The 60,948-nt window shown below is 43.6% G+C and overlaps 10 protein-coding genes across 12 annotated transcripts in view; 2 read left to right on the top strand and 8 right to left on the bottom strand.

Annotated features, from left to right (window-relative positions):
- The first annotated feature begins 6,452 nt into the window (after positions 1–6,452).
- Positions 6,453–8,036, top strand: LOC127764667 (mitogen-activated protein kinase kinase 5-like). Its single transcript, XM_052289575.1, has one exon. The coding sequence runs from the start codon at positions 6,580–6,582 to the stop codon at positions 7,687–7,689; it is 1,110 nt and encodes a 369-aa protein (XP_052145535.1). The 5' UTR covers positions 6,453–6,579; the 3' UTR covers positions 7,690–8,036.
- A 3,158-nt stretch (positions 8,037–11,194) lies between these two features.
- Positions 11,195–16,551, bottom strand: LOC127763415 (U-box domain-containing protein 52-like). Its single transcript, XM_052288108.1, has 8 exons — positions 15,942–16,551; positions 15,759–15,853; positions 15,552–15,673; positions 15,187–15,444; positions 14,250–14,511; positions 14,031–14,132; positions 11,751–12,971; positions 11,195–11,652 (listed from the first exon to the last, which is right to left on the bottom strand). Exons 1-8 carry the CDS (start codon positions 16,114–16,116, stop codon positions 11,560–11,562), a joined length of 2,328 nt encoding a protein of 775 aa, XP_052144068.1. The 5' UTR covers positions 16,117–16,551; the 3' UTR covers positions 11,195–11,559.
- Positions 16,552–16,694: 143 nt separating this feature from the next.
- On the bottom strand, positions 16,695–20,435 carry LOC127763416 (putative lipase C4A8.10). Its single transcript, XM_052288109.1, has 10 exons — positions 19,975–20,435; positions 19,807–19,874; positions 19,139–19,209; positions 18,734–18,985; positions 18,254–18,417; positions 18,104–18,159; positions 17,946–17,998; positions 17,729–17,846; positions 17,409–17,506; positions 16,695–17,030 (listed from the first exon to the last, which is right to left on the bottom strand). The coding sequence occupies exons 1-10, from the start codon at positions 20,412–20,414 to the stop codon at positions 16,959–16,961; spliced, it is 1,392 nt and encodes a 463-aa protein (XP_052144069.1). The 5' UTR covers positions 20,415–20,435; the 3' UTR covers positions 16,695–16,958.
- Positions 20,436–22,414: 1,979 nt separating this feature from the next.
- Positions 22,415–23,341, top strand: LOC127761812 (pathogenesis-related protein PRB1-3-like). The gene has a single exon (XM_052286143.1). It carries the CDS (start codon positions 22,475–22,477, stop codon positions 23,009–23,011), a length of 537 nt encoding a protein of 178 aa, XP_052142103.1. The 5' UTR covers positions 22,415–22,474; the 3' UTR covers positions 23,012–23,341.
- A 345-nt stretch (positions 23,342–23,686) lies between these two features.
- LOC127761811 (pathogenesis-related protein PRB1-3-like) lies at positions 23,687–24,765 on the bottom strand. The gene has a single exon (XM_052286141.1). It carries the CDS (start codon positions 24,500–24,502, stop codon positions 23,903–23,905), a length of 600 nt encoding a protein of 199 aa, XP_052142101.1. The 5' UTR covers positions 24,503–24,765; the 3' UTR covers positions 23,687–23,902.
- Positions 24,766–36,132: 11,367 nt separating this feature from the next.
- On the bottom strand, positions 36,133–38,213 carry LOC127762664 (uncharacterized). Its single transcript, XM_052287134.1, has 3 exons — positions 37,293–38,213; positions 37,045–37,197; positions 36,133–36,483 (listed from the first exon to the last, which is right to left on the bottom strand). Exons 1-3 carry the CDS (start codon positions 38,211–38,213, stop codon positions 36,133–36,135), a joined length of 1,425 nt encoding a protein of 474 aa, XP_052143094.1.
- A 3,782-nt stretch (positions 38,214–41,995) lies between these two features.
- LOC127761364 (pathogenesis-related protein PR-1-like) lies at positions 41,996–42,689 on the bottom strand. Its single transcript, XM_052285646.1, has one exon. It carries the CDS (start codon positions 42,530–42,532, stop codon positions 42,011–42,013), a length of 522 nt encoding a protein of 173 aa, XP_052141606.1. The 5' UTR covers positions 42,533–42,689; the 3' UTR covers positions 41,996–42,010.
- A 1,875-nt stretch (positions 42,690–44,564) lies between these two features.
- LOC127761363 (pathogenesis-related protein PR-1-like) lies at positions 44,565–45,462 on the bottom strand. The gene has a single exon (XM_052285645.1). The coding sequence runs from the start codon at positions 45,369–45,371 to the stop codon at positions 44,835–44,837; it is 537 nt and encodes a 178-aa protein (XP_052141605.1). The 5' UTR covers positions 45,372–45,462; the 3' UTR covers positions 44,565–44,834.
- Positions 45,463–47,524: 2,062 nt separating this feature from the next.
- Positions 47,525–50,321, bottom strand: LOC127761362 (transcription factor MYB36-like). Its single transcript, XM_052285644.1, has 3 exons — positions 49,963–50,321; positions 48,816–48,945; positions 47,525–48,525 (listed from the first exon to the last, which is right to left on the bottom strand). Exons 1-3 carry the CDS (start codon positions 50,096–50,098, stop codon positions 47,703–47,705), a joined length of 1,089 nt encoding a protein of 362 aa, XP_052141604.1. The 5' UTR covers positions 50,099–50,321; the 3' UTR covers positions 47,525–47,702.
- Positions 50,322–57,999: 7,678 nt separating this feature from the next.
- The window catches only part of LOC127762705 (uncharacterized), a 6,243-nt gene continuing 3,294 nt past the window's right edge, over positions 58,000–60,948 (bottom strand). For all 3 annotated transcript variants that reach the window (XM_052287178.1, XM_052287177.1, XM_052287179.1), the window contains exons 2-10: positions 60,775–60,948; positions 60,588–60,698; positions 60,351–60,503; positions 60,020–60,183; positions 59,793–59,940; positions 59,579–59,701; positions 59,378–59,465; positions 58,404–58,768; positions 58,000–58,313 (exon numbers count right to left, since the gene is read on the bottom strand). The exon at positions 60,775–60,948 is cut by the window's right edge and continues 2,241 nt beyond it. In XM_052287178.1, coding sequence (XP_052143138.1) covers positions 58,602–58,768; positions 59,378–59,465; positions 59,579–59,701; positions 59,793–59,940; positions 60,020–60,183; positions 60,351–60,503; positions 60,588–60,698; positions 60,775–60,948 — 1,128 coding nt within the window. In that variant the 3' untranslated portion in view covers positions 58,000–58,313; positions 58,404–58,601. The remainder of the gene's footprint in view (positions 58,314–58,403; positions 58,769–59,377; positions 59,466–59,578; positions 59,702–59,792; positions 59,941–60,019; positions 60,184–60,350; positions 60,504–60,587; positions 60,699–60,774) is intronic.

Genomic DNA, 60,948 nt, shown 5'->3' with positions numbered 1-60,948 from the left:
CCAAAACGGGAGTAGAGTTGGGTGGAGCTCTATCACAAAATAAACTAGAGTTGTGGAGCTGGGTTTAGACAGCTCCACAACTCCACTCCAGACCTAACTCCTAGAGCTAAATTTAGGAGTTGGAGCTGTACCAAACAGACACTGAATATCAATCGGATCCAAGGATCTTTGGCCGTCCAATCCATTGAGCGTTTCGCCCCTTACTCCTAGTACTATATCATGGGTGTGTTTAGTTCACGCTAAAATTAGAAATTTGGTTGAAATTAGAACGATGTGACAGAAAAGTTGAAAGTTTATGTGTGTAGGAAAGATTTGATGTGATAGAAAAATTGAAAGTTTGAAGAAAAATTTTGGAACTAAACTTGGCCCATGTTAGGCAGGCAGTTAGTTAGGTGAGTAACAAACGGTGACACGACCTCGTCAGCTTTGAAACGTTCACGCATATCCGTGCAGAGCCAAAGTGCGTGGACGCGCCACGTAAGCCTAAGCCCCCCTCCCCGACCCGGTCGCCGCTGCTTCCTGCCGGGTTCCGCGCGGCCAACCAAACCCAACCCGACCGGTCGCGCGCCGCGTTTCGGCGAAGCCCCCGACGAAGCAGCCGCGCAACCCCGGCAATACAATCTCATTCTCGCCGAAGCGACCGATCGATGCGAGGCGATGCCCCACGGATCGGACCGGGACGACCCGGTCGGGTCCATCCGGGACGCCTGCCTGCCACGTCGACCCGGCAAAGCCAGCGTTGACTCCCACCAGCGAGAGAGAAAAGAAAACGAGCGTGACGTGGCAGGTCCTGCGCGACACGCTGGCATTGACATGGAGCGTACCGGATCGCCGTGATGTTGTCGTCGGCCAACTTCCAGGAAACAAGCTAAATTGACTTGTAGATGTTGTAGTAGTAATTAATTAACTGAAGTAGGAGTAGGATATTTTTGCACATGTCAAAATCAACATATGAACTCCAATCTCCACCAGGAATGCAGTAGTAGTACTCGTGTAGTAGCGTGGGGGTATTAGCAGACCTATCCTTTCACAGCATATTTACAAACGAAAAATAATTTGTAAATAAAACTTTTTATAGGTGTGTTCTTGATGATCTAAAAGCAACTGAAAAATAAACTTTGATGAGAAAACCTAAAATTAACTCTAAATTTAAGATAAAAAATTAAATTTTAGCTGATAAGTGTAAGTATAAGCGAAAAGACGAGACGACAATATCGTTAGATTAGATAGGGGTAAAGTAAAAGTTGCTGCGAATCCTGACCTGATCAAGTCAGGGGTTCATTGATCTCTTCTCACTTCTCAGCAACAAAGCTTACACACGCATCGCACGTTGGAAGAACAGCCCAAAACATTCGCGATAGACAGACAGTAACCTCGCTTGAATAGTGAGCACTCGCGCTGTCTCCTTCTGTGATCGCCACTAGCTCTAGTTGACGGTTTGCGAGCGTGAAACGCAACGCAGAGAGGAGAAACGAGGCAAAATTGGCGGACGGATGAGCGAGGAAGAGGACGCGATTGGAGGCGTTGTTTGGTTGTGGCGTCGCGCGCGTATGGCGTAGCATGGCAGCAGCCGTCCCATCAATCACCCGTCGTCCATCTCTCGCTGCCTCCTTTTCCGGACCCGAGAGAGAATCCGACGAGTACGAGAGGCAGCAGCCGCGCTGCTCGCGTTGGTTGTACCCCTTCAGTTTGCCCCCACGCATCACTCCACCTGCACTACCTCATGGATGAAAACGGAGCGGATACGGACGGATAATGCTCGTACCATATTCGTTTTCATATTTTTTACCGGATACGAAAACGAATACGGATAGCTCGAATACGGAAACAAATACGGATTATCTCGAATACAAATAAGAATCGAATATGATCGGACACGAATACGGAAACAAAACAAATTTTTCTCGGAACACGAAAACCAACTCAACTTCTAATAGAAACAAATATCAACATATATAATTAGCTCATTTTATATAAAATGAGGTATAATTTATAAATATTTTTTAAAATTTAAATAATATTAATAGTATGGACTAGTGTTAAGAGATAAACTACTATTAAAATCTATAAAGGTATATTGAAGGTTATAGAGTTAGAAAGAAATGGGGTATGTCTCATGGGTCCTGCGGATATCCGAATAGCACCGTTCACCGGATATCCGAATTATTATCAGTATCCGACGGAAACCCTGGTACCATATTCGTATTCGTATCCGAGAGAAAATATCTGTATTCGTATCCGTATCCGAACTATCCGAGAATTATCCGATCCGAAAGGTATCCGTATCCGTTTTTGTCCGGAGCGGACGAAAACTATCCGCTCCGCTTTCATCTCTCCTGCTCCTCGTTTTGTCTTTCCCTTTCATTGTTTCATCTACTCCTATCCTTTTTTTTCCCTCTTGGTTTTACACTCTATGACACGTCATCTTGGAGTACGGAGTACTTCACACTATGCTCAGCGTTCGTTTGAAAAAATTGTTTCGTTTTTCCACGAATGTTTTTCAAACTGTCAAGCCATGTGTATTGCATAAAAAAATATAGAAGCATTGTTTAAAATATCATGACAATCTATTATTTTTAAATTTAAAATAATTAATATTCAATCAATTATACAATGTGCTCGTATTTACGGTTATTTTTTTTTATTGCTAGACAATATATCCATAAAAAATATTGGACTTATATTTGCTAGTTTTCTAGTAGATGTATTTATAAGATAGGTGCGGTGTGCGGGTGTGTTCTTAAGAGTAAGTGTGTGAGCGTCTACGTTTGTATCATGTTTTAAAGAAAGAAAATCATATGCTAAAAACTTATTTCGTTTTAAGTATTTTTCATGATTCTTTTTCTCAAATATACCCCTAAAGGTAGGAATAGTATAAAGAGTTTTCCGGGGGTGCTCGTTATACGGTGTGGCGATGGTATAATTCCCGAACCCAGTAATAAAACCGCTGGATGTGAATCCCGAGGCGGTGCTCCAGAGGCCGAAATCCACGTGCCACATGAGACGATATTTATTGCCCCCCTGTGAATCTCGATGCAATTGGCAGGGGGCCGGCAGAGGGCGTTGGTGAGCGTAATTTTTGAGCCGTTTGTTTACGGCGCGCTCTCACGTTGTTCATCGCGCTGTGAATCGGAGCATCGAAATCCCCAAGTAGCCCCCTCCTCCTCGGCTGCCACGCAAAAACAAACCCACACGCCGTACATTCGCTGCCACGCAAGCTGGCAAGAATTTTAGCGGGGCCCACCTGCTGACACTGGCGTGTGGGCCCGAGGATCAGGGCGACTGCGCGCGGCTGTCAGTGTCCCTGTGCGTCGCAGACTCGCAGGGGAGAAACCGCGACGGCGAAGTGGTGTTGTTGCTGTCCTCCTGCGGCACGCCTGACTAGGAACAATCAGTAGCTTAACCAACAAGATGTTAATTACCAGTGTTGATTCAAACATGTTTTTTTTGAAGATTTTGATTCAAACATGTCTCAAACATGCTTAACTCTCATTTTAGCTGTTTTGCGTTGTTTAATTTGAGGCTAAACATGTTTCTTTTTGTCTATTTTTAGGGGAGGGGAAACATGTTTCGACATGGCATTTTAGTACCAAACTAGGGCTAACTGGAACCAAGGTTCGTAATTCCGATAGATTATTTTAGTTAGTTTTCATACAAAGTTGATGGAAAGTCATCGATTTTTTTCCTTTGGTTTTGGTAAATTGATAGGACCGAATTTCACCTTGAAAACGGTAATGTAAGCCATGATTCGAGCCATAATAAATTCATGTAATGTTTTGTAGTGAAGAAATTTAATTAGATCATAAATTTGTCACTAAAATGTTTATCGAGTAGTATGTGTTTAAAGCTGCATGCTCACCGCCTCGTGGATAACTAAGTGTATTAAGTGTGTGGTGCATATTCGTCTTTCATATGATAAAGGACAAATATGTAACGAAAACGCTGATAATTTAAAATTCAATTGGGATTTACAACAACTGATGCACTAATGTGATACTGCAAATTATTTCCTCTGGCCGGTGATCAACGGCCAAAAAGCTCTCATAAGAGCAAGTCTAGTAGTACAGCCCACTACTAGCTCTAATTCATCTATAGCCAATCTAATAGCCAATTCATACAATAATTGCTTACTATGCTATTAATATATGGTCCCACCTGTCATACAAACAGTGTGTCTTGGAGCCCGCTGCTTTTCTCTCTTATCGTTTATATCATTAAAATATGTTTATAGTTGTCTAATAGTCTGCTATTGTACCTGCTCTAATAGTGGGTTCAGTAGCTAACTACTGTACGTTTAATTATTTCCTGGTGTTTTTATACACCCAAATCTAGCTGGTGGATTCTGTTTACACTCAGCTTTTCTAATTAATTTCCCTGTATAGTACTCTTATCTGGACTGGTTTCCTTATCGTGTGTTTTCAAATATGAAGACATTAGAAATGGATTTGACCAATTGAACTAGGTAGTAGAAACCGTTAAGCCTAACAACCATGATGATCATATAAAAATTCTGGAAGATCACCGGTGGCTTCTCAAATCAAATGCTCTGCCTTCCAGTTCTATAATCTAATACCCACCTGATATGCATAGCATGTGAACAAGAGGGCATAGGTGGTTACACTTACATTTTAATCTGTTTTTTTTTCTCAAGAAATCAAACAATCGAATCATGCATGGACACCACTTGCTTATCTAGAAGGCTGGAAGTTAGACACGGAAATATTTTCTAACTAAAACAGCCCAGTACATCAACTTAGGTGTAACTCTTTTTAAACTGCTGGGGCATGAAAGCAGAGCATTAGAACTTTCATCCTAATTATGGTGGAATTTACTCACATTTTTATCTTCTAATAGTAAGAATTGTTGGATTCTCAAATTAGCTATAAAATTATTAACAGGAAATAAATATGATAGGAAGAATACCTTTTATAAATGCACATAAACATGTATGCATTTTTCTAATTCAAACCAACATTTCAGAGTTTGCATTCTAGGTGATGTTATCTTATGACACCGGACACGAGCTAAATCATGATTTTCAAGGGCTAGTCATAATAAAACCAACACAGAGGCACCATGGCAAATAAGACCAATAAATGTTACACCGTTAATAATGTGTCGTAGCCGTTTTCAGAGTGTTTTTATATGATAGTAGTGTATTTAATAACTACACGTATACTTTCTCATGACGCTATGTTTAAAAGTTGGCGCCAATCGCAACTAAAAGTAACCTCATCCAATTATCTATTAACTTATTAAAGGAATAGAAAAAGGATCATCCACGTTCGCTCTCACGGCCTAGAAATTCTCACATTAATTGGAAAAAAAGAAAAACAGAGTCCATATAGAAATACAATTTAGAAATAGTTGAAATTCGAAATTAAAAAAAAGAAATATTGGAAGAGGAGACTAGAGTCCATATAGAAATACAATTTATAAATAACTGAAATTCAAAATTAAAAAATTAAGAGTATTAGAAGAATAGTATAGAGTCCATATAGAAATACAATTAAGAAATAATAGAAAATCAGAATTAAAAATAAGGAATATTAGAAATAGAGTATAGAGTCCATATAGAAATACAATTAAGAAATTATAGAAATTCGAAATTAAAAATAAGGAATATTAAAGGTAGAGTATAGAGTCCATATAGGAATTTAAAACTAACTATTCAGAATAAACATAATAGAATTAAAAGTAGAGTTTAGAGTTCGTATAAAAATACAATTTACAAATAACTAAAATTTAAAATTAAAAAAACATGGGAAGAAGAATATAAAGTCAATATATGAATATAATTTAGAAGTAACTGAAATTCGAAATTAAAAATTAAAGAATATTGAAAGATGAGTTTAGAGTCCACATATAAATACAATTAGAAATAATAAAAATTCAGAATTAAAAATAAATAATATTGGAAGAAGAGCCCAGAGTCTATATAGAAATACAATTCACAGAGAATAAAAATTCAGAATAAAAGAAAATCAAATATTGAAAGACGAGTCTAGAGTCCGTATAGGAATATAATTTACAAATTACTACAATTTGATATTAAAAATAATTAATAACTAACACGTATATAAAATACAATATGAATATTACACATTAGTAGTTTCGTAAAGTTAGTACAAAATTTAAAACTATGTTGTTATTTTAATATATTAGATTGAGAAAACATACATGCTATTATATGAGAGAAAATATAATGATGCTAGCCGCGTAATCTGCGCAGGAGTGCTGCTAGTTTTTTTAACACCAAAAAGAAAATTTACCGAGGTCCACAAAACGTTGAACTATCACTTGGAACACGGCAATACGAAACACAACAAAAACTGACTCGTCTGATTTGTAAAACCAGAGAGAAAAGAAAAAGGGGGAAAAGGAAGTTATAATTTTCTTGCCACCCCCATCACGGCTTCACTTGGCCTCGTCTATAAAAAAACACTCCTCTGTCTCGAATCCTTCTTCCTCTCCCTGCCCCCGATCGGCCTCGTCCTCTCCACGCCGCGAGCCCACCAGAAAACGCACACGCCGACGCGAGCCAATCAACCCGCCGCGCCGCGCCTCGCCGCCGTCGCGATGCGACCGGGCGGGCCGCCGAGCTTGCGGGCGGGGCTGCTGCAGCAGCAGCAGCAGCAGCCGGGGACGCCGGGGAGGTCGCGGCGCCGGCCGGATCTCACGCTGCCGCTGCCGCAGCGGGACCTCACGTCGCTCGCGGTGCCGCTGCCGCTGCCGCTGCCGCCGTCGTCGGCGCCGTCGTCGACGTCGTCGTCCGGGTCGTCCTCGCTCGGCGGCGTGCCCACCCCGCCGAATTCGGTCGGCTCCGCGCCGCCGGCCCCGCCGCCGCTGTCGGAGCTGGAGCGCGTCCGCCGCATCGGGAGCGGCGCGGGCGGGACGGTGTGGATGGTGCGGCACCGCCCCACGGGGCGGCCGTACGCGCTCAAGGTGCTCTACGGGAACCACGACGACGCCGTGCGGCGGCAGATCACGCGCGAGATCGCGATCCTCCGCACCGCCGAGCACCCGGCCATCGTGCGGTGCCACGACATGTACGAGCAGGCCGGCGAGCTCCAGATCCTGCTCGAGTACATGGACGGGGGATCCCTCGAGGGCCGCCGCATCGCCTCCGAGGCCTTCCTCGCCGACGTCGCGCGCCAGGTGCTCTCCGGGATCGCCTACCTCCACCGCCGCCACATCGTCCACCGCGACATCAAGCCATCCAACCTCCTCATCGACTCCGGCCGCCGCGTCAAGATCGCCGACTTCGGCGTCGGCCGCATCCTCAACCAGACCATGGACCCCTGCAACTCCTCCGTCGGGACCATCGCCTACATGAGCCCCGAGCGCATCAACACCGACCTCAACGACGGCGCCTACGACGGCTACGCCGGCGACATCTGGAGCTTCGGCCTGAGCATTCTCGAGTTCTACATGGGCAGGTTCCCCCTCGGGGAGAATCTCGGCAAGCAGGGAGACTGGGCCGCCCTCATGTGCGCGATTTGCTACTCCGACTCGCCGGCGCCGCCGCCCAACGCCTCGCCGGAGTTCAAGAGCTTCATCAGCTGCTGCCTCCAGAAGAACCCGGCGCGGCGGCCATCGGCGGCGCAGCTTCTCCAACATCGGTTCGTCGCCGGGCCACAGCAGCAGCAGCAGCCGCAGCCGCAGCCCCTCGCACCGCCTCCGTCATGATGAATTCCGATGGGATTCCGGCGTTGATCCGGCTCGGCCATGGATGGACGGTGGTTTGGCATTGAGACGTGGGATCTAGGAGTGCTCTTCCTAGCCATTTTGGGTATTCAAGCCACCACCACAATTTAGTGATTTACCCTCATCATCATCCCCTCTCTTGTTGCTGTTGCTCCTGGAATTAAGCTCCTCTCCTCTCCTCCCCTTCCTCTCCTCAACTTTTCTTTAATCTCTTCTTCTTTTTTTCTTCTTCTTCTTCCAGTTAAGTTCATGTTCTTCCAAATGATCATCATATAATATGGGTTGTTAAGAAAGCAATTTCTTCTTAATTAATTTATTTTCTAAAATCATCATTGGAGCAGTAGAAGTAGTAGTAGTAGTAGGTGGTGGTGTCCATCTGCTCCAGTTGCAGGAGGAGGAGAAGATGGTGACAAAACAACATTGTGATGCTTTGCTGTGCTGGCTTCTTGGATTCTGCAAATTGTGGGGGGTGGATTGGATTGGATTGGATGGATCATGGATGGTTGGAGCAAGCAAATCTTGAAATGGGAACCAAATCAACTTTATTTTTTCCTCCTCCTCCTCCTCCTGAATCCTGATCCTCTCTCTGGTGGTTTTGATGGGAGAATGATCGAATGAAATCATGAATTGCTCTTTATTCTTTGTCTCACTTTGCTACCAGTAGGAGTAGTATCTTGCTTCTGAACCTGTGCTTTTCTTCTCTTCTCCTTTTCCCTTTCCCAGTTCATTATTTTTGGGGCCCCTGTAGGGATGGCACTACTACTACTTTGCATGCATCGATAGATTTGGGTCATTTTTTTTTAGCGTGACATCCTTAATTTTCACGTAGTAAAAGGAAAGCATGAAAAAGAACAAGAAGAACAGGGGACGCAACCGCGAAGGGCCCTCTGCTTCTGTTGTGCAGAGAGTGACAATTGCTTGCAAATAGATTGATTTGTAGGTCGGCGAAAGGGGCTGTACATAGGAAAAAGCGATGATGAGATGGTATGAGATGAGATGAGAGCAAGAGAGAGAAGAACCAACCAAGAGGGTGTCGCCTCCATCAATGTGGTGATGCTGTACGCAGGCCGTCCTGTGCTGACATGTGGGCCCGAATGGGCTGCTTGCTTCGTGGAGGTGTATGAATTGAGTTTGTGAACAGTGTGCATCTACAATAAATAGACACGGCCTTCTCATGTGTGTGTGTATGAGCTGACTTGTGATGATGATGCAGTGCACTTGCAGCAAAGAGTACAATGCGCCCCAGCTGAGAGGAACAATTCAACTGTGATTTCTAATGCAAGATTTTATCTAGTATAACTTTATAAATTACTTCTTTCGTTCTAAAAAGTTTATCTGTTAGTTAAAAATGAACCAGCATGATACAAAAGAAACAGAGGAGTGTGAATTACTCATCCTCCTATGTCCTATCTTAGTAGTAGGTTAAAAAGGGTGTTTAATTATCTCTCCCAGTGTACATGAACATGATGATGAGTACTTCGTCGTACCACGTATGGTTGCATGCGCAGTACTCCTCTGCTTATAATGCGTGATGCGGTATGTCTTGCATGATGCATTATTGGTGTAGTTAAGATGGCACGAGAAGTCAATGTTTCGTCCACAGATTACCTACGGGAAGTACATCCAGAGCACTCATTTATATTCGTTTTGTTACTTTTGTAGAAGCCCTGCTTATGATTCATGAGTACTCCAGTAGTCCAGTAGTACTAGTAAACATGGTTGTGAATATCACATCTCAAGAATATACTCCAGTGACTTGGAGGGGGACGTTGATTACAAGCCATTCCCGATCTAATGACTAGGATGGTGTCTATAGCATTAAATAAGGTGACACCTAGGATAAAAAATGACGTGGCATGTAAATAAATGAGAAAAAAGAAGAAAACCATGTCTTGAGACATGGTTTCTACACAACATCCAAGACATCATGTGAGATAAGGAGTATTAAATTTAAGTATAAAATATTAGTGTTTGCATTGGAAGAGCGGTGTCTAGTACTAGTCTCTTGATGATGTGGAGTTTATGAAAACTATGTCTAGTGTTTTGGGTTGGGAATGGTTTAAAGGAAACGGTTAAAACCTTAATCACCGGATAGGTGGCTCATTTGGTATCCTACAAACAAATTATAGTTAAATAATATTGTACTATGTCCGTCTCAAAAATATAGTACTCCTAGATTTTAACTATGTATCTTGATATGCTCTTATCTAAATTTATATCTACAAACCAGTAGAACGGTAGATATTAGTAGTATTAATAACCATGCCACTTTCAAAAGCAGGAATTTCAGAAAAATATAACGGCGGAATAAAAAGAAATTGATTGGCTTATACTTATGCTTGTAAAACATTGAATTTTAATCTTAATTTTGAATTTAATATACTGTTTTTATCATAGTTTATTTTATACTCCCTCAGTCCTAAAAAAAAGTCCAATTATAAAGTGTGTCCAGATTCATTTCTAGAATTAGACTTTTTTTTGGGATAGAGGGAGTAGCATTTGCTTTTGAGTTGTTAAGGGTATGTATATGTAGTACTAAGTTTTACTTACAAAATTTATTTGCTAATAAACGTTTCGGATAGTTAATGTCTTTTCACGCACGATCACGGTGAAGTGAAGTGGCCTGCGAATGGAAGCACGAAACGGAAGGACAAGAGAGGGGGAAAACACAGACACAGACACACAAGATCCTCGGCGGCTGCTGATTGGAGCGGAAGGACAGATTCTTCTGAAACTGAAATGATAGGTGCCTGACACAAACATGCCATGGCTGAACAGCGCCTACCCCTAGTAGCAGCAGCTGCAGCGGTAGCACTAGCATCCAACGCGTACGGGCACGCCTCGGCTGCCACTGTTTGGAAGTTTCGCCTCGGCGACGGATCATCATCTCATATGGATGCGGCCCTGCTCTGCTCTGACAGCAGTGAAGGCTACTGATGATGAATGCACGCCGCACGCTGCGTCATGAGAATTGCGGGTGTTCGCGTTCGATTCGATCGATTCTCTCGTGAAGTCATGAGATGTCGCAGTGCAGGGCCCCCACATTTGTGTATACTACTACTCCCTATATCCAAAAAAAACTTAACCTAACAACAAATCTCGACAAACATTTGTTCTAATAGAGATCAAATTCTCTTATAGCTTAAGTTTTTTTTTACGAAGGGAGTAATTCTGTTTAAAATATACTATCATTTCAGACTTTCAGTGCTATTTCTGTAGATTATCCTGTGTATTTTACTACAGTGGAGATTATTCACTACGAGCTGACTTGTTCTTTCAGCCCTTCATGATCAATTCAGTACAGACTTTAGTGGTAGTAGTCTTTTTCTTCTTTGTACTTACCGTTTAAAAAATTGACGAGTCTTTGTTGATTGTTGATGGAGTAGGAAATGGTCGTCGGCATGTCCTCTTCTTAACTACTCCCTGAACGTCATTCAGTTGAGTACTATTATGCAGCATGTCGCACATGATAAATTAACAGGAAACAAGTGTAGCTCAAAGATATGAACAGAAGAAATCCGGTCCAGATGATAATGTAGCTATGACGGCTGAACCTGTATAAGACCAGATCTTTGGTGGCCCTTTTTCCGAGCTTCTGGATGAACTGTCAGCATTTTGATTAGTTTTAAAATGTCAGGTCATTTACAAACAACAGGAGGATCAAGAAACGATCGACAACTAGTTTACAACCACACCAACATGTAGGCATGAACATGGCTCTGTCTCTGCATTAACAAACAGTAGCTTCCTACTCAGATTAATCAGGAGAAGCATTGGATAAAAATCATGCTTAAGTGAGCCTTGCAGTAACGCCTATTGCAGTCGTAGTGCAAAACTCAGGTCAGCTTTAATTTAGTTGTAGTTGAGCCTTCGTCCCTGCATGGCTTGCTGGCTCGTGTCCGCGTCGTACGACGACCTCCCTACGCTGTGCTCAATCGCCATATCCTGGTGATTAATCAGATGCAGCAACAAAGATTCAATTGATGTTCTTGCTTGCAAGTTGCAACGAGATTTGCAGGAGATGGTGGATGGATTGATCTTACGGTTTGTCGATGAGGTTGATGCATGGAGGAGTTGCTGTTGTAGGGCGAGCTGTGCATGCTGCTCCGGCCGCCGCCGCTCATGGTGTTGCAGAGCTGCATGTTGTCCTCGCCGAGGGCCCGGAGGCGGTTGAGCTCCGGGAGCACGACGGTGGCGAGGTCGGGGCGGTCCTTCCGGCGGAGCTCGCAGCAGCGGATGGATATCTCGGCGAAGCAGCGCGCCTCGTCGACGGGCCAGTCGTGGACGGCCGGGTCGAGCATGTCGACGATGGTGCCGTGGTCGAGCGCGCGCGCGACGTGGTGGGTGAGCCCCATGGGCGGCTTCGCGGTGACGATCTGGAGCAGCATGACGCCGAGGGAGTAGACGTCCGACTTGACGCCGAGCATGCCCGTCTGCTGGTACTCCGGGTCGATGTAGCAGAAGGTCCCCGCCGCCGACGTCATGTGGCACTGCGTGACGCTGTCGGCGACGGAGGGCGGGACGAGGCGGGCGAGGCCGACGTCGCTGATCTTGCTGACGTAGTTGCGGTCGAGGAGGATGTTGCCCGGCTTGAGGTCGCGGTGGACGAGCGGCTCGGGCTTGGTCTGGTGGAGGAAGAGCAAGCCGGTGGCGATCTCGGCGGCGATGCGGAAGCGGTGCTGCCACGGGATGACCGGGCCGCCGCCGCGCCGGAACAGGCAGTCGTCGAGGCTGCCGTTGGCCATGTACTCGTAGACGAGGCAGCCGTACTCCGGGCACGCGCCGAGGAGGAGCACCATGTTGGGGTGGCGGATGCAGCTGAGCACCTCCACCTCCTGGTTGAACTGCGACCTCCCCTGGGCGGCGTCGGGGCGGAGCACCTTGATGGCCACCGGCGTGTGGTCCAGGTGGCCCTTGTACACCGGGCCATAGCCGCCCTCGCCGATCTTGCGGCCGTCGGCGAAGTGCTCGGTGGCGAGCTCGATCTCCTCGATGGTGTACTTGCGGTACCGGACCGCGCCGCGCGAGCCGCCGCCGCCCATGGACTTGAGCCGCTCCTCGGTCTCCTTGAGCGCCTTCATCTCCGCGCTGATCCGCTTCTGCGCCTCCATCTCCGCCAGCCGCTGCGACGCCTCCGCCGCCTCGATGGCCGCCCTCGCCTTCGCCTTCTCCTGCTCGATCAGCGCCATGGCCGACTCCTCCGTCAGCCGCGTCTCGTGCGACCGCTGCTCCTCTTCCGTCTTCCAGCGCTGCAGCTCCATCGCCTGCACGTATCATCAAACACTCCATCACATCAACTCATCTCAACTTCCAACAAACCAAATGTAACATAACACGGGAAAACTCAAATCACAGGATTGAGAAAACGTAGAAATAGAAAAAACATAAGATTTTGATATGGATGTAAGCAATGTTTTAAATAGCGGGCTAAGACATTTAGCGATTATCTTCTCAAACAGCTATAGCGGCAGCTATAGCAGGCTAAATGGAGCTATAGCGGCTAAATTGTACATGAGTGCAAATAGCTAGAACCCTTCTCAAACAGCTATAGCGGGAGATAGCGGCAGTTTAGCGGGAGATTTAAAACCTTGGATGTAAGTATAAAATAGAGGATTGCAAAACACAGAAAAAAAATATAGGAATGACCGTTTGATTGAACCACATGAAAAACACAGGAATTGGATGAGAGATAGACTCAAAGTAAAGTTACCAAGGGGTTGAAGCTCTTATTAAATTCACTCCAAAATCTTTATAGGATTGTCCATTCCATAGGAATTCTAAAAGATTGGATAGGATTCAATCCTTTGTTTCAAAGGGCTTCATAGGAAATTTTCCTATAGGATTGAAATCCTCCAAAATTCCTATGTTTTTCCTCCAGTTCAAAGGGGCCATAAGGGAATATTTCCTCATTTTTGCCTGTTATTTAAAAAGTCATTATTTTTTTTCAAAAAATAGTATGATAGTTAATATGTGATATGTCACTTCACAAACATGTAAATTCAAATTCAACTTATACAAGTAGAAACAAAAATATTAACAAATTTGACTATGAATAGAGCGCCTAATTCACGGTTAAATTAGTTATTTTTGTTTCGAATTATATTAGTCGAATTTTAACTCGTATGTTTGTAAAAAGATATATCATATATTGATCTATCTCGATAAACTTTTAAAAAATTTTGATAAATTTTTGAACGACATGCATAAAAGAGGGGATGTCCCCTCGAGGTAAAAAATCCACTTCCCCTAACATGGGAAAATGTGATTGCATTGCAAAGCTCAAGTTCTTGGTTAATACATTCATCATTCATCATTTCACTAACCTTCTGTTTTGCCGTGAGAGCCTCCTTGCACGCGGTGCTGTACATGTCCATGGTCTGCTTGAGCTCAAGCCGCAGCCGCTTCATCTCGGCCTCCATGTCCTCCTGGTATATGTACGTTCGTGAGAGATCGATCACAACGATCGATCATGGCGACGAAATCTCATCTGATGCAAACAAAAATCTAGCCTGTAGCTAGCTAGCTTGCATTATTGTGTGTACCATGGGAAGGGAGGAAGCGAAGGAGGAGTTGCTGGACTGGGAGTCGCTGCCGAAGGAGTCGCCACCCCACATGCTGGGCGGCCGCGTCGCCTCGAAGCTGTGGTGGTCGTGGGCGTCCGACCCGGACGACAGCCGCGGCGGGTACCGGTCCAAGCTCCGGCGAGGGCCGGAGCTGATGAAGGAGATGTCCGACGACTCCGGCATCGAGTAGTCCGGGAACGCCTTCCTCACCGACGTGTTCGCCCCCCTCGCGAACGGCGACCTGTCTCCACACAAATGCCACAAGCTTAGCTTCTTGTTTCTCATCCATTCTTCCCCCCTAGCTTAAGCTTACGGAAAGAGTTTTTCTACATCTAGGTGTCAGCACCCGTTATTTGTATACTGCTCAAATAGTTATAGAAACTAGCTTAAGCTTACGGAATGAGTTTTTCTACATCTAGGTGTCGGCACCCGTTATTTGCATACTACTCAAATAGTTATAGAAAAAAGATTTAAAAAATAATATCAATTAAGATGATATAATTTTATAGACAAACATACAAGACATCTAGACTAAATCAGATAGTAATATTATGTTCCTTAAAAAAAGATATATACTACATCAATTTCAGGTTATAAGACTTTCTAACATTGCCCCCCCCCACACATATATATTTATTACCATATATATGAATGTAGGCAATGATAGGAAATCTTATAATATAAAACATTATAAAACAGAGGAAGTAGTTAATATTACATGTACAATGCATATAAAATTTGTTATTTTTATTTCTTTATATGTAAATCAAATTTATATTTGCAAGTTTGTATAATGTTTTATATACACAATCTATCTCGTCAAATTTTATGATTTTTTATATTATTATTTAAACCGCATACATACACCTAGGTGTCGTGACGTCTAGGCATAGAAAATACTTTCCCCTCGACTTACATAATGAAGTTGTCCTGTATCTTCGGTGTCCCGGCGATGTCAGGTCTCGTCGTGGACGGAGGAGGCGGCGGCGTCCATTTCTGCGTGGACACGTTATCGGGCTTGGGGCCCTGGATCATTGTGCGGAGCGGCGAGACGGCCGGCGCCTGGCGGACGGCCTGCCGCACCGACGTCACCTTGCCGCCTTTGGAGACGACGTACACGGTGCTGAAGTCCGGCGCCGTCTTGGAGATGCTGCTCGAGATCTCCGCCTTGAATCTTTTCAAATGCCACAAACCAAATTCACCCCGGTTTCCTCGACAGCTGCTTTTTGAGAGTCGATCGATCGAGATGAGATGAGTAGACTGAATTGGTTGGTTGGTTACCTGACGAAGCCGCCCCTGGCGGTGGCGCCGACGACGAGCTTCTCGATGGCGGCGTGCGCGGCGAACTCGACGATCGCCTTGGACACGTCGTGGTCGTCCAGCACCACGTCCTTGCAGTGGATCTGCGAGCCCAGCCACGAGAAAAACCCCCATTAGTTATTGCACCACGCCATGCTGCACCGTACGAGAATGGACGCGTCGCGTTACGTCTTTCCGCGTGCAGAAGCAGCGGAACGGGAGGAACAGGTCCTTCATCTGCGGGTCCGACGGCTGCTTGTACCCGGCCGCGTCCTCCACGCCACCTGCACACGCGCGCGTGCATCGTCAGAGAAAAACTTGAAATCCGACGAGAGATTTCAGCGGCGGGGGTCCGGGGGATGCAGTGGTTGCCTGAGGAGCCCTTGGTGTGGACGTGGACGAGCACGATGGTCTGGCCCTTGTGGGCGAGCGACTCCGTGGCGTACTTGAGGGCGTTCTGGCTGTTCTTGTCCTTGTCGATGCACACCGCCACCAGCGGGTACCCGCCGCCGCCGCCGCCGCCGGGGTCGCCGCCGTCCTTGCCCATTGCCAGGGCTAACCGATTAACCAATTTAGTTCCCCCTTCCTCGTTGCTCTAGTGCTCGAAGCTTTTTGCTATCCTGTACTAGTTCCATGCCATTTTCCTTCCTGCGCACAGCTCTGCTACCAATGTCTTCAGAAAAACTCTGCTGGTTGATTGTTCATCCACTGAAAGATTGAAATGGGGAGGGAAGGCCATTGTTCATGATAGAGCATGGGGATCTCATTTAGACCTTTGCTCCTGTTCCTCTGACCTGTATTGACTATTAATAAACACGTCCTACTTGGAAACGAGTTTAAAACGCTTATCTTGTTCCTTGTCTTCTTTTACCTGCTGGGTTAACGGATGACCACCAATGCTTCCTCTCTCCTTTTTTGGCCTACACTACAAAACAGACAGCGATGGTATATATATACTGATGACAACAGATGTACAGATCATAGGATTATGTGTGTCGGTCTCAAATCATTGACAAGGGCACTCCTGCTTTATATTACCACTAAGCCAAAATTAACACAGAACCAGCAGGAGAATTGCATAAAGAGCATCTTTATTCAGAGAACTGCATATACAACCAGAGGCAGTCAAGTTTATAAAATTTATATGTACAAAAAATATTACACCGACATTTACACTATTAACAATCTAACACTTATCCTTACACAGTTACACTACAAGACAACAAATCAGAGGCACCCAGGCTCCGATAAATGATAACCTTACATCACGTGTGATCTAATGAACCAGGCATGTTGGTCCACGGGTGTCATCACCTAACTAGAGTGGTACAATGGAGTTAACCCACCGTATAAAAGGCTGTTATTTATCAATAATTCATCGAAATTTAGCTACACTAGAAAATTGTCTATCAAATGGTAGATTACGTCTTCGCCGTCTGAATTAACAGGATGGATCCTAACCTGCACCAAGCATCAGCTTACATCAAATGTTTAGAATTCTCTCTCTCTCTTAAGATATCATCAGATAAATCATGCGGGAAAATCCTCTCTCTTAAGATTGTGGAACCAAGAAGAAGAGAAATATAGTGAACCATGAAGGGCTATCTATCGACAACAGTATTTGTCCATAACTACTGAATGCACATAGAAGCTACTATAACATAGAAGGTCCTTACGCAAAACCCCAGCAGCCACATTGCCTTGCAGTTAATAGTTCAACTACCAATTACTGGTCAGTTATCAGTCTTAGATTATGTTTCACAAAAAGAATCTGCAGGAGTGCCGATTATATTATTCAGTAACTATTGGCAACAGAGGTGCGGGACTAGCAGAAGATACCTGGATATTGTGGTGGGCATTGTATCTTAGCCAGCTCTTATGAAAGCATACATCAACACGTTCCCAGGGAACTTGTGTAAGGCCATGGATCATCACTTCTGTAACAGTAGGAGTAAAGTCTCATTGCACAGCTAGCAGGAAACATAGAAACAAATTTAAGTTCGTGGGTTTGTTATAGATGCCTCTACTATTAACACCATTTTAGTTCGATGCGTCAATAAAGCTTATGTGCACTTTACACAGAGCAAGAGTCTCCTGAATTTAGAGAGCATCAAAACCAAGCTTGCCTATTGATATATATATGTTATAGTTATTCTTACCTTCCATGCTATCTGTAAGTGAAGCTTCTACAGATTCCTCTTGCTGATGATACTCTGAATTTCCTTTGTCAACATGGATAATATGTGGATACTTTTTATCACTTGGTGTTAACTGCAACTGAGATGCATAAACAGGCCAGATTATTAATGTAGTGAGCATAAAAGCACAGCAACATTGTACTGCCTCCTAAATTGAAAAGGTTAAATGGTAATTTACTTTAGGTAATTCGTGCTGACGCCGAATTGATGATGTTCTCCAGCCAACTATATCTTTACCAACATGTTAAGGACACAAGCAACCAAAGTTGCCTTGAGTTCAAGAGAATACCAAAAAAGGAAAAAAAAAGTAAGTAAAGTGGGACATTGGTAGGATACGATCATATGTTACATTTGCATAGGCAACACGGCGCTTAAAAGAGCGCAGCGCAGACCTGCACAAAGCAACAACATGTCAAGCATGGTACATGGAAATAGATATGTTATACATAAAAATATAGTAGATTGCACCAATTGCTGGATATGTACATGAATTTTCCATCATCACAGTCTTCAGCCATTCGTAGGAGAAGTGGGGGCTTCCCATCATCTGAGTCTGTAAGGAATAAATGTTTCCCTGTTCTCCCAACTATAAAATGTGCAGTTACTGCAGCAGTTCGCTCCAAAAGTGGAACACCAAAAAGGAAGGGAAGCTGTCAAGAACACAAATGAAAGAGTAGGATCAGGTTTATTCTATTTATTCATACTATTTTCTTATTGAATTCATACGTACAAAATCCCAAAAAAATTATCAAGGAAGGTTTAACGAAGTACTCCATGAGTTCAGAGCTGAATAAAAATCAACATGGGGTTCAGTTTACGGAATGTTTTCCTAGATCAATAGGCCATATGATATAAGTTTGGTGGTTACAAGGTTCTAAGGATTCAAATTGAGAATGCAAAAGCTAACAATCAGATGAGAGATAAACATGTCAAACACACAACAAACACATAATCTGGACAACTTACTTGTTTATTCCACCTTGATCCCAAGTGTGGAGTAGCAACTGCAATAAAATTTATTGGCTCCAAACCAGCTATTTTACCACCATCAGATGTTCTCAGTTCATTTGAGAAGTTTTCTTTATCAAGAGAAGCCTCTTCATTTATTGATGGATCATACAGTTTTCCAATTGCATATCTTGTAACTAAACCACCAAGTGAATGGGCAACAAAAGAGATCTTCTGCAGGTTACTTCTCCTCTGAACAACTTGTCGAACCTGAGTATTAAATATTAGTGCCATTAGGCACCCTTTGTATTAAACTGCAACTTCATATAAAGTGCGATGATAAAGTGTTCTACTGATTACAGTGACCATGAACTAGTAGATGTATAAACAGTTGGTACAATGAAGTTGGCTGTACGCCTGTACCTCTTCAGCTAACCTTTCTCCCATCAAGTCGACTCCATCATATGTTAACTTTGAATGGTTGCACTGACTGCCTGTTTCAAGAAATTTAGTTAGACACGGAAGGTGTATGTTTATGTAGGCCGATCAACTATTACTGCTTAGGACATAGCAAATCAACTGGGCAGTATGAGGTATAGACATGGGAGAACAGCAACTAAATCTGGAGTGCAGCTTTGCAAGTGAAGTTTGGCTGCATCAATGCACATCATGCTAATATGGTACTTGCTCCGCAAATTTCAGACTGTGATTGAAACAGCTAGTCTTACGAGGAATTTCAAACAAGGTACACCCCAGCTTAACGGAAACTTGAGAGGGATTTCACACTATCCACACCCTGGTTAAACAGAAGCTTTCTGTAATCTAAATTGCACAAAGTTCACATCTTCAGTGCACAACCAAATCACGATTTTTTTTCTAACTAGCTTGATGCCTGTTTGTGGAAATGCAATGCATTGCATTTGCACTTCCAGATTGAAGACATTTTGTAATGTGCAGGCAAAACCAATTCCACAAGACCCTCTAGATTAAACACTTACACGGGAGCAAAATTGAAAAGCAGTAACTTTTTATTTTCAGATAATGGAAATGGTACAAATAAGCCAGTAACTAATCGAGTTGTATAAACTCACGATGCACGAAGACTTTCCCCGGCAGCCTCTTCACAAACTGCTCTGCAGCAAATTTCCAATCCGCCGAACTGCCCAAAGCACCAAATTATGCAATTAGCTAGTAATAGGAAAGCATAAAACAACACAATACTATGCCAAAAAAAAAGAGCAGTGCAATCGCACGCACACCTCCCGTACAGCCCGTTGACCATGACGACGAGGTGATCGGCCTCCTCATTCCCGGCCTCCTCCTCCTCGCGGTTCCCCGCGTCCCTCCCCTCGGCGCTCGCCTCCGCCTCCGAAGGCTGCGGCAGGGGAGGCGCCACGAAGCACCTCAGCCAGTTCGCCAGGTCCAGCTTCCCGCCCCCGGACCTCGTCCTCGCCTTGCGGCCAAGCAGCAACCCTAGGTCGAGGCGGAGCCCCTGCAGCGACGGCGGCGGCGGCGGCCATCTCGAGATTCCGCGGCTGCGGCTGCGCCCCGGCCCCGGCGGCGAGCTCGGGGCCTGGCCCATCGCGGAGGCGGGCCGCCGGCCGCGGCCGCGGCGGCGAGGCGAGGCGGAGGCGGAGGCGGAGGCGGCGGCGAGGGAGCACGTGGCGGAGGAGGGGTTGAGTCTGGAAGACGCGGGCATTTCCGGTTGGCTGCGAGGTGTGTGTGGGGCCCACATCGACGGTTCCGAATCGCGGAGACCTTTTTTTTGGTGGAATGGACGGTGGTGATTGGATGGTGGATTCGCATCGAGCGGCTGGGATGCACTGGGGCGTACTGGGTGGTTGGCTTTCGCGGTCATTGAATTATTGCGTGGGCCGCTACGAGCTATTGGGCTTGAGGTGTATTGGACTCTTGGGTTTGGTAGTAATGGGCTAAAGGCCCATCAGAGATTGATCCAGTCCAATTCACAAACGATTTTGCTAAATATTTGTCGAGTGATTTTTTTCATAGGATTTGACGTTTTTCTAGCCGCACGATGTTTTCCAAGATTTGCGCAAAAGCAGGGTCAGTTGAGTCCATGACCGAGTCAACCTGACTTTGTATTGATGGATTTCTGTACATCACGCATATCAGTAGCCATTTATTTCTTCGCTCTATTTCTTTCTTTCTTTTTCTAGTACCAAAATTTACAATGCACTTTGTACTAAAATTACAATACACTTGTACTGAAAATACAGTGCACTTACATGCCATATCTACTACTTTTACAAATGTAATTTTAGTTATAAAGCACTGTAATTTAGTTATAAATACAACATTTAACACTTCAAATATCTACATGGTTTCTCAAGCAATGTATTTGTACTAAAACGACAAATATTCTAGTTAACAAAATTTACAGTGCACTTGTACTAAAATTACAGTGTACCTACATGTCATATCTACTGTTTTTACAAATGTAATTTTAGTTATAAAACACTGTAATTTTAGTTATAAATGTAACATTTGTATTAATCTTTACTGAATACTACTGTACTAACAAGCACAATCACAGGCTACCTGGACGGTTTATCTGTACTGTTTTTTTTTTTTACCGTTGGATGCAGATCTGAGGGGAGAAAAAATTCGGGTGATTTTTTCTTAAAAATCACACGACAAATGTCTAGACAGTCCCTATAAATGCTAATGAATATATATATATATATATTAGTGTCTAGATTTATTAGCATCTATATGAATGTGTACAATGCTAGAAAATCTTACATTGTAAAACGGATAGAGTAGTACTGTTTTCAACAATAGTACTTTTTTAAGAGAGAGATAGTAGGCACTGTTTGCAGCAAATCTCTACAATTATAGTATTCTCTCCATTCTAAAATACAGTAACTTAAGATCGTGTAGTACTAGGATATGATCCTTTTAGTCATAGGTTGTTATATTTTAGAACGGAGGTAATACTAATTTGTACATGTTTTATTTTCTCAAAACGATGAATATAGTATGAGTATGAAATCCAGCCCAATTTGCCACTGTTTTTGCTCATTGTTTAATGCTGCATCGATCAACAGCAGCAGGAAACGAACGAAACTTCGACGTATTCGCCGACTGATCTTTTCGATCTAAGATGTGGTCTAGCACGCATACCCACATGAAAGCATGTGTAGCCACTTCGTCGGTCGTCACAGTGCTTCTACTTACACAAAAACCCTGCCAAAAATGAATTTTGTAAGTGACACTGACACACTGGAAAACCGAAACAAATTGAAGCCAGAAAACTACCCTTCTCCAGCCGTTTACTTCAGGGTGCAAACTGCAAGTTAAATTCCATCCTAGGCAGGCATGATTTGACATCGTCACTTGCTCCATCGATTTCCCAAAGGTGTCAAACCGACCAATGGAAAAGACTCGAATAATATACAAACTGAGACAGTACTGAAAATTGCAAGTCAAACAAGAACCGGGACGTCCTGTCTCACGCGCGGCCTGCATGACGCCCTCAATGTACGTGCCCCATCACATGCAACGATTCTGCGTCGATCGATTAATTCTTCATGAACTCTGATTCGATCAGTAGATCTATTGTACTTCCAGTTGCAGATTAAATCTTAATTGTCAACGCTGTTTGTGCAATAATCTTCAGCTCGCATGCGTATATATAAACAACTGCAATGGTAAGGTAGCCTTTGAAGCCTGCAATTAACCAGTTAGCTAGCTAAGCTAGGAGCGACACTGGTCTTGAGCTAGCTAGTGTGGTCGGCCATGGAGTACAGCTCAAGGAGGGTCTCCTGCTGCGTCGCGCTGGCCGCCGTGCTGCTCCTGTCGTCGCGCACGCTCGGCGGCGCCGCCGGCGGCGCGCCGCGGCGGCTGCTGCAGATCAGCGAGGCGCAGCAGTTCGTGGTGCCGCAGACGCACCTCCGCGCGATCTACGGCCTGCACCCGCTCAAGTGGAGCAGCGACCTCGCGGACCTGGCGACGCGGTGGGCGGACCAGTACAAGGGCGACTGCGCGGCGGCGTCGGCGGCGTCGGCGGCGGGCGGCGTGAACGTGTTCCGCGGCTACGGCGGCGAGGCGTGGCAGCCGAGCGACGCGGTGGCGGCGTGGGCGGAGGAGGCGCAGCACTACGACTACGGCGCCAACGCGTGCGCGGCGGGCAAGGAGTGCGGCCACTACAAGCAGATGATGTGGCGCGACAGCACGCAGGTCGGCTGCGCCACCGTCACCTGCTCCTCCGGCGAGACGCTCATGGCGTGCCACTACGAGCCGCAGGGCAACATCATGGGGCAGAAGCCCTTCTGATCCACGGGCTAATCGTAATTAGGATCTACCCGGTCTTGATATGCTAGTTAATATGCTTTGCATTAATCTTGATACGTACTATAATTTATCTATGGTTATTAGTTGGGGCTGAATTAGATCGAAGATCGATGCTATGATTTTTGGTCGTGCGTTTTGTTTATGCCATAAGGATCAAATCTATCTCTTCGAATATCATCGATGTCATCAGCTCTTAGCTAGTTTTGTTCGATTTTTTCATTCTGCATGACGCCGCTTATGAGCTTATCCAGGTAATACTGGGCAAAATGAAAACATACATTACTCCTTCACTTCAAAAGCTGATCATCCAGATGTATCCGTTTTGCTCTGTGTCTTCATGCCTCACCGGTGTCCTATATAAGATCAGCCATACCAAAATTTAAATTTTAAAGTTTTTTCATTGAAGTTTATTTTAGCGTTAGTTTTTAAATCGCTAAAGACGTATCCACAAAACTTTTACTATAATTTTTTTTGGCCTAATTAACAGATGGAGGCTTCACTCGAGAAACGCAAATCGTTTCATTGGTCTGAGAGGCTGCGTATTCCTTCTATTGGGCCGGAAGCGCACGACTATGGCCCAAATCCCCTAAACCATTAGCCTTTTCACTGTTTTCACCTTCCGTCCTTCCCTCTAGTAAAAAACAGTTCCGACAAAACAATGGCGCTCTAGTAAAAAGGTCATTAGATGTAACGAAATGTATAAGAACTTAACCACCAGTGAGTGTATTTACAGTGACAGTAACTCAGAAATGCAGATTGCACACACCTGATTCCTGAAACTTTTATTCAGCAGCTGTACATGCACATCTCATTCCATCATTTCCATCCAGGACAATGCTGACAAACTCTGTGGTATCCTAGTGTACTGCTCATTCAGTACGGCCTCTCGCCGACGACGTTACCCGGCGGGTAGTAGTTGCAGGTCATGAAGACGCCGCCGTCGTCGCAGGCGACGCGGGCGCAGCCGACGGAGGTGGTGCCGCGCCACACGATCTGGGTGTAGTGGCCGCACTCGCGCCCGGCCGCGCACGCGTTGGCGGCGTACGAGTAGTCGACGCCCTCGGCGGCCCAGTCCTTGACGGCGTCGCCGGGGCGCCACGCGCCGCCGGCCCCGCCCCAGAAGATGTTCTCCCCGAGCGCGAACTGCCCCTCCGGGAACGAGTGGCGCAGCGCGCAGTCGCCGCGCCGCTGCGCCGCCCACCACCGCGCGTACGACTCCAGCCGCGGCGACCACGCCAGCGGCAGCTCCCACCGCGCCAGCCGCACCAGGTTGTGGTAGTAGAGGAACTCCAGCGACTCCGCCCACGCGCCCAGCGCGCCGCACCCGGCGCACTTCGCCACGGACATGTCGTACACCGTCGCGTTGCTGTACCCGAGCGCCGCCGCTGCCGCCTCCTTCCCTCGGCGGCCGCCGTCGGCGAGCAGCGAGTGGACGAGAAGGGTGGAAACGAGCAGAGCCACGAGCAGCTTCATGGCTTCGATCTCCTATTGGTCGCTGTGTTTGCAACGAAATTGTGGTTTGGGATTGGAGGAAGCAGTTATATGCGGTGGCTGATAGTGTAGTGTTTGTCTCTGGCACCCGTGACCGTGGGTGGGAGCAACTGTAGTAGCCATATTGATGGTATTTTTGTCCACATTTTTGACATCTCGAGACATCGTTTCGATCATGGCTTGTTTGTATGCAAATGCGGGTTTGTTTTGGTTATCACAAAGGCCACCAAGACTTTCACGGATTTGATTCTGTGAAGAAACCTGAAAGAATCGTTGCTGACGAGAGATCGTCGAACATACGGGCCATGATTGATTGATGTATATACTGCACTACAGATTTTTCAATAGTTCATCAAAATCTGTTGATGAAAGCTTGTTCTCCTCCTACCTTGTTACCTGTGAGCTCGCCCGTGACGATGAATGGCCGCTTCTAGATACTTCCGTGGTCACGCGCGAGCTTACAACAAGGTCCAGGGACTCCAGACTTATGATGAATCGGTAGCACGGCCGGTCGGCCGGGCGGTTTGCCATAGATTGCTTCTGCGCGGCAGGCGGCACATGCATGTGGTGGCCGCAAGGCCCCGCAAACGGTGTAACCCACCACCGTTGTCACAGGAGGCCCGGCCGGCTTGTCGTGTACTGTGTACGTACGTGTCCGCGGACATTTCGGCCGCTTCTGAACTTGAGAGAAGTTGAGATCGATGCATGCAACGGCTGCCTCGTCGGCTTCTGAACCTGACCACTCTGGGTTCTCTCTTTTCTGTTTCTCCTTTCGCAAACTTGCGCTGATGCGAACGTACGTGCGGCCCGTGATTGAGCACGAAAGTACGCGTCATGCGTGCGGCGGGTTGGACCGTGACCGCGGCGGACGTTCAGCCCGTTCTAAAATGCTCGGCCCGTTTGACGATTTGACTGGCTGTTCGGTACCCGGTTTCGGCTTTTGAGCCACCGCGCCCAGGCTCGTGCTTCATTTGACAGGCTGCGCTCTTTTTTCTGTCGTAGCTTAGCTACTCTTAGGCTGCGTTGGAGCGCAGGAGAAAGGGAGAAAGATGGTTTCGTTTTCTGCGCGCACGTTTCCCGAACTACTAAACAGTGTGTTTTTTAAAAAATTTCTATAGGAAAGTTGTTTTAAAAAAATCATATTAATCTATTTTTAAAGTTTAAAATAATTAATACTCAATTAATCATGTGCTAATGGCTCACCATGTTTTGCGTATCTTCCCAATCTCCTCAATCCCCTTCTTCTCAAACACATCCTTAATTTCGTTAGCACATCTTTTAAACGGTTAAACTGTGCATTTTACATGAAAAATTTTTATATAAAAGTTGTTTAAAAAACCTAATAAATATATTCACTATTTTTTATATATTAATACTTAATTAATTATATGTTAATTATGTTTCTCGTTTTACGTGTGGTTAATTAGCCGTTTCAAAAATCTAAAAGAAAAGGCAGCCCTTATACGTACTCCTCCTCAAAAATAAAATAAATCCAATTCTGAAATCGAATTGACTCAAGGGCCGTGTTTAGTTGTTTTGGTAAAAAAAAATTAACGTATACGAACACATATTTAAAGTATTAAACATAGACTAATAACAAAACAAATTACAGATTACGCCTGTAAACAGCGAGACGAATCTATTAAGTCTAATTAATCCGCCATTAGCAAATATTTACTGTAGCACCACATTGTCAAATCATGGCGTAATTAAGCTCAAAAGATTCATCTCACAATTTACATGCAAACCGTGCAATTGGTTTTTTCATCCATATTTAATGCTACACGCATGTGTCTAGACATTTGTTGTGACGGAAAAGTTGGAAGTTTGAAGGGAATTAAACACAGCTAAGATAGGATTTGGTTTAGATAGATGGAATAGGCCGCAGCTAGAAATATTGCAATTTTTTTGTGAGGGGCTATATTTCATTGTTGCCACTGAGTTGCCAGCGGCTGGAAGTTGTTATGTTATGACTTAGAAAATATAAATTCTTTATTTTTTGCCGGGATAAATTATAAGTTCTTTAAACAAACAGCATCTTTTATATTGTTAAGTCATTCCTTTTTTACAAGAATACAACATGAGACTACATTCAGAGAAAGTACACAAATTTACTAAACATACCACCACATATCGACAATGCCTATACATGCTAAGAACTAAACACCGCGTCAGGGAAGAGAAAGAGCTTGCTTCCACCGTTGCCGCTTTCAATTGGTTTTTGCCACATCCATCGCTATTCTCTCTTACCGCCTCCCTTGGTCTAAAGGAATTATTCTACCATTTAAAATTGGTGTATATGTTTTGCAATGAGGTTGAAGATGGAGACAGTTGGACGGAACTGCCTGTTACGAGACTTGAGTTCCTTCTCAAATTGTTTGTTTGGTGTCAATGTTGTGTAATGCCATTCGCGGTGCATTAAATGACGTATGTGTGATCTTAGGCAGCCACGTGGTCGTATGTTGTCCTATCCTTACGAGGATGCTCGTCCCTTTGCAAGGTCGCGCGAGTCTCAGTGGGCTGAAGAAACTCGTCAAGTCAAGATGCGAGAGGAACCATGTTGAAAAAGCCATGCCCCAGTGGTCCCCTCCTGAGCTGCCTTCGTCATCATCGATTTATTGTTGTCGTCACGGGAAATATATGGCGAGCCCCGTCAGATTTTGGCAAGCTTGGTGGCGTGGAGTGGCCACTGCCACATTTTCTCCCGCGGCTTTGGGAATGAGAAGGAGGAGATGACATCATAACGAGAAGGAGAGGTGATACCGCCTGATCTACTTCATGGTGAGGGAAGGGTGAAGGAAAGTGGCGCCAAAGGAGAGTGGCCGGCGAAGAGAGGGATGGAGAGACATAAATGGGAGGGGAGGTGATTTCATATTTCTTTATATTTTTTTGGGTGTTCAGTCCAAAATATTGTTGTTCCCTATAAATTGATAAAATATGAGGACTAAAATAGAAAACAATAGAGGGTTGGCTATGTTGCACTTTATAAGAAGGGGTGTGAATCATTAACGTATAATGATTTAAGTGTTAACTATTATAAACTAAGATTTACTTAAAACAAGAAAACTTATGTACTTAAAACAAGAAAACTTAGAAGGAGTATTTCTTTTTAACGAAATGCGTCATTTCACTAAGGGAAAACGAAAAAGTTATCACTGTTTCAAAAGTCCTTTGGATGGGCACAGTTGAGAAACATATTCATAACTAATGTCGTGTACGCGAGCTAGTGCCGTGTCTAGCGCACACACCTTTTCAAGCTCAATTTTGACCGCCCAAAACTTATCGAGCGGTAACTACTACTCCCTCTGTCCCAAGCTCAATTTTGACCGTCCCAAAACTTATCGAACGGTAACTACTACTCCATCCGTCCTAGAATATAGCAACCTATAACCGGATTCGTGGTACTAGGATAAGTCCCATCCGGTCCTAGGTTGCTATATTATGGGTACTAGGATACATCCCATCTGGTCATAGGTCGCTATATTCTGGGACGGAGGGAGTAGTAGTATGAAGAAGCTGCTTTTCGCTTTGGCGACTATCGTGTTTTCAGTGTCGATGCGGTTGTGAAGTCAGCGCTGCTAGGTCGCTTGGGCTGCTAGCTCGGCAACGATAACACCTCTTATGCGATGTCAGAGCTATTGTACCGCTTTTGTGTTTAGCTTGCGGCAATGTCCTGTTTTTGGGCTCCGCCGTTGTTAGTAGTTGTGTAGCTAGGTCTCATGCTTCTTTTGTGCGGTGGGTTTCAGTCGGTTTCTCATCGTGCAGTTTTATGGTTTTCGGATTCGATTTTCCTTATAAACTGAATATTTTTTTTTCTAAATATAAAAGCTGGGTTAAAAAAAAAACTAATACTAGTAGTGTACTAGCAGAAGCCCGTGTTTATTGGCCGGCCATGTATGGATGAATTCCCAATTTTACGGCGGTAAGCCCGTGTTTACTTGGAACGAGCAAAAAAAAGGGCTTGAGTACCCGTAAATAGACGCATTCGCCAAAAGAATCAGTGGCTGATAATTTTCCAAATATCACGCAGTCATAACAGCGCACACTATAAAATATTTAGGAAATACTATGAACGTCATTACTTACCTAAAATAAAATTGATTGGGTAGAAGTAGTATTCTCAAGCAAACTCTCAATCGTATAAAATCCAACCATTAAAATGTTGTTATATGGAAGCTTTTTAAACAAAACAATTATAAAGAGAGAACGTCAGCGATAATTGGCATGCATATATTTTTTACGGCAGAAAGTTTCAGCCCAACCCAACTGGTTGTGGGACACGCCCACAAGGGGATCGACATGTCAGTGAGAGAACGTGGGTCAGTTTATGGGTAAGAAATTATAGCTTCTCCATCACGCGGACTCTTTCGGTCTCTGTACATAAAAGAAGGGGACGAGTAGCGGAGTGGACGCCTCGCCCCGCCTATTCTTCCACCATCCAAAATCCTCCACCAAGCGCAGAGAGAGAGAGAGAGCCTCACACCAAACGGTGTCTCCCATGGACGACCTCACCGTCGCCCATCCCATCACCGGCGTCTACTTCCGGCTCGCCGTCCTCCCTCCCAGCGTCGACCTTCTCCTACCTCTTCCCTGACGGCGATGAGGGGAGGCAGTGGTTGACCACAGACAGACGTGGCTCACTCCCAGCCACCGCTCCCTGATGGGATGAGGGGGTGGCGGCAGCCCCGTGCCCGACCGCCAGCGTCGTAGTTGCAGAAGCGCCGTTGGGAGTTTGCTTGACCGGGCTCGCTCTCCGCCGGTGAGGTGGAGACGGATTTGCACGCGCTCTAGATCTGAGCGAGCGGCTGCAGAGCTTGTCTCTGGCTAGATCTGAGCCAGCGGCTGGCGGAGCCTTCATCCGGCTAGATCTGAGCCGCCAGGCTCCCTCTAGATCCGAGCTGGTGGAGGTCGTTCAGCTCGTTCTTCTCCAGGTAAATTACTTACTTAAGAGCCGATAATTTCTCTGATTTCTCCAAAGATTGCCCAAACGCATAGGCCCATCAGCCCATCACCAATCTTGCCACCGTGAAATGCACGATTCCGGCCTAGTATAATGCTAGCTGTTCTTACGGATTTTATCATGTGACTCGATTGCAAGCAGAACCACATTGGCCCATGCTTTTTGCAGGCCTCATTTCATCATATTTACCGCATTTTCAGCATTTCTACCTCGATGTTGTAGTGGGCTTGTAGAGATCGAGGCTGTAGCAAAGCATTGCGTCGTGATGCCTCATACTACTATCTATAAATAGTAAGCTTGTGATGGATTTTTTATCCTAGCAACCCAAAAAGTGGGCAGCGTGTAGTTGTAGAAAGCGACCTCATGGAGAAAAAGACACCACCACCCAGGTTGAAATCGCTCTGACCAATTTAGTCCACATCGTTCTCTTCCTCCTTTGATTTTGATCTTGGATAGCCACTACTGGGTGCATCTTTTCTCCTGCTCGCACTCTCTGTGCCCTGTTCATCACCGTGTTCTCGTTTTGTGTTAGTGGTGTGTGGAGTCTTTGATTGCTGTGTGTTTTTAAGTTTCTGCAGGATGTCTATGTTCTTGTGGGTTAAGTGGGGTATGTTCAACTTGGCTCTTTAGCCATCTTTGTACATCTTCACCTGCCTGGATTTCTAGTATCAACTGATGTTCTTGTAGTTTCTATATTGATCATTTTCAGAACGACCCTTGATTGCTGGCAAGTGGGTATGGGCACTGTTCTCTTTTCTTTGATCTGTCGTCCGTTCTGTAAATTGTGTTTGGAGTTTGTTATCTGTTGTGGTACAGATTTTTTTCTACTCTTTTGGACACGGTTTTTGTTTAAGATCCCTACTATGGCTGTTGTGGTACAGATTTTTTCTACTCTTTTGGACATGTTTTTTCTACTATGGCTTTTTGATCATGTTGTAAATTTGATCTTAGGGTTTTTGTGCTGTTGTTTTTTTATGTCTTCAAGTGTTTATTAGGTGTAATTTTTTTGGGATATTTTCTAATGGTTTTCTTTTATTCTTAGGTTTCTGATTTTTTTTTCAATGAATTTTGTTTTTGTGTGGTTGTTAAATTTGTCCTTTGTACTATAGGATGTTGCTTTACAGGTTATTGTAGTTTTCTTGGTATCTTTTGTTGATTCTCTGTTACCTTCAATTTCTGTGTGATCTGTATTTGACACTTAAGTTTGTTCTGGTAGTATTTCCGAGTACTACGTTAGTCTCAGATGTGATTCAATTTTTAACTGTTAATACTAATAATTCCAAGTGTCTGGTGTGATGTACTCTGTTACTGTTTCCTTATTCATTGTGTGGGAGGGGTTGGCAGTCTCAAATTATTATGTGTTCCATTGTTGTGTCGCTTCAAATTGCCAAAGGCTCCCGTATACATTACTCTTTACCTGCTGACCTGTAATTAGCTAGTATGTAGAAACAACATTCTTGAACATCCCTCATGCTGCATTGTACTGTTCATTTCCTTTTGTGGGATGTTGTCATGTTCTGTCTATATTAGGCCATTCTGGTTCGTGACACTTCACATCGCCTAAGGCTGGTCCTCTCCTGTGTTAACTAGCTATTATGTTTCTGCTGCTTTAGTATGCTTATGTTGGTTTATAGCTACCCTGTGTGCTGCTATGTAGGACCATGTGCCAGGTTTTCTGTTGTTTTTCTAATGTGTGACTAGCTAGTATGCTTTTGCTGGTTTGTAACTAACTTGTATGTGGCTGTGTAGGACCTTATGTCTTTGAACATGATTATTGTATATATTTTTAATGTTGTTAAGCATTTATGGTTGTATTTTATCAGAACATGGAAGTCTGTTGTCTCCTTTTGGTCGTTTCGTTACAGTTTTAAGAGTTGGCAAAACTGATCAGGAAAAACACTTATGGCTGATACTAACGTGAACCTGACTATAAATATTCATTGGTTCTTCACATGCAATTATTGTCCTATCATATTTTCAAATTTTTTAAAACACATGGTTTTGTATTCCTGACTGTCATATTTATATCTTTGTTTTGTAGTTATCTTGAGGTTCTGCAGTGCAACATGCCAGTTCAGAATCACGAAAAAATAATGGAAGATGCACTAAAGAGGGAGTTCCAACATTGCATGTTTAGTCACGCGCCTCCTCGTGGTATGGCCTACTTTTAGAAGACTGTTTGTACTAAAACATTAGCCTAACTGGGCCTGCCTATTCTTGAGATAATTTCTTGAAGAAAATGGATTTTATCATTTTCCCTACTCTATTATTGCTAAGATCCTGGATTTGCTCATTGGTTGTTGAAAGTTTGGTCTAAGAAGATTACATTCATTAATTGAACCTGTCCATATGAAAATTGACTTGGTTAACTGCAATAATTGCCAAAAATGGATTTAATCATTTTCTCTACTCAATTATTGCTAAGAACCTGGATATTGGTTGTATTGAAAGTTTGGTCTAAGAAGATAGATACGTGCATTGGTTGAAACCTAATTTGGCTTGTTAGTTGGATTGAACCTCTCCTTATGGAAATTGACTTGGTTATTATTGGCAGAAATGTACTTTCCCATTTATTGCACTGGAATTTGCTCGTTGGCATACTGGATCACCTTCATGAATTTGCATTTGCTTATTAGCTGTATTTGCTTTGATGAATTTGTAACTTTTCCTTCTTTTGCAGTACACATCCAGCAGAGCCAAGACCCACCTGAATTAGAGATCAACTTGGGTATGGCTGTTGATGATGGCGCGCCAGTGCTCCCCCATGGAAATCATGATAACCACGCGCACGCACTTCGCCGACTCCTGAAGCTTGGCATTCTTGGGGGACCTGATGGATGTCTTCGTGATGTGGTCTATATCTAGTAGATTTGTCTCTATGATTCCTGACTTCTAGCAGTGTGGTTTGTGAGTATGACTAATATGTAGCCACTATTCTGGGTTTAGTTGAGACTTGGGACATGATTAGGCACTTTCTGGCTAGTAGTAGAATGTAAGTAAGCGAAGCATGCCTGGTGATGATTGTAGCCGATCATCGAAGCTTTGGAAGTTGGATTCAGACTTGATCTGCTGCTGCTCCTTTCATTGGGAGTATGCCTGGACTTCCTTCTCAACAAGAGATTTACTTCATTTCGATTTTCAGCGGAGTACTTTTAAATTTCTCGCATTAGTAATCAGGCGATGCATAAATTTGTTTTGCCCATTGATTTATATGATCAATTAAGTTGACATGCTCTGAGTCTCAGTTGGATGTGCTGCTCTGAGTCTCAGTTGGATGTGCAGGGGTTTGCGTTATGCTGTTGTGGTATTTTACTGTAGTTGCCCAATGGTTTCACTTTTTCGGTAGGATGTGTAGAATTCTCTTTTTAGCCTGTGCAGTTGTGCTCGTGACAAGTGAAGTCTTGTAAAGATGTAACTGAACAGCGTAGTAGTTGCTTCAGTTTGTAGCACTTCTTTTTGTTATGATTTTAGTGAATTTGTTCATTTTGTTATGATTTACTGTTTTTTCCTTTTCTAGGCAACCTCCCAACTCCTGCTCGTTTCTCACCTTGCATGTTCGTAAGATCCAGTGCTCAATCATTCTGCACAGTTCTCTTGCAGTCTAGTGGATTATGTTCCACACTTTGACTTGGGGTGTGTTTAGTTCACGCTAAAATTGAAAGTTCGGTTAAAATTGAAACGATGTAACGGAAAAGCTGAAAGTTTGTATGTGTATGAAAGTTTTGATGCGATATAAAAGTTAAAAGTTTGAAGAAAAACTCGGCCTTGATAATGGCCTTGTTTGGATCCTCCGGGCTATTAAATAGCCCTCCAGAATCTTACTATTTAGGATTATTAAACGTAGATTACCGACAAAACCGATTCCATAACCCCTAGGCTATTTTGCGAGACGAATCTAATGATGCATATTAATCCATAACTAGCATGGTGGCCCGCGCAGATTGCGTGGTTAGCATCATTATATTTTCTCTCATATAATAGCATATATGTTTTCTCATCATATTATTCAAATATATTAAAATGACAACATAATTTTAAATTTTGCAATAACTTTACAAAACTACTAATGTGTAATATTCATATTATATTTTATATACGTGTTAGTTATTAATTATTTTTAATATCAAATTTTAGTTATTTGTAAATTATATATATTCCTATATGGACTCTAGACTCGTCTTTTAATATTTCTTTTTTTAAATTCCGAATTTTCTGTAAATTGTATTTCTATATAGACTCTATGCTCTTCTTTCAATATTATTTATTTTATATCTGAATTTTTATTATTTCTAATTGTATTTCTATGTGGACTCTAAATTCATCTTTCAATATTATTTAATTTTTAATTTCGAATTTCAGTTACTTCGTAAATTGTATTTCTATACGGACTCTATGCTCTTCTTCCAATATTATTTATTTTTCTTTCTAAATTTTTATTATTTCTAATTGTATTTCTGGACTCTAAACTTATCTATCAATATTCTTTAATTTTTAATTTTGAATTTCAGTTACTTCTAAATTGTATTCCTATATTGACTTTAAACTCTTCTTCCCATGTTTTTCTTAATTTCGAATTTAGTTATTTGTAAATTGTATTTTTATACGGACTATAAACTCTACTTTTAATTTTATTATGTTTATTCCAAATTTTAGTTAGTTTTAAATTTCTATATGGACTCTATACTCTAATTCTAATATTCCTTACTTTTTAATTCCGAATTTCTATTTTTTTCTTAATTGTTTTTCTATATGGACTCTATACTCTACTTCTAATATTCCTTATTTTTAATTCCGAATTTCAGTTATTTCTAATTGTATTTCTATATGGACTCTAGTCTCCTATTCTAATATTCCTTATTTTTTAATTCCAAATTTTAACTATTTCTAAATTGTATTTCTATATGGACTCTGCTTTTTCTTTTTCGCCGATTAATGTGAGAATTTATAGGCCATGAGAGCGAACGTGGAATCTCCTTTTTCTATTCCTTTAATAATATAATAGATTAGCGGCTGATTACTGTAGCATCACTATAGCAAATAATGAATTAATATACCTCGTTAGATTCGTCTCGTAAAATAGCCTAGGGGTTATGGAATGGGTTTTGTCAGTAATTTACGTTTAATACTCTTAAATAGTAAGATTCCGGAGGGCTATTTAATAGCCCTCCGGATCCAAACAGGGCCAATGTTGTTGGCGCACCAGCTCTGCAAGTCCAGATTGATAATGTTGCAGTCTAGTGGATCATGACATTATGTTCCCAACTCTTGATTGGCTGATTCCTTGTGTCACTCTTCGTGGTGAAAAAAAAAACAGCATCTACTCAAACAGTTAAAAATCTAATTATCAATGATTTATCAAATGCTTAGTTTGAAAAGATGATACTTGTAGATTTGTCTTGAAAAGTACGGTTATAAGCGGCAAATATTCATGTTCGGAATTTATATAAGTTATGTTATATAAAATTCATGGTCGGAATTTAAAAAATGACCAAACTTATTATAATCGGTAAATATTTATGACCCTGTTGTGCTCGTTCTCCCGCAGGCTGCAAAGTTCAGGTCCGTCTGCTAGCGCTTGCTGCTTTGGTCCAATTTCAGATTCGTGCTACTCCGGTTACCCTGCTACAAACTCACCCCTGCGACGTAGAGCCCACCGCCGGGCTGCTGATCCCGTGCTCCCACGGCGCCCGCGCCACCCTACTGTACTTCAGTACTCTCCTGCTTTCGGTTGCTCCTTCCCGAATTGAGATACAGTGCAGTTGCTATTGTGACACAATCTCAGTCCTCTATTTATTGATTTAATTGTTTAAATTGTGAGCTACAATAAAACTAGAGCTGTACTTTTTTCAAGTAAAAAACGCTACCGTACTTTGCTACAGTACTGAGAGGCATCTGGGCCATCCGTTTTAAAACCAATGATGCTCTTGTGACTGCTTAACTTACAGTCACAGTGGCCACTGCACTGGAACCGAATCCCTCCTTCCCTATCAAAATGTTGCCATTCATCGTGAACATGTGTGAGACTTCATTACTACTCCTACATCAAAGGCTTTTATAAGGAGATGCACTTGACAATACTATGGTTTCGATCCCGACATCCTGTATTCAATCCTCAATAAACTTATAATTTCTTCTTAAACATGTTTGGAGGGCGTCTCTCCCTCCAAAACTTTTGAAAAAAAATGCTTTCACAGAGACCGACCAATGGCATGGTTTTCAGACTTCCAATGAATCAAAAATATTTCACTAGCATTTACGATGAAAGTCTTTTTTTTTTACAGGATGAGTTGAACCGTCTGAAAAAAAAAAATCTTTCACAGATACCGACCAAAGGCATGGCATGGGCTCCAGTCTTCCAATGAATAAAAAAAAATTCACAAACATTTACAACGAATTTGAGAGAAAAAGTTACATGAGGGATATCCTTTCTAAGGGATTATAATCCTCTCCCCATTCTTTGGAAACGCCTCAAACGTCCTAATAAATTGTGTCAAACTCCTTCGAAATCCTTGTGTACACAAGTGTAGTGATTTCATGCCAACCATTTAGGAGTACATCGTAACAAGTAACAACAATGTTCCCCACGAAAATTTAGAAAATAATAATAATAAAGACTTTAACAAACAATTTATGGCATTTGCAAATACTGTGATCACTTTATATTGATTCTTATTGGCGATGATCTTTCCTCGTTGATCAGCCTCCTCGTTAACTCTCTCTCTTTGTCTGTACTTGGATACCACGTAGTTGGGTAATACTGACAATTCTCACATTTGACTTCATCCTCCAGATGTATATCTTCCAAATTGACAGCCGCATGTGCTAGACGTTTTATGAGTTTCACAAATTTATCCTTGATCTCAAAACCAACAACAGTGACCAACAGCAGATTGTAGTGCTTGAAATCAGAATCAATGTGCCACTCTATATTGTTTTTCTTGCAGTACAGAAGCTTCCTCATGACATCCGCTGCTGCCAAGCTGCCACAAGAGTGCTCTGTTACCTGTACGCGACGCACGACGACAAATTGCTTTAGTTGAGCATGCCCGTAAGTTTTAGAGACGACACATGTTTAATTGATAATACATATAAATATATTATTCCTTCTATCCTAAAATATAAACATTTTTAGAATAGTGACAAGCCAAACATTTTAAACTTTTATTATTAATAGAAATAATAATAATAATAAATCAATCATGTAAAATTGATGTTACTAGATGTATCATTAAACAAACTATTATAATATACAACTATTTTTATTTAAAACATCTTAGGGCCTGTTCACTTTGATACCATTTTCAATCTTACCAAATTTTGGTAAAGTTACCAAAAAAGTGGCAACATTTAATTTGCTACCAAATTTTGGTAACTATATAAGAAATCCTGCCAAAATTTTGGTAACAATGCCAAAATTTTGGCAATGCTAAAATTTGGTAAGGTTTTTTTTATTAAAGTAAACAGGCCCTTATTTTTATATATATTATTGGTCAAATTAGCATCTCGGAGACAGGGTTAGAATCTAAAAATACTTATATTTTAAAATAGAGAGAGTAGCAATTACCGATATGCGAAGCTCCTTTAAGAGGGGTGCAGCTTCTAACACAAACATCGTCCAAATGAGGTCACATTCCTTGTGAATCTTGTCCAAACATGCAATCCTCAGATTGCGGAGAAGAGGAGCCAGATGTTTCGGGCTTTCAGGTTGGAACCAGATCTGCACAAAAATCAGTCAGGACGAATCAACAAACATGACATTTCAAACCTGAAACAGAAACACACGTACGAGGAACAACCAATTCTTTTACATACCTTTTCACTCTCAAAAATCATTTGCAGTGTACGTGTGCCGGTGGTATTGACAAGAAGCTCGCTTAGCTTGAGAGTTCTGTAGTTAACTGTACCGACAGTGGAGAGTATCACTGTCCGAAGCTGTGGAACATGGCCAAAAACAAGCGGAGGTAGAGTCCGTGAAGGGAACCAGATGTTGTTGGAGACCTGAACCAGCCTCGGGAGCCACTTGAGATCTACGGTCTCGAAGTCGCACGCGTCAACGTCGAGGCGAACGAGCCGCGGGTGCTCCATCTCCAACGCCGCCACGTTCGAGCCAGCTGATGCGTCGCAGCTGTGCAAGGAGAGGATCTCCAGGTTCTCGCAGGCGGCGAGCACGTTCGCCACGTCGTTGGACCCGCGCAGCGTCACGCTCTCGACGCGCAGCCGCGTGAGCCCCGCGAACGCGTGGGGGCACCCGCCGACGAGCGACGCGAGCCGCCTCCCGTTCGCGAGCGTGTCCCTGCCCGTGCACTCGAGGGCGCGCTTCTCGCCCCTCACGTCGAACGCCGCCTCGCGGAAGCGGGCGCGGCCGCTCGCGATGGCGTCGTCGATGGAGCGGACGATGCCGATGGACTCCGCCCTCAGGTAGAACCGCACGAGGAGGCGGTCGATGGCGTGCTCGCCGCTGCGACGCGCGAGGATGGCTTTCGCGGCGTGCGCCACGGCGAGGTTGGCTCGAGCTTCTCGGGACAGTCTCGACGTGAAAGTGAAACCATCCTGATGATCATCATCCTGCTTCTTTCTGAAGGAGAGGACGTCCAGTACGATATCGGGCAGCGCGGCCGGGAGATGCCTCCACCGTTTAGCGAGTATCGCTGTTCTTACTGCGTCGCGTAGGTCGACACGTTTCAGGATGGAGAGCAGGACGTCGTCAGGTAGCCCGCTGAGCCGGTCCGCCATCGATGCATGCACCTAGCTAGCTTTCCACAGGAAGAGATGAGATTATACTTACATACGTACACTCGCTATCGATTCGATGCGAAGGTGAAGAACGGAAGATCGGAGGAACTCCGGCTAGAGCTCTCTATTTAAAGGGGTACACGTATAAGGACGTCCGTGTCCTATTCAAATTCTATGTCGTACAGTATACCCGATTCCGCATCCGTCTCGGAGATTAAGTATTTCTTTAGAGAAAAAAAACGTTGGAATTTGCTCCCTTCTCGCCTTCTTGGTCTCTTGTGAGATTTGGGGGCATTTAACTATTTGCCACTTTTAAGATATGATAATTAAAAATTTATCACTCGCTATCTATGTGAGTCCTCACATATTCATGATATGAGTCTAGTGGCAAATTTTTTATCACCACTTATAATACAATTGGTAGATCGATGCAGCAATAAAAATTGGGCTCGCGCAGGAAGCTACACTTAACTAGTTTATTATCCTTTTCTCTTCCTTTGTTTAAATATCTTTTTCCTAAATTAATTATCCGATTTATGATCCGGTCATACCATTGCATTCGTTTAATTAAATATTTACAACAAAATATCGTATGATTATATTTTAACAAGAGAAAAATGTGCGTTTCAAATCGTTAAAACTCAATGTTTTATATATGATAAAGATATGTTTCAGCATGTGCCTTTATCGTGTTTCACAAAATTCACGCAACTAACTACAACTACTATCTCTCCTCACCATCCATGTATACATGCATCCATTTAGCGATCTTCAAAATTATGTTCTTCTAAACTATTTATCCAATCTACGATATGCGTGATTATATTCTGATGAATAAAACAAATATGTTTCAATTCATAACACTCAATGTTTCATATGTGATAGTGACATGTTTCAACGTGTCTCTATTGTGTTTCACTAAAAAAAATAAATATTTCAGTGCATGATTTCCTCATTTCACCAAATATAACTTAATATTTCACCGATGGTTAGCTGAAATATTTGACCGTCTAATTTTTCAAGACATAATTGGAGGCTCGATTTATAGTTTCTTCCTTGAGATTTTGCTATATCTCGTGAGATCTGAATGGTGCGGGAGCGGAATTGCCACGAACGTGCAGGCGTGCAGCCCATATGTATGGTGGAACAGGATGAGATGTACGTGCGGTGTGTTGGGCCGTGATCGCGAGGAACGTACGTTTCTAGGCCGTTTGGGACACCACGCTCGGTTTCATGCTGCATCTCCTCTGGTTTGTGGGCTTCAGTGACTTGTGGGCGCCGCTGGCAGATTTCGGCGCGAGCATATGGGTGACGGCCTGTTAGGATCAGTTTTATACGGAGCATCGACAAACAAAACGACCAACGAATTTCTGCGCCAGTATATGGGTAGCCAGCAGGGGCATCTTCATCAGTGTGATAATTGCGGATCTCTTTTTTTTTATGTTATGTTTATCAATCAAAATTTAAATTTTCGACCTTAAATTTATAGTTGATTTTAAGGTTTTTCAATTGAAATTTATTGTTAAGCCTTTGCTTTTATATCGCTAAGAACACATATATAAAAGTTTTATTCATAAATTATTTTTCGTTTGCAAACGTGATGTTTCCCTTAGTATGCTATATTTGTTTGTTTGTTATTGTTACTGATCATTACATGGTTCATTCAATGTCACATGCTCCAACAGTGGCTGCATGGGGGAGGAACGAGATGAACAACGATGAACCCTGCAATTTGCGAGAGCACATGCATGTTCTGATGTTCCTTTGCCTATTGTCAAATCGGCAGGGCATTAAACTAGCGCCGCTGTCTTGTTGACATTTGCCACATGACAATGTATATCACAGCACAGATTATCGTGCAAATGTAAGGCGGACCATAGGCTGCAACTATGGCCTGGTTTAGTTAAAAAAAAGTTTTATAGAATTTTTTGATACATGCATGTAGCATTAAATACAGATAAAAATAAAAACTAATTGTACAGTTTGCATGGAAATCACGAGACGTATCTTTTGAGCCTAATTAGTCCATGATTAATCATAAGTGCTATAGTAACCCACATGTGCTAATGACGGATTAATTAGGCTCAAAATATTCGTCTCGCGGTTTCCAGGAGAGTTATGAAATTAGTTTTTTTTTCATTCGTGTCCAAAAACCCCTTCAGATATCCGGTCAAATATTCGATGTGATACCCAAAAATTTTCTTTTCACGAACTAAACACACCCTATATATTGTAGTACTGCAAGCTCTGCCCCCGAAATAATACTCACCAGATCACCAATTGACCGTTCCTTCCCTTCAGCTTTGACCCGTATAAACTGTGTATAAGATACGTATTGGCTGCACAAGACCAGAGCTGCAGAAGAAATACAGTAAATTGTATTAGTACTAGTAGCGACCAAAGGTCCAAAGCTAGGTAGCATGTGGACATGTGGTGTTCGCAGCGACCCAAATCACATCTGCTTCGCGTATGCGTAGTCTCGTGACGCCGTGATGCTGCAATTTTTGCTGCTAGATTCGCACAGTATAATTGTACTCTTCTTGCAGGCATTGTCGCGTATTTAACTCATCAGCTGCCACTGATACTACTCTACTCCACTATACTTCAGCTACGCATTCAACTCGACCGTTTTGGCGATCAATGCGCGAAGTTTTTGCAGCTAGACGACGCCGCAGAGTTAGAGGGGGAGATTAAAAACGGTTGGGTCGCATTGCATTGCATCGGATTCCAACTGACCATGATGCACACACCTCAGAGATTCAGAGTTTCAGACTTCAGAGAGAGAGAGAGAGAGAGAGAGAGAGAGAGAGAGAGAGAGGAGGCCCAGGCTCTGAGCGTCTTCCCGGTACAGGCACATGGATTCGCCAAATACGTACAGTAGCACTCATTTAACAACTCATCCGTTGGTCGTTTTCGCTTTGCAATACTCTGCCAACCGACCAACCACCAATCAGAGGCGACCAATCTCTTCACTTATAGCAAGTTCAATAGTATAGCCAACTACTAGCTCCAATTCATCTATAGTCAACTTAATAGCTCATTTATACAATAATTATATACTACACTATTAATACCTAGTCCCACCTGTCATAGACACACTGCGTCTTGAAGTTCATGCTACAGCTGGCTACAAATCTATAGCCCGCTACTCTTCTCTCTCCTGATTTATCTACTTAAAATATATTTGCAGCTGGCTTGTAGTCTACTATTGTACCTGCTCTAAAAAGCCTCACACACGCAGAGAGAGAAAAGGTGATTTCTGTACCACCTAGCCATTCTTCCTTTAATCCTTTTCAATTGTTCCATTCTTGCAGCAGCTCTGCATAACTCACATTTTGCCACTGTAAAATGTGTTCAAAAGTGGAGTACATAGTACACGTGAAATGTGCGAGAAGGGACGGGGAAAAAGGCTCATTTTGTTGCACAGAACAGAGTAATAACAGACCAATCAATTAGCTGATCATATTTCATTGTAGTTTCCCCGATCCTACCAATAACATCATAATATATATTTTGGTAGGAAAAAAGGTAAAAAAGCAAAAAAAAAAATGTTGCAGCGTGCAGTAGAAAGAAAGAATTATTTTGTACAGTTGTAGTACTCTTGTAACATCATCATCATCATCATATGGCAATGAATGAGACAGCAAGATTGGTTGGTTGCTGCGCTGCGTCGCCCTGCCGTGTGCCGCGGTGCTCCCGGCCGACCGGCAGAGCGGACCAAGGAAAGAATCGGTCACCGTCACCATCACCGGAGACGCAGCGGCGGCGGCGGCGGCGGAGGGTGGGTGGGCGGGTAGTCAGTAGGGGCGCATGCCGACGTAGTTGCCGGGCGGGTCGTAGTTGCAGGTGATGAAGGTGCCCCTGCCGTTGTAGCAGGCGACCATGGCGCAGCCGACGCGGCGCGTGGCGCGCCACATGATCTGGGTGTAGTGCCCGCACATGCCGCCGTAGCAGCTGTTGCTCCAGTAGTTGTACCGCGGCTGCTCGGCGAGCCACGCGCCCACGGCCTGCGCCGGCGACCAACCCGTGCCGCTCCCCCAGAACAGGTTCTCCCCGTACGGCCCCGACGAGTGCACCAGCGCGCAGTCGCCGCGCCGCGACTCCGCGTACCACCGCGCGTACCCGGCCACCCGCTCGTCCCACACCAGCGCCGGCAACCCCATCGCCGCCCTCGCCGCGTTCTGCTGCCCCAAGAACTGCATCCTGTAGTCCCCGCCGCCGCCGCCGCCGCGTGGGTAGGCGACCACGACGAAGGCATTGCCGGGAAGAAGAAGCACAATGCCGAGGAGAGCAAGGGCAATGGCGGTGGAGGACGCCATGGGAGGCAAAATGCTGAGCTGTGGATTTGCACTACTGCCACTACCAGTCTACCACCATCGCGCTAGCTCAAGGCCGTATATATGGACTCGACGTTGAGAGTAAAAAAGCCATTTTTTAGATGATGGTGTTGGGGACAGGAGCCATGTTCGATAATGATTGCGCCACACAAGACTATGGAAGGCAGGTCTACCTAAATGTGCTTCCGACTAGAATAAAATTAGCAGTTCAATTATGTGCAGGCTGCGCCGAGAGGACGAACTGATTAGCTTCTTTGATTTTTATGGAATCTCGAACTAATTATAGTAGTTAGTTCTATGCAGGTCAGAGTCTACTCCTGCAGTCCAGCTAATTTAGTAACAGCATTCATTCCGTTACCGTTTGGTAATTAAAATCGATGCCAATTTGTTCAGGGAAGTCTAGCTCTTTGGATGCAAGAGCAGAGGACTGAAATAAAACTGCACCAGAATTATTTTTGGTGAGTTGGATTCATCATGACGAACCGCTTGACTTGGCCTGTAGCACCGATCGTGCCACGGCGTTTTGCTCTCGAAAAGACGCTATACTACCTCTTTACAACTCACATTGGCTGCCAAATGACAACACAGTGACATACATTGATAGCCAGCGCCCATCAGACAGCTTTCATTGCTCGAAAAGAATTACTACTAGTGCGTACAGCTCCATTGTTAATTAGTGAGTACTTAATTAACCGCTTGTACTTCGTTTCTGAATTCTGAACTATGCTGTGAACTCTGAAAGTCAAGAAAGGAACAGTGGCAAGTGCAGCTTTTGCAGTTAGCAACGATTACGTTATAATCTAATCAATAAATCTCAGAGGTCAAGAGGTCAGTCGTGGTAAAACACCATGTGCATCTGGGTGGTACTAATTTAAGTGATCATCACAACGTTGCATTTGCGTCGCAGATTTCGTTTATTTTATGGCAGAAACAGATGCCATTATCACTCACTCATTCAGGACTGACCTACCGAATAGCCAGGAATATATACGAAGAATGTATTGGCATGGTTTGGAAGGTTTCTGTTGGTATGTACCTACTGATGAACAACGTGCCAATCACTGTCTGTCAAGAACTATGCCCAATATGCGGCGAAACAAATGGAGCTGATGGAAAGACTTTTGGCGTCCCCTGCACTAGCTAAACAGAAAAACAGCATGACAATTTTGACATTGTTCTCTGGAGTACTTGGGTACGAGTGATAATTGCTTTGGGACAGCATAACAAAGAAGGATGGAAGATGATTGCAGGGTTAGGAGAAGACAGCTCAGTGTCGGGTGTTCAGAATTTGAAGTGTACAGTTCAGTACTACTACGAAGTTGCTTGTTGTACACATTATCACATTATTGCCTTGTCTGAACCAGTGTAAACTGTTCCCTCAATGGATGTCTTGACAAACGCTGTAAATGTAAAATGTAAGCTTGCAACTTTCAGTCGCCAGAGAAAACCAAGGCCAAACATCTCAACCCGGTTGGATTTACGCCTTCCGTTTTTTTTTTAAAAAAAACTCTAAATATGAATCTAGACAAAAGTACTTAGTCAGATTCATAGTTAGAGCTTTATTTTTCTTAATGACGGAGAGAGTATATTAGTACCATAGATTATGTACTTAATTAGATTAACAATAAAAAACAAATTTAACAATAGGCTAGAACAAGTGTACTACGTAAATCTATTATCTTTTAAAAATAGAACAAGTGTACTACGTAAATCTATTATCTTTTAAAAATAGACGTAAATCCTTATTGAAGTCAACTTTACTCAGCTTTGACTAATATTTTAAAAGGTCTTCTTATGATTTTTATGCTTAAAGTTAACTCTTGTTAACTAGTACTCCCTCTATTTCACAATGTAAAGATTCTTTAACATCAATATAAATGTGGGAAATGCTAGAATGACTTACACTGTGAAACGGAGGAAGTACGTATTTTAAACTAGCTTGTTTTTTTTTTAATCGGAGGGAGTATTATGCATAACTGCTGCAAGACGACCTTGCAACAAAATTTGTTCCACCGTTAAAATAACCTTATTATTTTCTCCATTTGGCATTTTCACCAATAAAATGAATGACAAGAAGTAACAAATAATCAGCGGTTCCGATATATATATATCCGCTGAACAAAAGATCCCCGTGAACAAATTCAACACAAACCTGTCCAAAACAACGCAAAACAAATTCAATTAGCCAGCAATCACTCGTGCACCCAAATCACGTCTCCCCTGCACATTGTACGTGCGTGCGTGTCGTTCACGGGCTCGATATCGATCACGTCACGTCTTTTCGCTAGTACGGCCTCACGCCGACGTAGTTGCCCGGCGGGTTGTAGCTGCAGACGCCGTACGTGCCGCGGCCACCGGCGCAGGTGGCGAGCGCGCAGCCCACCGCCGTGGTGCGCCGCCACACCACCTGCGTGTAGTGCCCGCACGCCGCGGCGTCGCCGCCGCGGCACGAGTTGGACGCCGCGTCGTACAGCGCGCGCTCCCGCGACACCCACGCCGCCACCACGTCCGCGGGCGCCCACCCGACGCCACTGCCGTGGAACAGGTTCTCCCCGTACGGCCCGTGCGAGTGCACCAGCGCGCAGCCGCCGCCGGCGCCGCTCCGCGCCGCCGCGTACCGCGCCGCGTACGACGCCAGCCTCTCGTCCCACCGCAGCGGCGGCACCCCGACCTGGCGCCGCGCCGCGTTGTGCGCGTCCAGGAACCCCGACGCGAGGCTCTTCGTCTTCCCCGACGACGACGACGACTTGGCGTCGGCGGCGCCGTGGAGGAGGAGGAGCACGGCGGTGACCGCCGCGAACGGGAGGCGGCGAGAAGCCATTGCTTGCTCCTAATTAAGTACGATTTTTTTTTGCTTGATCGATCAGATCAGGTGTGATGTTTGTGTTACGTTTCGTATTTATACGAGCTGGAGTACGAGAGTTTTTGGCTGGGAAAGTGCGTGCCAGGGCTGAAGGAGTGGCGTTCATGTTCGATAATGGTTGGCATTTGTTTCAAAAAAAAAAGATTATGGTTGGCATGCATATATAACTAAGCAAGATAAAGTCCAAGCAAGCTATATATGCATAATTTGATTTGCGTCCATGTCTAACATATCAAAGCCAGCTAGATTTTGTCGCACGATGGATTGCGACATTTTGGGCACAATATACGGGCACGTCGAGCACGTTACGTATTGCCACGGCCCTCATATTGCGTTGCACATAGGACATCTGGAACTGGGCCGCAAATACCGTTTCGGACATTTAGCAAGAAGGGCCAAGCGCTTCCCGTTTTCACAGTTTCGGTCCATCTAGTATGGGCTGAACGTCCGTCTCAATCCCGTTACGGCCCATATAGTACCTCACGTTGCAGCTACGGCCTGCATACTGGAGTATATAATAGGAAAAAGTACATATAAAATCCCTCGTCTTATCACCGAATTACAAAATTGTCTATGTCTCCCCCTGGCTGTGTTCTGAACCATCTGGTAAACGATGTAACAATTTTATCCCATCAATAAAGCTAGCCGAATGGCATTCCCCAAAAAAAAAAAAATTGTCTATGTCTCAACCAAAAACCAAAAATATATTATATCTCTCAATTTACAAAACCAGATCACTCTGCATCCTTAGGTGATTTTAACCGCGGTTTTGTTCGACGTGACGGCTCAGTGTGAGACCCACGTGAACCTCACATATTAGGGTGACCACATCATCACCCTTTCTCCTTCCCCTCTTGTACTGAGCTGATCGCCCGATCGAACGACCGAGAAAGGGCAGACGGAGCAAATTCCACCTACGGCCGTGTTTAGTTCTCCCAAATTCCCAACTTTCCATCACATCACATCACATCGAAAACTTTCATACACACAAAAAAAAACTACCAATTTTTTCTCCAAACTATCAACTTTTTCCCAACTTCCTAACTTTTCACCATCTAAACACAACCTACGTTTACAAGTTTCAAGCAACTCGATCAGCCAGCGTGCGATTTTGTCACAGGTTTTATTTCGAGATGAAGTACGCACGCGTGCGTATATACCGTTTCCACCTACTGACCTACAGGTAGGTATACTGCAGGCAGGTCGGTCAGTCAGACCGCCAGATAATGTGTTCTGAATCTTAACTAGAGATGCCTAACAAAACAGTTCTATCTATCGTCAGTACAGCAAAGGTTCTAAAATCAGCCCTGTAAGCACGCCGCAAGTTCGCCATATTGACGCCAAGTCGCCAACAAATAGCTGTCTAGCTACTGACTACATACTTTGAATTGAACACAGCAAATTAGCATGCATATATGATCGATCAGTATACATCAATACTACTATTATATATATATATATATATATAGCATAGTTGCATAGGGCACCGTCTCTGGAAACCGAGATGATGTAGCATCTACACAAGAACAGGACTACCATTGGACAATCTCATGCTCCTAGGGCTAGGAGTATATTTTTGAATATGATGAGAGCCATGCATAATTGCATATAGCCATTTTTTTTACGAACACGCAAAATAATTGCATGTCAATGTATTAGAAGAAATTTTTTTTTGTTACACAATGCAATCAGCCAGACCGGCTTATGCCAAAGAAAGGAAGGAAAGCAAAACAAAAGCTGAAGCTAGGAAAAAACTACTACGGTGGCTAAACGCAACTCCGAATAGCAGGAAGGGGCAGAGCCACGCTACACTCACAAGAAATCCCAGAAGCGGCAACGTCAGCTAAAAACCACAAATGGACCTTCGAGAGCACAGAGTAAAAACTCTAGAGTTTCGTTCCTTTCACAGCTGCCAAGAGACAAGGAGTACCACATATGGCTATATCCAACTATCCAAGTATATGTATGTATTCATGCATAGACACGGAGATTGAATTAATCACACATATGCATGCATTTTATTTCTGTGTATTTCACAATCACATACTATGTATAACATCATCGATATGATACTAATGCTCATACAAAAAACATGGCAATTAAACCAGTAGTTTAATTTAATTCACATACATTTATATATATGTATTAACAGAAACGTTCAAGATCAATCGAAACCGAGCGTACATATGCATATTATCTCATATACCAACTAGCTATCAATTAACAATTGGATCCATATCACTGAATGTAATATATATATGTGTAGCTAGCACCCAACACCAAAATCTATTATTGATCATACCCTAGAACGTAATCGCCGGCGCCGCCCGAACCGTAGTCGCAAGACGACGACGTCCACGTCGAGAACTTCTCGTCGGCGCCGATGATGGCGCTGCCGTCCGGGCACTGCAGCTCCGGCAACGACGAAGGGATGATCCCGCCTTGCGCTCCGCCGATCGACTCGCACTTGAAGAGGAAGTCGTATAGCTCGTCGTGGAGACCGTAGCCGGCGACGAACCCACCACCACCCGCCATTGACGACGACGAGGTCATCTCTACACCGGCGACTCCCGGCATGTAGTTCGAACCGGTCGCCGCCGCAGGGTCGAGGTGCTCGGCGGCTTGGAACGCCTCCGACGTGGTGGCGGCGGCGGTGGCGAGGGTATGGCCGCCGACGACCAAATGATGGGGGTGTTGCACGGTGGCGACGACGGCGTCCGTCGGCTGCACGGCCGGGAGCGGTCTGCTCGGCAGCAGCGCCTCGAGCTTCGGCCACTGCGGCGGCGCGACGCCGACGCCGCCGCCGTTGCTGGTGGTGGTGGTGCAGCCGAACGCGCTGTTGTAGAGGCCTTGGAGGCGCATGTGGAGCTGGATCCGCTCGAGGGCCGACGAGCTTAGGGCTTGATGCGGCGCCGCCGCCGCCGCCGCGGTGCCGACGCCACCGCACATGGCGGCGGCGGCGCCGCCTGCTAGACCGCAGTGGTCTTGGTTTGCGCGGGCGCGGCGCGACGGCGCGCGCTTGCCGAGGAGCTTCTTCTTCAGCTTGGTGTTCCAGTAGTTCTTGATGTCGTTGTCCGTTCTCCCCGGCAGCTGCGCCGCGATGATCGACCACCTGTGAATGCAACTAGCATTAGCACATCTCTACTAAATTATCTAGATTTTTTAGGGAGATTATTAGTAATTAGCTAAAGTTTTTGTTTTGTTTTGTTTTGTTTTGATAATTAATAGCTGAAGTTATTAATAGTGCATGCCATGTTTTAGTAAGTGATGCATGTACGTGTTAGTCTCTGAGATGAAAGGGGAAAAAGAATGAGGAAAGTAGAAGTAGATAGAGAGGTGTGTGCATGCAGTTATGTATGCACATGCGATGAGAGGGCAAGTTGCTAATATGGTGATTATTACCTGCTACCGATGCTAATGTAGAGGCTACAAATGATGTGCTCCTCTTCTTCTGTGAAATCACCATGCTTAATGTTTGGCCGCAGGTAGTTGAGCCATCTGAGCCTGCAACTCTTGCCACATCTCTTCAGCCCTACAATAATCATATGCAATTAATATACTTTAAATTCATTTGAATTATACAGCACCCAATTGCATCAGATCAGGAGACAGAAATGAAATGGTCTAGGATAGACAACCATTAGCTAGTACTGCGCTCCAGTATTCAGAGACAAAATAAGAAGAGAGAATTGGAGGGTTATGCATGCATACTACTGAAGATCACCAAATACAAGCTAGCTAGAATTTAACTAATAACTAAGATCAAACTACTTGGCATATCTTCCAGTGTGCTAGACATTAACAGACTACTCAAGTTTAGGTTCATGTAATTATCATGTGTGCTTCACTTGATTAAAAAGGAATTTAATTTCCTCTCTCTATCAAGCTGATCCCTCTTAATTTATCAGGAAAAAAAATCAACTTGATCCCCTTTGATCTAGATCTCTCACTCCACGACAAACAAATAGGGCAATCTACAAATGGATGATCATGTTATAGTTCACCCCTTTTAGATCAAAAGTCTACATAAACTTTACCTTGTATTAGTAAAACAGCCAATCCACCATACAGGTGATACAAAAGAGGGAAAATAACATGTATTAGATGCATCTCTAAAAATATGTTTTGCTTTAATCCCCAATTTAGACTCAATCACATAACAAAAACCATACTACTACCTATCAAAAGCTAACCATATGGATGATTAACTTGCACTAGCAAGCTAGCAAACACTTGTACATAACCAAGGAAATTAATTGCTAGCAGGATAAATTAGAATTCATGAAAACAAAACTCAATTTTTGCTGGGTTAGCCCAAGATTAGGCTGACCAAATGTTAATTGAAATAAGAAGGGGGCTTTGTGCGTTACAACATCGACATAATTAAGGAAGACCAAACAGGGCGGTCGGTGCCCAGCCCTAGCTAATAACACACACAAATCAGCCACCAGAGAAGTCCAGAAACAGCAAAATGAATCGAAGAAGCAAAATCAAAATCTAGGCGAAAGAACACAAGGTAGGAGAGGAGCATATATATGTGCGTGCTTACCGATCTTCTGCGGCAGCGCGATCCAGTTGCCGCCGGTGCCGTTCTCCTCGATGTAGGCCTTGAGCTTGGCGTCCTCCTCCGGCGACCACGGCCCTTTCTTCACGCTCGCCTTGTCGCAGCACGGCGCCCTCCCCATCACTAATTCCTTCGAATTCTTGATTTCTTGCTGCTCAGCTCGATCGTCGTCGTCGTCTATCTCAGCAAGTCAGCAGAAGAGAGATCTAGAACCTATGGATCGCTAGTGCCTGACGACGGCAACGATGTGTAGCTAGCTGCTGCTGCTGCTGCTGCTGGTGGTGGTGGTGGTGATGGCGTGTTTGGCAGCAGCGGTGAGCGGGTGCATCTGGGGTTGTGGCCGGCCGGGCTGGCTTTATAGTAGGTTTAGTAGATGGATAGCTAGAGAGGAGGGGAGGCACCGGACACCGGGAGAAAAATACGGGTGTGGGCTTGTGAGAATTGTGAATTTGTGAAGTGATGATGTGACGGGTTGGCTCCATTATAGGGACACCACCACGTTATTTTTTGTGTGTGTTTGTGTGTGTGTGTGTTGCTGGGGATTAACGGACGCCGCCCTACCATGCAGTCAAGTCAGACATGCACTCGCCGAGATCTTCTCTGCCAAGCCAACTTTGATTGTTACGCTAGCTGCTGCTGAGATCGGTTAATTAGTTGATTTGCACTAGTTAACAATGAAGACTTACAGGTGTGTGTCCTCTAAGACTGATTTTTTATCACTGCAAATAGCAACCCATTATGTTTAGCAAAATGCAAATGATCTATAACAATGGTACTAGAGCTAAGTCATATGACTAAATTAACAATAGTGCAGTGATCAACACGGTTTATACTTTATGACATGCGCATGCTTCTCCTTTTTAACATGATCAGGGTGGCTTCATTTTTTTTTCCAATAAAACAAAACTATCAAAGGCAACATAGGTAAATGGATTACGTTCATTGAGAAACTACGCGTCGACGCATATGGACTTCATTGAAGTCATCGGGTGCATATACGATAAACAACACGCGATGATCCTGCAAATACGATGACATTAGCACACTAAAAAGAAAGTCGTTACATATTGATATGGAACAAGATCGCTTGCAAGTAGTACTACCCACTCCTAAGAGTAAAAGCATCTCCAACAGCTTCTCTACTCCTCTAAACCAAAAATTTAGCAAATGAACCAAAAACACTCCTTCAATAGACTCTCTATTCGACTCTCTAAGCCAAATGCCTCTCCATCTCAACCCACGCACTGGCCAATATTGGCCAGCCTCCCTATCCTTCTCTCCGCCTCTCCCTGTATCCATGCTTCTCCTCTCCCTCTAGCTCTGCCGCCACACCGGTTCTCACCATCCCTGCCGAGCTCCCCCGTATCCCCTCGGTTGCTTTGTCGTCGTCACCACCTGTGGGAGGAGCATGTCGCCATTGCCTTTTGCCGTGGCCGCCATCCACAGGGAGGAGTGCTGCCTTCCCCGACCTTCCTCTACGCCCGCCATCCCCTGAGCTGAGGAGCATCGCCGCGACCGCCGCCGTTGACAGCCACCGCCGCCAGCCATGGCCGCCGTCATTTGTGTCGTCACCAGCCATGGCTGCCGTCATTTGGAGGCCTATACCACCATGCAACCCCTGCCGGATTGGGGCGGCCGTGCAACCTCCAGACCGGCGGCGTGGATTCGACCGGTCATCGTCGAGGTCGTCGTTGCCGAGGTCGTCATCACGAGCCGCCACCGCCGCCATCGCCAGCCTCTGGATGGTCGCAGTCGCGCGGGATGTGTCCGAGAGAGGAGGAAGAGGGAGAGAGGAGGAAGGAGTAGTAGAGGCAGACGTGTGGGTCCCAGTGTCATAGGCTCATAATGGATAGTGTAGATGGAGAGGCTATTGGAGTGAGAAATGAGTTTGGCTTGCCAAATCAATTAGAGAGCTAGCTATATGGGTGTTTGGAGAGTCCGATTTAGAAGGGCTGTTGGAGATGCTCTAAGTAGGGGCACATATGTTAGTCAGCAGTACCGCAGATCAAGTGTCGTTGCGGACGTCCTGTGTCCTTGTTGATATATATGCCCACTTATTCAGTGTGCGCAATGGATCCCAGCAGAGCATGCATGTCGATTTGGCGTGTGACAAAACCCTTCCAAACGCATGCCAATCCCCTGTTCCATGCATGCCTACCTTTACCCAGATCCGTTTCTTTCTCCCCGAGTTCCCAAATCCGCCATTGACAAATTCCTCCACAAAACCACCACCTTTTTCACTGCATTCAGCAGCTAGCAGCCTCTCCCTCTGTCACCTTTATTAGCCTCAGTGTTATGCCGGGATCATATGAGCCTTCAGGAGTTCAGACCTAACATTCGTGGTCCCTGCAACTCTTGTCAAAGAAAAAGCTTTGCTTAATTATTTTGTTATTATATTTAAGTAGCTAATCAAGCACTGCACAGATGTCGTGTTGGCTGGACTGCCCATGAAGCCACGACTTTCATGGTTTCATGTTTGAAATTCTGCCTCTGTCTCAGGAGTTACTGTTTCAAACTAGTCATTGACTATAAACATAAGCATAGTTAATGGATGGTCCAAGCAGATGTGCCAAACCGATGAACTATTAGCAGATGTTCTCAAGTGCAGTAAACCTTGCTGCGTTAAACACGTCTACTAGATGTGCACGTAATGATCTCATCACCATCATCATCTGCTATATATTTACCTAGCTTACTATGTGATTACATATGTAGAACTTGTGTTTTCTGTATACGTGTTGCTTCAGAATTGAGACAGAAGAGGTTAATTTTAAATTTATCAATGTATATATGACTGTACATTCTTTTCAGAAAAAAGAACAATCAAAGCTGGTTGTCAATCTGGTCGTAGAAATCTTCTCGATCAAACGCGTCACTATGCGTGGTTCTGAAACGGAAAAAAGGCCGGGCTGCCTGCCCATACGTCAGGCCTGGTGAATCCAAGTTAAGGTTCAGAGAATGTACCAAGAAAAGCAGAGAAAAGCTATCTAGTAAAAGAACATGCAGACTGAAAGAGAAGATTCAGAAGAAAAGTTGAGACTGAAAGAGGCAAGAACTCTAAGCGAATTGAAAGAAAGAAACGTGTACATGACTCGGTCATTTACTGCAGGCAGCTACCAAGACATGGGGATATCAATATGCACATATGGTTTTCTTTTCTTCCATCATCAAATTTATCAAGAATTTTAATTTGCATGCATGCATACTGCCAACATCTATGGTCTCCCAGCTACAGATCAAGAGCTCATGCATATTCTTTTGTTTTGACCATCTTCTCCCAGTCCTCCATGCTGCTGTTGGCTGCTTGTTTTCTTGTGCCACCTAACTAACTTGGAAAACTTGTTCATCTATTAAATGCCATATATTTGCCTAGCTATGTGGATAGTGCTACTCTGCTCTTCTACCCTAGATGTGGCAAAACTCAAAAAGGGGGGAAATAATTAACAATAATACTTTAGTATCAAGGTTAGCTGCATGTAACTATCACTGTAATTCAGTAAATAATATTTACAGTGATAGTATATACCCAACAACTCTCTAACTAACTATGATCATTGGACAGTGATAAAAAATAATTAACCAACAACCATGCATCCAAGTGAAGGAAATTTTTGGGAGATAACTAACTTACTATGGCAATCAATCTCTTAAAACTGATTGAGTTGAACTAGCTAGCTCACTATCACTACTGTCTAGACAAGTGGCACAAATGTCCACATCCTAATTTATGCACCATGGAAGAAGCTCCAAACAGGAAGCTGTTGGGAATTAATGGCAAAAGGCTACCACTTTACATTGCATATTGCTAATACTAAACTAATACCAATCACAATGCCGTGAAATTGAGCCCTCACATATTGACCTTGATGATTAATTTGCCTGGTCATCGACGTAAAAATTAACTATTGATTGGTCCTAACGAAGTGTCAAGCCACCGACAGGTGGGGACAGGCCACCAGAGTGGAGCACATTAGCCCCACTGTCAGTGACTCATAAGACAGCGATGGTAAAACTAGATGGATGCAATAGAGCCACCACCTTTTTCTCAAAAGGCAATCCAAGTTAATCCTGATCAAGTCCACAGGATAGACTTTATTAACCTAAAGCAAGATGGCTTAAAATATGCAACCCTTCATAAGCTAGCAAGGAGAAAGGATGGAAGGAGTCATTTGGTATTTTCCTGCTTGTCACTTCCTACAAGGTCATATTCCCAATGGCCATTGCCTGTCATCAGCAACATGAACAGTCTTAAATCTTGGCAAAGGGAAAAGAGATGAGCACAAGGGAAGAAAAAGTTGGGAAAAAGGGGGAGGAAAGGCAGTGGGAATAACTGGATATCTTTGCTGAGCCTCATTGGAGTTTAGCATTTGATCGCATGCATAGTACTTGACCTTAGAGGCTGTACCCCAAAACAAAGTACAAGAGACGCTATGAATGCATATAATAAGGTAATCAGTAAAGTGGTAATGAAAGTGGGGATATGGTCTAATTTGTGCCACAATGGTGAGAGATTTTTCAAGCTGGCTCGATCAATCACTCGATCCATGGTGACGCAATTCAAGTAATGAATTCCATCAGATTCGAAGATAGAGCTATATTATATCCATCAGCGGTGCGATCGTTCAAACAACACATTCTGTGTCATATAGGGATATTACGGTTCCTTCACGTAACCGTAAATTAGATGGTCAAGATAAAAAGACCTTGCAATATCGTCATTTACGCGGACTGAAAAATTTTTGCGTTCATCCTGGCTCCGAGTCGGTCGCACGGCACAACAAATAGACGATAAAAAACCTCGGGTGTGTTTAGTTCACGTCAAAATTGGAAGTTTGGTTGAAATTGGAACGATGTGACGGAAAAGTTGGAAGTTTGTGTGTGTAGGAAAGTTTTGATGTGATGGAAAAGTTGAAAGTTTGAAGAAAAACTTTGGAACTAGACTCGGCCCTCATCTAGGAACAAAACCTCACAGTACCTATACCATCCATGTCCTATCAATCAATTGTCCATAACCGATCTGAATGTTTTTTGGTTGCTACCACATGCCTACAATGTCCACTTCACATTGGCTGATCATCCATCCCCGACAAATGAATGACAGGAGATTGGACTGCACATCAATCCAGACACCAATCTGTCGTCAGGGCCGGTTCAATTTCCCCTCCATTTTCACCCTCTTATCATTGGCAAATGATGGCAAATTGGCAGGCTGCTCTGCTCCCTGCCATTTCACTGTCTGCACATAGTGACCAAGTTCATCAACCAAAGATATCGGTTAACGCAAGAAAAACAAAGAAAGTTAGTTAGTGAGTGAGAGTCTCATGGATATCTTATTCATTGCTTCAGCTTGAAGCACGCATGACACATCTGTTTTGACTAGTAGCAATCACTGTTTCTTCCTATCAAACTTGTTGCTTGCACAAATCTCTATCAGTTGTGGTACTGAAAAACAGGGTGCCTCATCTCTGTGTATTCAGTATTAAAATCCTTTTCAGTTTATTTGCATGTTTATTACTGTGTCAGCTCTGCAAACCTATTGGCGATGCTGTAAGCTCGCTGACGTCAGCCCTGAATTGTGGAGTTGTAACTGTCATTTGACATGTCTTGATCAGTTCTTCTACTACTAGTATGAATTTTGCATGGACAGGCAAGTTGTTAATTAGTGGCAATTGTTTCTTGCATTTATGGATGACAACCTAGCTAGATAGCTAGAGAAAAAAAAGGAGATTAATCAGTTGCATGTGTCAGTGATGAAACCGTGCTGGTCCTGCTGGAGAAATCTCAGTTGGAGAGATTCCCCTCGTTGCGTTGCTAGGACAGAGGGATTTGATTAAATTGATAAGAACAGGAGAAGAAAAAAGGTTGGGGCTCTAGCTTGTTGCCATCGTGTCAAATTCTGCCTTTTCAGATACAACCAACGGCCAAGGCCAACACATGCCCCAATATTGAATTCCAGGTTTTCTGAACTTCAGAGAGGATTAGGATGTCGCAAAGCAGGCAGGATTCAAGAACTCAGTATCTTTCAGCATTTGAAATTTCAGGCCTCAGGTTCAAGTTAGTTACCGCCAAATCGAAAACCGGAAATCTTGGAGCTGACACGAAACACCTCTGAAATTGTAAACTTTTTAAGACATTTGCAAAGGAGATTTGTGATACCCTGGACCTGAATAGCTGATATACAGTTCAGTTTAGATTTTAGTATACTGACGAGCCATTTGCAAAGAACAACATGGAAATCCTTAGCTGACAAAGAATGCATTTTCCACCACAAACCATTATTGATAAACTGGCTAGGAACAAGAACTTGCCAACCTTCTGGAGCTATTCTAATTCTGGGATCTAAAACCCCCTAGATCCATGATGACTCATGAAATCAGAATGTCTTGTACTGAAGGTAAGCAAACCTCGTCTCCTTTGGAGCTGTCATTTCTATCAGTTTAATACTGCATATGCAGCACAAAACTACTGCCATGGATAGCAAGGCAACTCATTCTCCAGACACTAATACTAACTTATTCCAAGCCATGATCTCACTTGCTTTACACCTGGCAAACGCAGGCAAAAATCACAATAAACGCACACAAAAAGGAAACAAGTAAGCACTATTTAAATTGCAATCAATCAACTGCATTGTCAATTAATTGTGACCCAGCATGAACCCTAGCTAGATTAGAGCTAGCTGGTGTGGCTGAAGGAGGAGGAGAAGAAGCCAAGCTGTGCCACACCTACTAATCCATCCACCAATGATCATACACCACAAATTGCATTGCACACAATGACACAAACTCTCCCCTCTGTCCCAGGACACTTTTGACTTGTCACCTACGCGCACAAACCATATTCTCAATCTCATGTAGAACAATCAGTCTCTGCTTCGCCTTCGTCTTCGTCTTCCTCATCTCGCATCCATTTTTATCAATAAGATTCAAACCGCGCAACGCAACACGGAGGAAGATGACGAAAAGCGGAGACAAGTGGCGGCCGGTCTCCGATTGTTTATGCCTTTGACTTTGGGTGTAGTTTGGTGCTAAGATAGTGCAGGCTAGAGGAGGGTGGCTAATTGTGTGGTTTGGTAGGCAACTTGGCCTGGTTTTATTCTTGTTAAGACAGATCCTTCAAGGGTAGGCTTAGGCTAATCAGTGATGAGCAAACAGGAGAAAAGAATGTCAAGCCTACCCTAAAGAAGCTCCATATGAACCATGCTTGCCCTAAAATAGCTCACATGCCTATGCATATAAGAGATAAGATCATTAAAAAACAGTGTTGTATCATAATTTAGTGTCACTGTGTGTGCAAAGGTCAAAATATACTAGCTGAGTATATGATTTAAAACAGAGATAGAATCAAGATGAGAATTCCTGGCGTGGTAGCAGGTGCAGAAATCAAGAGTTAAATTTTGCTTAAAATGCGCTACACAAAGAAGATAAGAGATGAAAAGGAGAAAAAGAAAAGGGCAGGCAGGTATAGCAAATGAATGCTAGGAAATGAAATGAGAATCTCAGATGTTCTGAAGAGACAGCCAGTATACAATCCATATAACTTCATGGAGCAGAGCCACCTAAACAACGTCCTCCATTAATACTGTATTGCGAGCAGAACAAAAACATGGGGTCTACTGTTTTAACTGTCAAGATAAACCTTTTTAATCTGATGGCCGACAATGCAAAATTGGCAATTAACTTGGTTGGAGGAATGACAATAGAAAATACTGCAAGTCCATTTTGACACCACATGATTGATGCCGTATACTTATTATACGATGAAAAGGATGGATTTATGATGAAGAAAAATGCTAGCAACTCTTATTATGAAGAGTTCTGGCTCAGAATTTCTCCCAATTATGAAGAGATTGTTCTGGGAAGATATTTCATAGCAAACTACGCTGTCAAAATATGAAACAAAGACAAGGTCATTTTAAGCGATGCACCACCACTATTGACATCCTTCAGAAACATCCACGGATTGATTGGCACGGAAGAATAATTGCATGGACCCAGGAGGAATAGTGCCACTGATGATCTATACAGGGAAGAACCATGTTGCAAGTGACATAGAAATCTTATTCGTGAGCTATTTACAATCTGAATAAGGATATCTCTGTTCGAGTTGTCCCCTCTTTCCTTAGGACACAATTTTGTGCAAAAAGATAACTGTGTCCAACTTTGAACAGTGTCTACTACTGTGCACATCTAACATGTGCCAGCCGGAAGAAGCAAGCCGAAGCTTATTTACATTACATTTCTATTTCTATAGTTCCCGTCCAGAGGATAAGGTATATAGCATACTGTTCCCCGAGGAAGGCAAACGACAGCTGATGATTCCAGGATCGAAAATCCCTGCATCAAGAAATGGAAACTTCAGCACCAAAATCATCTCTGGATTTTTATCAGAGGGACCAATAAAACAAGGGAAAACCATCAACTCACATCAAACTTGCTCTGGAACTTCCGTGATGAAATTTTTTTCCTCCGTGTAACTCATTAGATTAACAATTGAACTAGGATAAACTGGAATGCTGCAAAGACATCCATATCATAGTTACTCCATAGAATCTTGTTCTGAGTTTGCCTTCCTCCTGTATCAAGGGAACTGGACGTAGGAAACTTTGCATGGCTTGTGAACCTTTACTTCACATTCATTGCTGCAGCCATCTTCCTCAACCTTTGAGATATTTCTGTGAAGGATGGTCTATCTGCTGGTTCACTGGCCCAACAGTTTTCCATCAGTGATTTCCATTCAGGATCACACCATGAGGGGATCTGAGGACGTAGGGAATTGTTCACGATGCCCCCTGGAATAAATATGATAAGTGATCACTTTAGTGACAAACAAGAATAGTTGATCAATTACAATAGCATCACTAGCGTCTGGATATATATAAGCAGTCCCTCTTTGCAATTATCTATACTAAATATGAGACTACATAAGAATATATCCTGGCACTTATTTTCTTTCGTTGACCTCCTCAATTTCACGACTCAAATGAAACAGAGTCGTCCTATAAAAGAAATTAGAAGGGGGAAGAAATATAAAAATACACCTGCACCTAAAGAACATGGATATCTCATCTGCTAGACGGCAACTACCACATCCAAGTTGAGCACCACGATGTATGCAAATTTAACCCAGTTACCTACGCTAACATGTTTTTAACTTCAGTATTTGATAATTAGTATAGGCACCCATAACTTCAACACATATCTGACCCATTTCCGATAGTTCAGCCTACACAAGCCTTTCAAAATTGTTTCCAAAAAGCATTTGTGAAAGGAATGGATCTTCTGCAGAACACCAAATGGCATGCGCTAAACATGAAGGGTGGACATGATGGAATTCGCAATCAGGAAACAAGTCACTGTGATAATTGATAAAGCTTACTAGTGGAAATTTTGAAAATTACCAATAATAGCAGCAGCACGCATATCAGAATATGGTTCTTCGCCAGTAAGCAGCTCCCACATGACAATACCAAACGAGTATACATCAATCTACAAGTAAGCGCCATATCAGTTTCAGTTGGAATATAAAAAATGAAGAACATTAGTTTTAATGACTTATGATCCATAAGGGTGCTTATAATTTATAAAGCCAGTGTTCTTACCTTCTCTGACACCATATTGCTTTTCCCACTCAGAAGCTCTGGTGCCATCCATGGTAAGGTTCCTCTAACACCGCCAGACACCAAAGTGTGCTGCTTCACCTTTGATAGTCCAAGATCACCAATCTGAGCAGAAAATGGAGGTGGGATGACAGTCAGGTAACAACCATTTGAAGCAAGAGCTGAGGAAATGAAGATGAGAGGGCAGGGATCAAACTTTGCAGATTGGTCGTTGTGGATCCCTCATGTTGACCAGTAGGTTCTCACACTTTAGATCAAAATGAACTATATTCTTCCCATGCAAATATTCCATGCCAAATGCAGCATCCATGGCTAATATAACTCTTTTACGGCGATCAATTGTCCTGTGCAGTTGCTTTAATTTAGAATTTGGATATTTGAGAACAAAAGAATCATAGTGTTCTTTGATTAAACAAGTAATACCTGTCTTTTTTTCTCAAAAACTGTTTGAGAGATCCATTGATCATAAACTCAGTAACAGTTGCTAAGCTTCCATCAGGACCGTCACGAACTACACCATAAAATGAAACCACATTTGGATGATGAAGTGAACTTAGAATCTGAGCTTCTTTCCAGAAATCAGCAATCTGCAAAACCACATATATATCTGAACTAGAGATCCTCTCCATAGAATACACAAAAGCAAGAAAATCACTATCCAGAGGGTTTTAACAGAAATCTTTAACAAGGAAAAAAAAAAGCTATGAAATCAATCCTAAAAGTTCTAAGGTGTTAACAAGTCAATCGAGCATACCAAACGCTCTCTCTCAGATGGTCTGCCAGCAAAACAGCTAGCCTTTATCCTTTTAATAGCAACATCACATCCTCTCCATTTACCATGGTAAACTGCACCATAAGTACCTGAACCTAGCTCCCTAATTTCCTCCAAGTCATCATTTTTTATAGTCTGCATGATCCAAACAGAGCATATAAGCGGGATACAATGTTGAATTAAAAACAATACTACATATCAAGAGATCAGAAAAAACACCTGTAGTCCTTTTGATAAAGCTTCTGCTTCAGCGGTTGTAGCCTCAATTCCAGAACTTTTCTGCTGCTCACCACTTCCATGCACATCAGAATCCTGATCTGTACCAGTATTCTGCACATAAAAAGGATTTTAGTTAAGAGCACTAGGTAGCTAAGCCAGTAATGTGTAAAGGTCAAGTATTACTTACACCAGCAGGTGTCTCCTCCAACTTCTTTCCATTGCCTTCCTCATCACAAGTCGGCAAAAGAGTGGGACCAGCATCTTGTTGAGCCTTTTCTTTCTCTTCAGAATCTTCTAATGCAGCCTTCTTAACAGATGCAGCCAGCTCTGGAAGGAAATTCAATCTATCCTCTGAAATATC

This window comes from Oryza glaberrima, chromosome 2 (assembly GCF_000147395.1).
Source record: "Oryza glaberrima chromosome 2, OglaRS2, whole genome shotgun sequence".
In the NCBI taxonomy this organism is placed as follows: Eukaryota; Viridiplantae; Streptophyta; class Magnoliopsida; order Poales; family Poaceae; genus Oryza; species Oryza glaberrima.
Note: the sequence above shows the minus strand (reverse complement) of the source record. Positions and strands in the feature narration are given on the sequence as shown.

Coding starts and splice junctions, on each gene's coding strand:
- LOC127761362 (XM_052285644.1), bottom strand. CDS start 50,098: ATGGGGAGGGCGCCGTGCTGCGACAAGGCGAGCGTGAAGAAAGGGCCG. Junction 48,946..49,962: donor CGCGCTGCCGCAGAAGATCG/GTAAGCACGCAC, acceptor TGATTATTGTAG/GGCTGAAGAGATGTGGCAAG. Junction 48,526..48,815: donor TACATTAGCATCGGTAGCAG/GTAATAATCACC, acceptor TTGCATTCACAG/GTGGTCGATCATCGCGGCGC.
- LOC127763416 (XM_052288109.1), bottom strand. CDS start 20,414: ATGCCCGCGTCTTCCAGACTCAACCCCTCCTCCGCCACGTGCTCCCTC. Junction 19,875..19,974: donor GTCAACGGGCTGTACGGGAG/GTGTGCGTGCGA, acceptor TGCTTTGGGCAG/TTCGGCGGATTGGAAATTTG. Junction 17,031..17,408: donor ATGCCCACCACAATATCCAG/GTATCTTCTGCT, acceptor TGCTTGGTGCAG/GTTAGGATCCATCCTGTTAA.
- LOC127761812 (XM_052286143.1), top strand. CDS start 22,475: ATGGAGTACAGCTCAAGGAGGGTCTCCTGCTGCGTCGCGCTGGCCGCC.
- LOC127761364 (XM_052285646.1), bottom strand. CDS start 42,532: ATGGCGTCCTCCACCGCCATTGCCCTTGCTCTCCTCGGCATTGTGCTT.
- LOC127763415 (XM_052288108.1), bottom strand. CDS start 16,116: ATGGGCAAGGACGGCGGCGACCCCGGCGGCGGCGGCGGCGGCGGGTAC. Junction 14,512..15,186: donor ATACAGGACAACTTCATTAT/GTAAGTCGAGGG, acceptor GTGTGGAGACAG/GTCGCCGTTCGCGAGGGGGG. Junction 14,133..14,249: donor TCGCTTCCTCCCTTCCCATG/GTACACACAATA, acceptor TACATATACCAG/GAGGACATGGAGGCCGAGAT.
- LOC127761363 (XM_052285645.1), bottom strand. CDS start 45,371: ATGGCTTCTCGCCGCCTCCCGTTCGCGGCGGTCACCGCCGTGCTCCTC.
- LOC127762664 (XM_052287134.1), bottom strand. CDS start 38,213: ATGGCGGACCGGCTCAGCGGGCTACCTGACGACGTCCTGCTCTCCATC. Junction 37,198..37,292: donor TGATTTTTGAGAGTGAAAAG/GTATGTAAAAGA, acceptor ATTTTTGTGCAG/ATCTGGTTCCAACCTGAAAG. Junction 36,484..37,044: donor TAAAGGAGCTTCGCATATCG/GTAATTGCTACT, acceptor CGTCGCGTACAG/GTAACAGAGCACTCTTGTGG.
- LOC127764667 (XM_052289575.1), top strand. CDS start 6,580: ATGCGACCGGGCGGGCCGCCGAGCTTGCGGGCGGGGCTGCTGCAGCAG.
- LOC127761811 (XM_052286141.1), bottom strand. CDS start 24,502: ATGAAGCTGCTCGTGGCTCTGCTCGTTTCCACCCTTCTCGTCCACTCG.